The 71,736-nt window shown below is 46.4% G+C and overlaps 1 protein-coding gene across 1 annotated transcript; it reads left to right on the top strand.

Moving 5' to 3' along the window:
- Positions 1-17,902: 17,902 nt before the first annotated feature.
- Positions 17,903-53,928, top strand: Marco (macrophage receptor with collagenous structure). Its single transcript, XM_047545723.1, has 17 exons — positions 17,903-18,039; positions 25,699-25,800; positions 26,592-26,816; positions 28,517-28,552; positions 32,858-32,956; positions 33,029-33,073; positions 35,713-35,757; positions 36,054-36,161; positions 39,536-39,634; positions 39,742-39,777; positions 40,257-40,355; positions 40,448-40,510; positions 47,683-47,727; positions 48,991-49,089; positions 49,510-49,554; positions 50,141-50,317; positions 51,486-53,928. The coding sequence occupies exons 1-17, from the start codon at positions 17,931-17,933 to the stop codon at positions 51,614-51,616; spliced, it is 1,563 nt and encodes a 520-aa protein (XP_047401679.1). The 5' UTR covers positions 17,903-17,930; the 3' UTR covers positions 51,617-53,928.
- Positions 53,929-71,736: the final 17,808 nt, after the last annotated feature.

The raw sequence follows: 71,736 nt of genomic DNA, 5'->3' as shown, positions 1-71,736 counted from the left end.
GAATTTTTAAAAGTGCTTTTTATTATTTTGTTTTGTTTTTGGTACTGAAGATTGAACCTAGGGGCACTTAACCATGAGCCACATTCCTAGCCCTTTTTACTTTTTATTTTGAGATAAGTCTCATTGCGTTGTTTAAGGCCATGCTAAGTTGCTGAGGCTAGCTTTGAACTTGCAATCCTCCTGCCTTAGTCTTCTGAGTTGCTAGAATTAAGTGTGTGTTCGGCTAATGTTTTATTATTATTTTAACTGATTTTCTTTTGAATTTTCCAAGTATGTGAATACAAATATGCTAATATGATAGTGCCTTTGGAAACTATTGCTTCAGATGTAAGACATCGCTAAATTGTCCCTCACCTGATACCAAATCCACTTAGGTTCTATAAATTTTCACATAAGTTTTAGAATAAGTTTATAATTTTGACTGAGATTGCACTGAATCTATATATTAATATAGGTAGAAATAACATCTTAACTATATTGAGTTTTCTGATCCATAACCATGTGTATCTCTCTACTTAGGTTTTTCTTTCAAAAACAAGTTTTAGTCTATAGATCTTATACATCTCTGGTCAGATTTATCCCTAAATATTTTATATTTATGATGCTATTATACATTAAATAATTTTAAAGATTTTAATTAGCAATTTCTGTTATGGTTTAGATATGTATCCCCCAAAAGCTCATGTGTGAGACAATGCAATAAGGCTTAGAGTTGAAATGATTGCGTTATGAGAGTCTTCATCCAATTGGTGAATTAATCCCCTGATAAGGATGAACTGAATGGTAACCATAGGCTGGTAGGATGTAACTGGAGGAGGTGGGTCCATGGGGTGTGCCTTTGGAGTATTTCTTTCAACTTTGATGAGCAGAGCTCTCTCCTGCTTCCTGATGTGATGTCTTAAGTTGCTTTGTTCTACCACACTCTTCCACCATGATGTTCTTCCTCACCTCGAGCACAAGAATGGGCCCAGCTATCTGTGGACTGAGACCTCGGAAACTGTGAGCCCCCAAATAAACTTTTCTTTGTTTTTGTCAAGTCTTTTGGTCATAGCAACAAAAAAAAATGACTAAAATAATTGTATTACTAGCATATAGAAATTTAATTGCTTTTTATGTATTGATTTTATATTCTGCACTCTTGTTAAGCTTACTTTTCAGTTTCAGTAGTACTTGTATAGAAAACATTGAGATTTCCACATAGACAATCATGTTATCTGTGGATAAAGATAGTATTACTTTTTTTTTCAATGAAGATTTATTTTATTTATTTTTCTTGCCTTATTGCCTGGCTAGAACCTCTAATACAGTATTGGATAGAAAAAGGGATATTGAATATAGAATTTTCATGGATGCCATCAGGTTAAAGAATTTTCCTTCTATTTCAGATTTGTTCAGAGTCTTCATCAGTAATTGACACTGATTGTCATTGGATTATACCAAGTGCTTTTTGTGTGTGTCATCTGGGTGCAAGTACCTTCTCCTCTAGGTGTCAAGTGTAGCACAATGGTTATGAGTCTGAACTCTGGACCCTGATGGTTGAGCTCAAATCCTACTCTGGCAGTTAATAGTCAGATGGGGTATTTAACTTCTCTGTAATTTCACAGACTTACCATGAACTTAATTACCTTACAATTCATAAAAATCTCAGAACTGTGCAAAGTGATATAAATATAATATAAGGGCCCATAAATCCTAATACAGAGTCATGATAATGAAAGTTCATATTTTCAAAATTCCTCTCATCCAGTCTCTTATCTCAAAGGTCTTTGTATATTAGTCTACTTTAAGAAATGTTATAATTAACACAGTGTGCATATAAATATACTTTTAATTTGTATCACTAGAGTCATATTACTCATTTGCTCTGTCCCTTTTTCTTCCTTCTTAATAAAAACTTGCAATTCTCTCCTAATTAACACAATCTGACCTGCTACAGTCTTGCTAACTATTGCATGATATTTCCTAAAGTCTGATTGTGTCCCCTACTGCTAGTCATTCAGGCTACTTGCAGGTTTTTGCTATGCCAACAATGCTGTGATGTATCGGGTTCACAGTGCATTATGGGAGTCTCTTCTTCAAGTAAATTCTGATTATGGAAGTGCTGTGTGAGCAATTTCTTTTAGTGGGAGATTGAGGACCTCCAGCAAGGGAAGGACATCAAGAAAGGGGAGGTGGCATGTCAAAGACACACAGCTGTCCTTTGATATCTGAAGGAAGTTGGTTCCAGGAACCCTAAAGTTATAAAACCCTCAGAGGCTCAAGCCCTTTGTATAAAATGGCATAATATTTTCATATAATCCACACAATCTTCCCATTTATTTATTTTTTTACTGGAAGTACTAGGAATTGAACCCAGGACATCATGGATTCCAGGCAAGCACTATACCATTGAGCTATACCCCCAGTCCTCCATGTATTTTAAATAATCTCTATGATACCCAATGTATTAGGGAATGATGGTAAGAAAAAGTCTATATGTGTTTAATACAGACAGAATGGGTTTTTTTAAGTAATATTTTCCATCCAAGTTTCATTTCATCCACAGATGCAGAAACTGGATACCAAGACCATCTGCATGATGCAGAATTCAGACTTTTCCTGTGGGCTCACTGGCTCCTAATTCTTTGTGTTTCTTATATTAACACTATTGCTTCAGGCAAAAAGTCTCTCATAAGGGCACCATATAAATAACTCCAGCTTCCCTTTAGTGCCCAGTGACTCCAGCATTCAGTATGACATGGTGGACACGTCTGAGCTCTGTAGTCAGATGGACCTGGTCATGGGACCTTGAATAGGTATTTTTTTTTAAATTATGATATATTTATGTATATATTTTTAATTTATTTATTTTAATTCACTGTACACATTGTACACAAATGGGGTACATGAACAGGTATCTTTTAATGACCCTGGCCTCACATTCTTCAGCTGTAAAAAGGAAACAGTGACATTTACATGAAGGTGGATTGTTATGAAGAGGGATCCTGGGTAAATGCCTAACTGCCTGGCCCATGGTGGATACTAAGACGTGACAGTTCACTTTCCTCTTCTGAGGAAATGATTCTCTAAAATCTACTATTTTGGGAGCAAGCCTACAGGAATTCAAATACTTCAGCTTGCCTCCACCCAGCTCTTTAAAACTGCATCAGGACTTTGTGTCCCTCATTTGTATCCTGTTTGCACAATCATCATCAGTTCACTCCCTTCTGCAATCCAAAATGACATAAGAGAGGAAACAAAAGCCTGGGAATTTTGCAGACTAATAATATAACGCCTTGCATTTATGTTTTAGACAGTTCACCATACTCAGCACAGTTCTTAGATCCATGAGCCCCTGGATGTCAGTCTGGTGCAGGACAAAGCTCAGGGTCAGATCAAATGGTGACAGTATCAAAGTGGGTTGCTTCTGGCACACTGAACCACTCAACAAACATTTAAAATGGGGGAGGAGCAGAGTCTGGTTTTGCATGGTTGGAAATGCCCCAGTGGGTACACTTGATTTCCCAGCAAGCTCAGGGGAGAGAGGAGATACAGTATTAGTGAAGGCTTTCAGTCTTCATCTTTCTCCTCTGCATAAATTTAGTTGATTTAGTCTAGGTTCTGTATTAAAGTGTGCAATTCTTGGAAAGTTGAATCTCAGGGTAAGTAACAACTGTTAAAACCTAGATGCTGAGGTCGAAGATCTTGAACAATGAATCTCAGGTGTACTTGGTCATCAAATTCCTTAGAGTCTTCATGGGATCCCCAAGCCTTTCTGAATGGTCACTCTTTGCAATTCCATCAAACAGTCAGTAAGAGAGTAAAAGGGCCTTTGTCCTGCCCTTTCCTCCTCTCTCCTCCCTGACCTATGGGGACACAATTCTGGGTGCTGCTGGAAATCAGCATGGGAGCAGCTCCTCAGCTTCTGGATATTTCTCAAACATTTCTTCAGTTTTCAGTTCTGCTTGAAGTGGGGTTAAGGAGAGAGCCATGTGTGGTTCCTGCTCTTGGACAGCTCACAGTTTAGGGAAGAGCCCTGGAGATACAAGTGCTGCAGGGTTCTTGGAGATGTGGGAGGTTTTCTGTACAGAATACACATTGAAAAGAAAGGGGAGGAAGCTGGGGCCAGTTCTGCTTGGCGGTAGGCTTCATGGAAGACACCCTAGGCTGAGTGATGGCATCCACCTGATGAGATGCAGGAATGGGAAAGTGTCTTCAGGCTAAAGGGACAGTTATGGTAAAACCAGAGAAATGCCAGTCAGAGGAAAAGGCAGCAAATACTAGTGGTGAGGAGCTTGCACAGAGGCTCTTATTTGCTGATTTAAAGAACTCAAAGCTTTTATTTTCCAAAAACCTAAACATTTGGGCCTCCTGAGGTATGTTTGTTGTTTTGCAGTTGAAATTCACAGCTTCCTGCCTGCTAGGCAAGTGCTTTACCATTGAGCTTTTTATCTCAAGCCTACTGATGGCCACTCTTTCTCTCTGTAGCAGTCTGCAGTATATTGCAAACAACAATGGATATCTGGATAATTTAAGCTGAGAAGGAAATTTCTAGAAGACTGTTGGAAGCTCATGGAATTTCTAGAAAGGCTGCTAAAACAGACCTTGGAAAAGGTCAGGGACAGGATGCCAGGCCACAGACAAAATCATGTCACAAAATTGTTCTGTGAGGACCCAGCTGCTGCTGCCTATGCCTGGGGTGGGACACAGGGGAGGACCCTTGGCCTCGTCCAGTTGCTGTCTTTTCCCTGGAGTGTGGTGACCCCTGCTTCTCCTTTAAAGGAATATGATGGATATTTTTGGTGGCCACATGCAATGTGTACCATACTTGAGGAAAAAGAGGACAATAAAACACCGTGTCCCTGAAATGCCCCTTTCCATCTCCAGGAACCTAGCCAAGTCAAGAGAATAATGAGGTGGGCTTAGGTCAGAATGTCCAGATAAATATTGTTTTGGAGGATGCTGACTTTCTGTCAAGCATGTCAGGAATCTAGGGCAAGTTAGAGTTATCTGTAGGGAAGCACTTTCTTGCATGCACATTAAGTACTCTGGAATGCTGATCAAATAACAGAACAATTAAGCTAATGATGTCACTACTTCTGTAGATCAACTTATGAAATCCCTCTCCCCTCTGTAAGTGGTGTGGAACAAGCATTGTGGAGAGGACAAGTGTCATCCCGCCAGCCACCCCTGGACCTTCTGGAGTAGCATCATGAGGAACTGAGGGGCTATGTGTCTAGCCTGTCACCACTGGGCCATTCCCATAAGTTTGCAGTGAACCTTATATCTTGCACACCATCTTTGGGTATTTTCTTTGGCTTCTCAGTAACATATGCCACTGTCCTAACACAACCAGCATACACCAGACACCAGATCTATGTGCAGATATGATTTCTGCCTCCATTAATGCTCAAAAAATGAAAAAAAAACCCACACATAGAAAGGGAGCTTACATGTAGTTGAGGTGAAACTGAACAAGCAGGAAAATGCCTTATCTGCAGCCCATGGAATGTTCTTGACTTGACACCAAACCTTGAGCTCTAAGAGGAAAGGGGCTGCCTCTGAGTCCTTTCTTGGGGCTCTTTGAAAGAAAGATGTCCTATTCATTGCCAGCTTGTGGTTGTTTCCAGGCTGTTGTTGTCATTTTATAAGTTTATTGATTCCTATTATACTATTACAAAATTTGTTCCTTTCAAACATGGGTGAAATCGGGAATTGCCAGAAAGGGATCAGTAATTATTGGATTGAAACTGAGGGGTGAATCCAATATTAATCCTGAAAATTGTGAGCCTCCCTTTTCCCTGGTTTGAGAGGGGCCCGGTAAAGTCCCTTGAGTGATGGCTGGTGAAGGAGGAACATTACCCAAAGCCACCGCAAGTCCAGAATCAGAGGGCACACAGATGACATGAGCAGAAGGAGGGCAGGAAGAAGGCTCTGGAAGCCCCATGTGTGGAGTTAGGAGACTTTGGGTTCTTTATCTATAAACAATAGAAATCAAATCTAGACAATTTAACAGAAGGAAATTAGGATGCTCTTGGATGGGAAAATGGATGCTGGACAGCTCCCAAATCTGTTACTGTTGACCCTAGTCTCTCTGAGCAACTATGTGGCAAAGCTTTAATCCATTCTAAATGTCTAGAGTTCCTCTCCAATTCCATGAGCTTACCTCAGGTCTAACAAGTCAAGTGAGCACTGATCTCACCCTCTTGCCTGCAGCCTGACTATACCCTCCTTTATTCTGGGAACCACCTGTGCCCCTGCTGTGCCCAGCATGGAGACAAGGGGAGATCCAAACTCTATTTGGATTGGAGAAAGCAGCTTCATAGCATGATGCAACAACCATTGATAATCTAGCTCCTTATCTGATCGTCATACCAAACTGCAACTCATCCCTTCCTCCCTCTCGGCCCTTTAGGTAGCCCCTAAAACACCACAAGATTGCATGAGAACCTTCATCCTGCGTTTCCAGGACACATGCCCACTCAGCCCTCTCAATGCCAGAGTCTCTCTGCTAGCAGAACCCAGAAATGAAAGTTAAAAGAAGAGAAACCTAAGCAAGTGTCCCAGTCCTGGGTCCTCTTTCACAAGGACTCACTTCCCTTTTTAGGTCAGATCACTCCATTCATCCTTGGGTCTCCCAGGGAGTCAAATGACACTGAGGAGCTAGTGAATGAACTCAGCTTTTCCCCAAAGGGAGTGTCCCTCTGAACTCAGGCTTCTAGGGCACAGTGGGCAGGGACAGGCTCAAAAGTGGAGAAAAGGGGAAGATAGATGTCGTTTTTGCCACATGTGCGGGTTTTAAAGTCATGTTACTCAGCAAGGGATGGGAATAGACTTTTTTGGTCCATATCATTTTCATTTTTTTTAACCTAGTAAAATATTACATATTTTAACAATTTGTAAGTTCACATAAGTTTGTGATGTTTTCAATTTCATTCACCTCTAAGCATTTTCTAACTTCCCCTGTGATTTTTTTTCTTAGACACTCTGGTTGTTTAAATATGCTGTTTAATTTCCACGTACTTGTGCATTTTCCATTTTTCTTTCTGTTGTTGATGTCTAACTTCATCTCATGGTCAGAGAAGATACTTTGCATGACATCTACCTTTTAAAATCTATTCTGAGTTTGTGGCCTAACATGTGCTGCATCCTGGTGAATGTCCCTTGTGCACTTAGGAACACAGAATGAGTATTCTATTGTCGGATGGAGTTTCTGTATGTGCCTGTTAGGTCTAGTGGGTTTATTGTGCTGTTCGAGTCCTTGATTTCCTCACTTATCTTTTGTCTGACTGACCTATCTGTTACTGAAAGTGGAGTATTGAAGTGCCTGTTTCTCCCTTGAATTTTGTCAGTTTTTGCTTCATGTATTCTGAAGGTTTTCTGTTAGCTCTATTCATGCTGCTGCAACAAAACATCCAAGACTGGGTAATTTGTAAAAAATCAGAAATTTATTTTTTCACACTTCTAGGAAGTCCAAGATCAAACACGGTTGTCTGGAGAGGACTGATCTCTGCTTCCAAGATGCTGCCTTGTCGCCACAGCCTCCAGAGGCTGAAGGTCAGCAAGCCAAAGGCGGCTGGAGCCTCTTTTATAAGTCTAATCCAATTCATGAAGGGATGACCTAATCACCTCTTAAAGATCCCACCCCTTAATACTTAATACCACTGGACATTAAATTTCTTCCTTCCTTCCTTCTTTTCTTTCTTTCTTTTTTTTTTTTTTTTTTGTTTTTGTTTTTGTTTTTGGTACCTGGGATTGAACCCAGGGGCACTTAACCACAGAGCCACATCCCCAGCCCTTTTTAAATTTTTTATTTTGAGACAGGGTCTTGCTAAGTTGCTGAGGCTGTCTTTGAACTTGCCATCCTCCTGCCTCAGCCTCCCTAGCTGCTCAGATTACAGGTGTGAACCACACGCCTACCCAGCCATTAAGTTTCAACATTTGAAAGTTGAACGACACATTCAAAACATAACATCTGTAAACATTTGTAATAGTTATGACTTCTTGCTGTATTGAACCTTTTATTAATATATACTGTCCTCTGTCTCTGGTAACCATTTTAGATTTAAAGTCTGTTTTGTCTTAATATCACCACATCACCCCTATTTTTGGTCACTATTTACATGGAATATTTTATTCCATCCTTTCACTTTCAATCTATTTGTGTCTTTAAAACTAAAGTAAGTGTCTTATAGATAGCATGTAACTGGATCATATGTTAATCCATTTACCAAGCTCTGTCATTTGACATGAATTCATTAATATTTAAACTAATTACCAATAATAAAGAATTGCCATTTCTGCTATTTGTTTTCTACTTGATTTATAACATTTTGTGTTTTATTTCCTGTTACTACCTTCTTTCTGCTTAGTTGATTTCTTGTAGAGAAACATTTTGATTTCCTTATCATTTCCTTAGGTGTAAATTCAATAAATGTTTTCTTTGTGGTTACCATGGAAATTCCATTTACATCTTAAAGTTTTAACAGTCTAATTTGAATTTATACCACCCTAGTAGGATACAACACCTATTGTTGAAGTGCCCTATCTCCCCTTTTGGTTACTGATATTTTTCTACATTATGTGTCCAGTAGAGTAGATAAGAAATGGAATTTTTATGCATTTATATTTTGTAGTCTATAAAATTAAAAGTACAGCTCTAGATCAAAATTACAATCAGACCTACTTTTATAATAACCTTGGAATTGATCTTTTTTGGAGATCTTTATTTCTTCATCTGACTTCCAGTTACTATGGTATATGGTACTTTCTTTCATTTTATCCTGAAGGACTGCCTTTAAAATTTCTGTGGGGCTGGTTTAGTGGTAACAAACTCCCTCAGATTTTATCACAGACTATCATCCTTTCTCCCTTACTTCTGAAGGATAGTTTAACCCAATATTGAATTTTCAATTGACAGATATTTTTCTTTTAGCACTTTGAATATATCAGCACACTGAATGGTCTCCAGGGTTTCTGATGAGAAATCGTTGAGAAGGATTGTATGTGGTGAGTGACTTTTCTCTTGCTGCTTTGCACATTTTCCTTATTTATAGAAAATATGATTCATGTCTGATTCATGATATTGTCATGAGTCTTCTTAAGTTTATCCAACTTATTTATTAAATAAGCTTCTTGAATTTGTAGATGCATGTATTTCATCAAGTTTGGGATATTTCCTAGCACTATTTCTTCAAATATTTCTTCTGATCTTTTCTCAGTCTTCTCCACTGGAATTACCACAATGTGTATGTTGGTCTTCTTGATGCCTTACATTTTCCTTAAGCTCTATTCACTTTTCTTTATTCTTTCTTTCTGTTCTTCAGACTCAGTAATCTCAATGGTGTAGCTTCAAACTTGCTGATTCATTCTTCTACTTAATCAAATCTGATTTTGAACCTCTGTAGTATATTTTCACATTTTATTATACTTTTCCACTCCAGAACTTAGTTTTTGGTCCCTTTAATACATCTTTATTGAAATCCTCATTTTGTCCATATATCGTTTTCCTGTCTTTGTCCAATATCTGCCTTTAGCTCTTTGGTCATCTTTAAGACAGTTGTTTTAAAGTCTTTTCCTAGTAAGTCTGATATTTGGGCTTCTTCAAGCATGTTTTCTGCCCATGTATTTTATTCCTTTGAATGAGTCACACTTAACTATTTTATTGTATAACCCTTCTTAATGTTGTCACTGAGAGGTGGACATTAAAATCTTAGTATGTTTTAACTCAAAAATAATATTGTTTTCTTTTCCCCAAATTTGTTCTTTGATCATTACAATGTGTCTCTATGCTGGGAATCTGTCTAAGATGAACTTGAGAGTCTCTCAGGTCTTTCTTGAACCTGTCTCTTTCTCTGGACATACACAGTGGCTTTTGAAATATACCCTTATGTGGAGCCATTTTTGAATGTCCAAAACAACAAATGCTGCTCCTTGAAGCCTCCTGGAAGTCACTCAGTGGTTGGGGATCGAGACAATAACAAACACTATCCATATTTACCCACCCCTTAGTGAGCAGAAGCAACAATTCATACTCAGAACACAGAACTCCAAAATTTGTAGGGCAAGGTCCTTATTGCCCACTGTAGCTACAGCAAGCCATGCAGGAAACACTGACTGCTGTTCCTTTAGCTGCCTGCCACAGAGCAAGAGAGTTGGAGAAAGGCAATACTACTGTGCTGATGGCTGAAATAGACAGAAATTAGCTGCAATTTACAAGTCAAGCTGTTTCCTGGAAGATGCAATTATTCAAACAAACACCAGAGTAACAAAATAGTCATTTCAGACTATTCATGACAATGCAATTGCTGTCTAGGTGAAGAATCAGATTCCTGCAATATCCTACACCATCATTATCTCTGACTTATGTATTAAAGGATCACTCTAGCTGCTGTATTAAACATAGACTGTGTATTTTCATGGACCACTGTGTGATCACCAGTTAGGAAGCTATTAAAGTAATCCAGGCAAGAAGTCATAGTGGCATGAGCCAGGAATTTGGGGAAAAGTTTCAAATTCTGGATATATTTTGAAAGCAACCCAATATATTTCCTAATGAATTGAATGTTAGGAAAGAAAGAGAGTGATAGAGATAAAAGAGTTTAAGTCTGACTTCAAGGTTTTTGATTGAAACAAATGCCACCAACTATGATAGAGGAAATATCAGGAGTTCTGTTTGGACATATAGAGTTTGAAAAGTCTACTTGAGACATATGTAGAAATGTGAGTATGGAGTTCAAGAGAGAAGCCTGAACTATAAATATATTTAGGATCAAGACACAGGTGGAATTTAAGACCATAATATAAGGAATACCATCAAGGAATTGAGTGTAAGTGGAAAAAGAAAAGGTGACAGGATGAAACCCTGGGGCACTCTAACATTAAGAGACAGGAAAAGGAAGAAATCAGCAAAATAAACCAAGAATGCTAGTGAGATTGAGAAATTATTAGGAAAGTGCTGTGTCTAAAGAGATCATTCCAAGGAGAGAGTAGTCAACTCTATGAAGGGCTTATTATAAGTAACTAAAATCATGATCATAGAGTGTCGCATGCAGAGTTCGTCAGAGATACTCACAAGGGCAGTTTGGGTTGAGTGAAGGTGGTGAAAGCCCCACTGGAGTTGATCTAAATGAGCATGAGAGGAGAGAAACCAAAGGCAAAGAGCCTGGGGAAGTTCATAGAAAGGAGAGTAAAACACTAGGTGGTAAGTTATAGGGGAGTGAGTCAAGAACCAGTGTGTTAGGATGGGGGAAATAGTGATATGGATGTTCAGTAGCTGAGAAGCTCCAGTAGAGACTATAAAAGCAATGCAGTAGATTTTAAAGAAGAAAGAATGACTGCTGGGGAAATGCCCTTGAGTAGGTGAGAGGGGATGGGAGTTGATGCCTCTGTTAAGGGAATGGCTCTTTTGTTGTTGTTGCTGTTCTTTTTAGATATACATGACAGTAGAGTATATTTTGGCATGTTATATATACATGGAGTATAACTTATTCTAATTAGGATCTCATTCTTGTGGCTGTACATGATGTGGAGTTACATAGGTCGTGTATTCATATATATGGATAAGAAAGTTAGGTTGCATTCATTCTACTCTTTCTTATTCCCATCCGCCTCCCTTCCCTTCATTCCCCTTTGTCTAATCCAGTGAACTTCTATTCTTCCCTGCCCCACCCTCCCTTGTTGTGGGTTAATATTCACATAGAGGGACTGGCTCTTGATCACACTTGGAAAGTTCATCTACATCATGTGGAGATGGCAGAATCTTTGGTGCAGATGCTGGAGGTGGTGGGAGTCTTGGAGTTTTCTCAGTAAAGAGGAGGGCAAGGTAGACAGCTGAGAATGAAGACAGGAAATGAAATGAAGACAGATATGAAAGAGTTGCTTGGGAGAGCGAGTTGAACAAAGAACCATCATACAATTACTGAGAGGATTAATTTTCATTTACAGTTTGTGTCATGTAATTAAAATGAGACCATCAGCATGATCACATTGATTTTTTCCCCCAAGTCACATTCAAGCATAGAGCAGGATCAGATCTACTGGGGTTGTGGGGTTTTTATTTCTTTGTTTTTGTCCTTGTTGTTTGCTTTTGCAGCGCTTGGAATTGAAGGGGGCCTCATGCACACTAGGCAAGCACTCTACCATTGAGCTACATCCCCAGTTGTGGTTTTTACCAAGTAAAAGGGGGAAAGGAGTTGAGGAGGTGTGCAAGAGGCGATTATAAGGGCTAATCTTGATTATAAGGGCTGATCATGTCCAGGTAGAAGACTGGACATGAAGTAGATGATGGGCCTTGGAAGAGTGGCAGAAAAATATTTCAGAGGTCCTAGATTCAGGAAATTGCCAGAGAGTGGACTGGATGAACGATTCGGAAAGACTTAGAGTTACTAAAAATGACTAAGTAAAACCTGACCCCAGGAGGATGTGACTAAGCGTTTTAGTCAGGTTTTCATTTCTGAAATCAAAATGCCTGACCAGAACAACTTAGAAGAGGAAAGGTTTATTTTGACTTATGATTTCAGAGGCTCATTCCATGGTTGGCCAATTTCATTGCTCTGGACCTGAGGTGAAGCAGAACACCATGGTGGAAAGGCAAGGCAGAGGAAAGCAGCTCAGTTCATGGTCGCTGGGAAGCAGAGTGAGAGAGTGCAAGAAGCCAGGGATAACACAATCCTCAAGGGCATGCCCCCGTGACCTACTTTCTCCAGCCATGCCCTACCTGCTGACAGTGACCACCCATTGCTCCATTCAAATCATTAATTTGTAAATGGATTAATCCACAGCTTAGACTACTGTTCCCATCATCTAATCATTTCACCTCTGAACATACCTGCATTGTCTCACATGTGAACTTTTGGGGAAATACTCATATCCAAACCATAACAGTAAGGAAGGATGAAAGGTGTATTAGTCAGGGTTCTCTAGAGGAACAGAATCAATAGAAAGTATGATTATAAAAGAGAATCTATTAGATTAGCTTACACAACCAGAAGCTGGATAGTCCACAATGGCTGTCTGCAGGCTGGAGAGCTGGAAGAACCAGCAGCTGCACGGTCCAAGATGCAGAAGCCCCAGAACAAGAAAGATCAACAGTGCTACCCTAGTCCTGAAGGCTTCTGGAAACTCCTTGGAGAATCACTGGCAGAGTCTGCTTTGGACAAGTGAAAAAAGTAAGAGACTGATATCCTCAGACAATGGAAGCAGCAATCAAGCACCATTCAAGTTTGCATCTGCTGCTGCTTCCTTGTTCTTCCAACTCTTATTCCATCCAAGCCACCATCCTATTGGATGATGCTGCTTATGCTTAGGGAAGCTCTCTACTTCAGTTCACCATCCCACTTGCCAGTCATTCCTAGACACACCCTCACTGACAGACTCAGAAGCCTCTTAATCATCGGCATCTCTTAATCCAATCAAGTTGACATTTCAAATTAACCATTAAAAATAGCAAGCTCACTGGGTAAGGAAATGAACAGACACTTCACAGAAGATCTACAAGCAATTGACAAACATGAAAAAATGTTCAACATCTCTAGTAATAAGAGAAATGCAAATCAAAATCACCCTAAGATTCCATCTCACCCCAATTAGAATGGCGATTATCAAGAATACAAGCAATAACAGGTGTTGGCGAGGATGTGGGCAGAAAGGTACACTCATACATTGCTGGTGGGGCTGCAAATTAGTGCAGCCACTCTGGAAAGCAGTGTGGAGATTCCTTAGAAAACTCGGAATGGAACCACCATTTGACCCAGCTATCCCACTCCTTGGCCTAAACTCAAAGGACTTAAAATCAGCATACTACAGAGATACAGCCACATCAATGTTCATAGCTGCTCAATTCACAATAGCCAGATTGTGGAACCAACCTAGATGCCCTTCAATTGATGAATAGATAAAGAAACTGTGGTGTACATATACAATGGAATATTACTCAGCCATAAAGAATGATAAAATTATGGCATTTGCAGGCAAATGGATGAAATTGGAGAATATCATGCTAAGTGAGATAAGCCAATCTCAAAAAACCAAAGGACGAATGATCTCGCTGATAAGTGGATAATGACACATAATGGGAGGTGGGAGGGGTTAGTGTTAGGGTTAGAGTTAGGGTTAGAGAGAGGGGCAAGAATGGAGGAAGGAAGGACTGTACAGAGGGAAAAGAGGGGTGGGAGGGGTGGAGGGAAGGGAAAAAATAACAGAATGAATCAAACAACATTACCCTATGTAAATTTATGATTACACAAATGGTATGCCTTTACTCCGTGTACAAACAGAGAAACAACATGTATCCCATTTGTTTACAATAAAAAAATTTTTTAAGGGGGAAAAAAAAATAGCAAGCTCACTGGGGAGGGTAAGGGTGTTTGTTTTTCTTGCATTCACAGAGCTTGGAACACAGCAGGCATTCCATAGACATGTGACTAAGCGTTTTAGTCAGGTTTTCATTTCTGTAATCAAAATGCCTGACCAGAACAACTTAGAAGAGGAAAGGTTTATTTTGACTTATGATTTCATCGACTGCACTGGTGCTCAGGTGGACAGTAGCACTAATGACCTCACTGTGAGGCAGTGATGATGGGAGGCAGGAAGAGGTGTGGAGGCTTGGTTTGCCTGTTTGCTGTGAGTTTTGTTTTGGACCCTTAGATTGGCAATAACATGGTTGCCCCAGTTTTAAGCTGTAATGAGGTTGCTCAAGGGTCCTTCTTACTGATTTTCCAGGCAACTCACTCACTGAACTAATTTGGGACCCACTAGTTGCTAGAAAATCAAAGTCTGCAGAGGCTTCTGAAAGTGGGGTCACACTCACATGGGGTCCTCCACCCCCATTTCTCCTGTCTAATAAAGCACCGTGAGTCACTTGACTGTCACTTCAAAGAACATCAGAACTTGATATAACTGCATTGTGGCCTCTCCGAACACACACTTCAATACTCCAATCCAATTATATTCACTCTGCTAGAAAAATAAAGCCAAAACCTGCATTTCTTGAACAAGCTGGTCCCCAAATGCAAATCAACTACTTCGTCTGGGGAAGAAACAGCCAGATCCTTGTTCCAGGAGATAAGAGTGTCTGAGTGGAACTTAGGAAATTAGGAAATGTGGTACAGTTGTGTGATTTAGGCTTGATGGCAGGTTTAAGGGATTTTTCAGGGTGACATTGACAGTGCAGAGTGTCACATTGACACAGACCTGATATTGAGTGCTACTCTGCACAGAGCCCTTTTGTTTACAAATGTGCTTACAGTTGGGTCACTTCCTTCAGTCCTCGCAGTCACCCTGTGGGCACGTGGGAAACTCTTGCTCTCGCCTGTAATGGGGACACTGAAACCCAGGGCTAATGAAAGGGCCAGGACCAGAGTGAGTGTGTGATCAGCACTGTTATAAGTGTTTTGGATGCTAACTTTATTTCAAATGTTTCTATTCAGCTCATCAAAGAATTTTTGTATGATTTTGATTAAAAACTACATGTTGAATTATTTATCTTGAGAACTGCATCTTCTGAACTCAAGGCTATTCTGGTCCAGGCTCTGGGTCTCAGGCCCTGCAGAATGGATAGATTAGCTTAAATCATATAAAATACCCATTTATTGCATGAGAAAAAGGGATGAACATCAGTAATTTCATATGGTTCAACCTAAATGGATCCTCCCAAAATGGGGTGTAGGGGCTCCCAGATGTCTGTGCTGCATGTGAGCACTTCATTACTCTGCTTAGCTGTCCTCAGCCTGGCTGCACATTGGAGTCACCCAGGGAATTCATCAAGACCTGTCTTAGGCAGGAGGTGGGAAGCTGGCGTGTGTGTTTTCAAAAGCTCCTCTGATGCAAACCTCAGGATTGGAGCTCCTGGATTAAACCAGAATTAAACCAGGTTATAGAGGCAAGGTATTCCTGGATTCAAATTCTAATGCCAATCCTTCCTCACTGCATGATTCAAGCAAGTAATAAGTTGCGAGTGTTGGGTTGCATAAGTAACAATGAATCCTGGATAACAACCATGCACCGGGAGCTATGACTTTGTACTGAGGTTCAGAGAAGTTAAGTCATTTAACCAATTCCACACAGCAAGCATGAAAGAGTTGAATTCAGGACCCAGGTGCATCTGGCCCCAGAGCCAGAGCTGAAAAGATTGTATTTGACAGTCACTAAATAATCCCTCCAAAAATAAAGAGGCACTTGATAATTAGCCCATTTCATTTCTAATGATCCCTGTCCCCACCCCCACGTGGGTCAGCACTAAGTCAGAGACAAAGAGGAGGTACTGGGATCAAAAGTGAGCAGGTTTATTTGCCGGGATGTTTACCTCCCCAGGGGAAAGCCCCCTAAAGCCTCTATTATTGGTCTCTCTCTGCCCCAAACTTCTGGCCAGCTGCCTGAACTTCCTCATCTCAATTCTCTCCTTCAATCTTCTCATTCCCAGCTTCTGCACTTGGCCCTCTGCCAAAACCAGTGACTTCCTTAATGTTGAAACTGTGGGACTGCCAGGGATGCCTGCCTTGCAGGGGACTTCCAGTAACTCACTTTTCAGAATTTCATTCCCCTTTCACTTTCTGCCATGCGACAAGCCAAAGAGAGCGACTTCCCCTGGCTCCCACCTCATCTGCTGCGCACTCTCCTCCTTAGTGCTTCTGTCCCAAATGGACTCCAAATCTCAAGGTTCCCTCACCAGCTGCCCTGCCTCAGTGAGTCTATACTTCTTTTCTTTCCTACCTGGGAGGCCGTCACCTTTTCTTGATCTCCAGATCAATCCCCACCATCCCTCTACAACCAGCTCCTTGATTTAGAGAGTGAAACTTTTTGTGCCATGCCTGTCCTTGCCTCCCCTGCATCCAGGAAGTTGTCCTCTTGCAATATCTGTCATTGCTCACTGCACAGCAACTTTCTGGAATTTCATTGTGTCCACGTCCATCTTGCATATGGGACTGTGAGCATTATTAAGACAAAGGCACATCTTCATCTCCCTGGTACCTGCAGCTTCGCCGCTTCTCCAGGGAGGGTAGTAATATGGCCACAGTGTTTGTTATGTACCAGGTGCATGCTTAGCCAGTGCCCTTGATTAGCATCTTCTTTATTTTACAAACAAGGAAAGTGTGGCCTCGAGTTTGAGTAAGTTGCCCATGGTCACACAGCTCCGAAAAGGAAGAAAGAGAATTTGAAGCAGGTATTCTGGTTCTTAGCATCTGCATCTGAACCACCATGCTGTATACAACATTCCTGGTAGGGTTGGTGACAGGATACAGAGAGGGAACAGCATTCTCCCCTCAAGGAGCTCAGATCTCACCAGGGCTAGAGCAAGAACACATATGCATACCCAAACCACAAAGAACAGGGGAAAACTACAAGAACTCTAACAAGGTACTCAAATGTGGTACAGAGCAGTGCTCCTCAAACTTTAATGTGCATATGAATCACTTCGGAATCTTATTCAAATGTATTTGGATTCAGTCTTTATGAGGTGGGAGCCAAGACTGTGCATGTTACAAATTTCCAAGTGATACTGATGTTGATGGTCCAAGGACCACACTGAGTAGCAAGGATGAACTCTCTAAGGGTTCGAGTAGGTCAGAAGAGGGAGATTTCCGTGTGGTCTGGAGAGATCCTGGAACAACTAGCTGGGTTCAAGACACACCTAGGACTTAATTAAGGAGAGAGGAGGAAGTGAACCATCCTTGCCAGGGTCATCCAGGGGCCTGAGAACAATGCCCCAAAGTTCCTGGATCCCCCTTAATAAGCAGCTGCACTAAGCAGAAGCTCCACATGTGAATGACCTGCTTTTGAGAAATACCCAGTCCCAAACAAGTCAGGAAACATTTTGAGAATTTAGAAATTAGAGCCAAAGGGAAGTCCTACGTGTTCTACCAGTAGCTAAGAGATTACATGGGAACGAGTGGTTCCTCTTAGGGGAGCATTTCTGCTGGCTCCAGGACTTTGACCACCTATAAAGCTTAGCAATGGAAAATAAGGAAGCCTTCAAGGAGGAAGCATTCTTGGAGACCACTGAAGAAGGAGAGGCTCTTGACCAAACCATGTTCCCTGCGATGGAGACCTTTGAAATCCATGGTAAAGTACCACTTCCCAATAACAGGATTACCTGGTAATTCAGTCTTTCTGCTGTTGAACTATAAGAAGACACAAGTTGATAGAAAGTCTAGGTTTGCACCTTTATAGCATTTTGCACCCGACTCTCATTATGCAGGTCTGCAATGTATCAGACTGGAATTTCTGGAATGCTAATAATAGATGCTGTATCTTTAGCATTTAGGACTTTTTTTTTTTTAAGCTTTACCATTTCTTTAAATTATAATTAAATATTTTGCCTTGAATAAATGCCAATGCTTATTAAATGCCTGCTTTTTTATGAGTATCTTATTCTGACACACTGGTTGTGTGTTAAATGAATATGCAAAACTGAGGGAGTTGAAAACTTCCATTGTGCTGAAGCCAAGCACCATATGTTTTTTGTACAATTTCTTTAAAATACTTTTATGAATTCTGTTATAGCTGAGGGGTTGATCCAGAAACACAGTCTTCACTTCATGTTGGTTAGGACATGTTCATAGCTTCAGAATTAGTTTGTCTTAGATTGAACACAGTTTTTAAAAATTCAATCAACCTCGTTTTCTTTATTTTCTCCCTCCATGCTACACAGTTGATATATTTTTTAAATCTCCTAGAATCCATAGCCTTTAAAGTCAGGTAGTACTTCCCACAGATAATCTCTGATTTCCCATCCTAGAACTTTCTCCTGGAATCACCTTCCAAAGGGATTAGGCATTTCCACTCCCAGGTTTTTCTGGACTTTGTGTATGTAGAAACAATGACAACTCTGTCCCCTGACCTGGTCTGTGAATGTCCTTGGTTGGAATTGGTGGGTGCCGGAAGATGAAGGGTTGGGGTACTGCCTTTAGGAATTTATGGTGTGATACAGAGAAAGGCAAGTGGGTGACTCACTATAACCACTGTTGGCTGTCAGAACTTTTCAGCATACGGTGTTCTGGCTATGTGGCTTTTTAGGATACAGAAAGTGTTCTAGAAAATTCAGCTAATCAAACATTCAGTACCTGTTACAACCCGGACACTGTGCCCAGGAAAGAGACATGAATAAACAGAACCGTAGGCTTTGAGGAGTTCACACTTGGTGGTGGTGACATGAAAGTTACCCATAAGCTGAACTTTTCCATACAGTTTGTCACCAATTGTGAAAGAGATTTTTATAGGACATTGTGGGAGGACTACTGGTATTGGACCTGGAAGTAGAGTCACTTCTAAAGTTAAAAGGGAAAAGGAGATTAGTTACAGAAAGGGGAGTTTCTGGGGCAGCGGTGGGGGGCCACATGTCTATATATAATAAGAAATACAAATGGCTCTACCCTGTAGGGCCAACATTGGGAGGGGAAGCTCAGGGGAATTGAGGCCGGGACCAAGGAAGGTGGAGTTGATCCTGAGATGGTGCAGGAGGTTGACCTGGGTCTGAGAGGCATTGCTTTGCATCTGAGGTTGCTCACTGTGTAGAGGGGAGACTGGGGAATGGGCTGGAGAGGGGTGAGGACAGAGAGTAGCGTGACAGCAAGGGATGATGAGGAGCAGGGGCTCAAGGAAAGAAAAAGGAGATCTAAACCATAATAGACTTGTTTCCACATCTGTGGGCTCTTGTGAGTCTAGCACACAGAATATCAGGACCTCTCAATAATTTCAAGCTTCCCATCTTTCTTTACAATATTCTTCCCCCCCCCCACACTTTTCAGTCTGAAGGAGAACATTTGTTGTTATTGTTTATTTTTGGCAAAGAAGTCTCGAACAAAATACCAATAGAAAAATGGAGATTTCATTGTTTGCCATCATTGATATTATCCATTAGCTCCCAGTCCGGTCCCTTCTTCCTACACTAAAGATAATCTAAAGACACTTTTAAACATTCCCCTAAGTCATCCTAACCCTGAAGTCCGGACAAATCAGTTCTGCTGTCACTTCATGTAATAATTCTGACCTTGTTTATCACGCCAATATTTCTCAATATCTTTTAAATATCTGGCTTTACCACACAGACATTTTTTAGCTTTTTATTGTGAAATATTTACATAGATTGACAGAAAGTTGCAAAATACTTAAAGGAAGGTCTTGATGACTCTTCACCCAGTTTCCTTCAGCAGTTACATCTTACATAGCTTTGGTATGTCACAGCCAGAAAATTGCTGTGATCCACAGTTTCTCTGAGCTGTACATGAACTCATGTGTATGCCTATAGTTCTATGCATCTCTGTGTTTTATAGACACACATCCCCCTCAGTCCTCCACAGAAATCCTTAACCCTGGCAATTACTAACCAATTTCCCATCTCTATAGTTTGCTATTTCAGAAATGGTATATAAAGGAACTACACAGTATATAACTTTTTAAAGATTGGTTTTTTTCACATAGGATAATTTTTTGAGATCCATTTAAGCTGTTGGATATCAATATTAGGGTTTTTTTTTTTAAATTAGTGAGTCTTCATTCCATGGTAGGAATATACCACAGTTTGACTACTCAACCACTAAAGGACATTTAGGTTGTTTCCAGTTTAGGCTCTTATAGATAAGACAGCTATAACCATTTATGGAAAAGTTTCTGTGTGAACATGAATTTTCATTTCTCTAGGATAAATGTCCAAAAGTATGTTTCTGGGTTCTAAGTGTATGTGTGGTCTTACGAAAACCAGTCAAAGTATTTTCCAGTGTAACGGTACCATTTTACCTTCCTACCTGCAATGTAAAATGGAAATAGTTTCTTCACATCCTTTCTAGCATTTGGCATTCTTTTTTTTTTTTTAATTTTACCCATGCTCATAGGTGTGCAGTGTTTCCTCATTGTAGTTTTAATTACGTTTCGTAATGGCTAATGATGTTGAATATATTTAAGTGTTTATCTGCCATTTGTACACTTTCTTCATTGAAATGCCATTCCATGTCTTTTGCCTGTGTTTTAATTGGATTGTTTGTTTTTTTATTGTTTAGTTTAATTTTGTGTGATTTTCCCCCTGTTGGGGATCAAACCTAGGGTCTCACACATACTGGGCAATGACTCTGCCACTGAGCTGAATCCACAACCCCAAGGATTCTTGATACAGTTTAGATACAAGTTCTTTGCCAGATATGTGGTCTGTGGATATTTTCTCCCAGTCTGTAACTTGTGTTTTTATCTTCTTAACAGGGTCTTTTGCACAGCAAGCATCTTTTATTCTGATGAGGTCCATCCAATTTAACAATCTTCTCTTCATAGATTATGCTTTTGGTCTGATCTAAGACCTTTTCACCAAGCCCTAGTTCTGATTTTCTCCTATGTTGTATTCTAAAATGTTTATAGTTACATTTTACAACTAAGTCTATGATCCATTTTGAATTGTTTTTCAATTGAGGTATCAGGTTTTTGCTGTTGCTGTTGTTGTTTTTTGGTTAGGAAAAATCTTTATTTTTTCAAATTTAATTTAATTTTATTTTTTGATTCATTGTACACAAATGGGGTACAACTTTTCATTTCTCTGGTTGTGCATGATGTAGAGTCACACTGTTCATGTAATCATCATACATGTACACGAGTAATGATGTTTGTCTCATTCCATTATCTTTACTTAACCTGCCCCTTCCCTCCCCTCCCCTCATTTCCCTCTATACAATCCAACCTTCCTCCACTCTTCCTTTACCCCATTGTTGTTTTTTATTTTTGTTTTTGTTTTCTTGGCAATGGATGCCCAGTTGTTTCAGCATCATAGGTTGAAAAGGCTGTTCTTCCCTGCATTAAATTGCTTTAGCATCTTTCTGGGATTTTGATAGGATTGTGTTACACCTGTAGGTAAGCATAGGGAAATTGGCATCTTTACTATGTTCAGGTTTATCCATGAACATGGTATGTCTGTTCATTTATTTAAGTATCTGCTTGTTTAAAGTCAGAATTTTGTAATTTTCAAAAATCAATAGAGCAAGTTTGTGTCAGTCTATTTTTGGGTTCTGTATTTTGTTCGATTGACCTATGTGACTATGCCAGTACCGTAATCAACTGTCTTGATTACTGTGGCTATATTATAAGACTGGATCTCAAGTAGATTTATTCCTTACATCTTATTCTTTTATTCAAGATTATTTTAGTTATTCTAGGACCTGGCCTTTCCATATAACTTTTAGTATCAACTTATCTATACCAACAAAAAAAGCCTTGCTATGATTTTGATGGGAAATATACTACTACATCTATACATAAATGTAGAGAGTATTAACATCTTTACTATATTCATGTTTTAATCCATGAACATCATATGTTTCTTCATTTACTTAAGTCTTTGATTTTTTTAAATCAGAATTTTATAATTTTCAGCATTCAGACCCTGTACATGTTTTTTTAGATTTACATCTAAATATTTTATTTTCTTTGTAGTAACTATCAAAGATATTGTGTTTTAGTTTTGGCTTTAATTTTGCTAGTATTTAGAAATGCAATTGAATTTTATATGCTAATCTTTATCTTGCAACTTTGGTGAACTTATTTATTACTTCTAGGAGGTTTTTTGTAGATTCTTTTGTATTATCTATATAGACAGTCAGTTCTTTTGCAGATAGGAATATACTTATTTGTTCCTTTCCAATAACTTCTCTTTTTTTTCTTTTTGCACTGGTTTGAACTTTCCAGTATTACATTGAGTAAGAGGAAAAAATGGACATCTCGCCTTGTTTTGAATATGAAGGGAGAAACATTATAATCTGCCTTTCATAATTAAGTATAATGTTAGCTTTAGATATTTTGTACATGCTATTTTTTAAGTTCCATGTTTGTTTAAAGTTTCTAATCAAGTTTTCTAAGAGTTTTTAATATGTTTATTTTTATGTATAATATATATGAATCATGAGAGTTTTGCTATGAGTTACATATTGTCAAGTGCCTTTTTTACGTTTTAGTTATAATTTTTCATGTTAACTTACTGATCTGGTATATTGTTTTGACTGGTTCTCAAATATTGAACCATTCTTGCATACCTGAAGAGATACCATCTGGTAATGACATGTAATTCCTTTTATAGATTTCTTGATATGATTTATTAGTATTTTGCTGAAGATTTTTATGTCAAAGTTCATGAGTCATTTTGGTATTTAGATTTCTGAGGACTTTCTTTTTTACTACCTTGTTTGATTTCATATCAGAATAATTCTGACTTCACAAAATGATTTGGTAAGTATTTCTTCCTCTTCCATTTTCCTGTATAAAATGGATTCTAATTCTTCTTTAAATGGTTATTAGGACACTTAAGTAAAATCATATGGGCCTGAATATTTCTTTTGGGGAATTAGAAATTAAAAATTAAATTTATTTAGTGTTTATAGATATTTGGATTATTTATTTTTATCTTGCTTGTATTTTGGTAGTTTGTGGCTTTTGAAGAATTGGACAATTTCCTTTAAGCACAAAGTTAGTAATAGTATGCTCCTACTTTTTATCAATAGTTACATGTTCTGTAGTAAAATCCCATCTCATTTTTTATATTAAGATTTGTGTCTTCTTTCTTTCTTATCATTGTAAGTCTCGCCAAAGGCTTGTCAATTTTAGTGATTTTTTCAAAGAACTAGCTTTTGTATAATTCTTCTTTCTTGCTTCTTTTTTGTATTCCTATTTAAAATTAACTTACATCTGCTCTTATCTTTAATATTTTCCCCTGGTTGATTAGGGTTTACTTTGTTCTTCTTTCCTAGTTTCTTGAGGTAAGAACTTAATCTGTTGATGTGAAATCTTTTTACATTTTTAGTGTAAACAATTAATACTATTAATTTTCTTCTCAGTGCAATTTCAGCTATATCCCATAAACTTTGATCTATTGTAATTTCATTTTCATTAAGTTCTTAAAATTTTTCTTTGAGACTTTCTCTATGACTTGTATTTTATTTAAATGTACTTTTTAAAAATTTTCCAAATATTTGGAGATTTTCTTCTTGTCTATTATACAATAGTATATACAGGGCCAGGTGGACAGCCTGGCATTCACTAGTGTGTGTCTCAGGGCCGTAGAACACCTATCAGGGTCCTTCTGTCATGAGAAGATGGCAGGCCTGAAAGGCTAGAGTTAGTATGCAGCCATTTGTTTCTACATTGGGATCTTTTATGGGATTGAAATACTTTTGTTTTCCTCTGGAGGCATATCTTCCTTGTGAGTCAGACAAGAGAGCTGTTAGATTTCTGAAAACTGCTTCTCTAAAATCCCTGCCTAGACCCCCCTGGATTACCCCAGGGAAGCCCATTCTGATTTACCAGAGGCTTTTCTCATTCTCTCATCTTCCTTATTGGCCAAACCAGAATAGATACTTCCTTTGTAGTTTGTTCCACCTTAGAGAGATGAAATGCTCGGTGTAGAGGGTGGAGGCTTCACTAGATCCTTCACTTTGTACAGAGCAAGCTAGATATACCCACAGATCCTAAGTCTCCAGTTCCCAAAATGCCTCCCCCAGTCCAGGTGGTAGCTTTGAATTATAAAACCATTCCAGGCCTGTGTGGACAGCCATGCACTACTTCAACACTGCCACCTTTCCTTTCCCCCTCACTTTATCTTTATTCAAATGCTTTCCCCATGCTCCCACCATCTTGTTTTAGTATAGATTTCCATGATTGCTCTCACCCCCCACCCCAACCTCTGTAATACCTGTGTCCATTCTCACCACATGCTTCATTTCATCAGGTTTAGGGCTATCCCTAGACAGTACCTTGTGTCAAATGTGAGATTCACTTGCACATCACATGCCTCACCATGATGCTGTTGTGGCTTCCCAAGTCCCTGAGTTGCATTCCCAATGTCTTTCCAAAACTTCTACACTGGCTGTGTCCAACTCTGCACATGTTCAGCCCCCAACACTATTCAGCCATTCATTTATTCACTGATCCATTCATTCATTCTGCCATCATCTTCCAGCATATCCTGTGTGCCAGCCACCATGTTGGTGCTGGAATATAGAACAAGAATCTTCCCAACCATTTGAGGAGACTGAGATAGGTACAGACCCAATTAAGAGTGATTGGTATCATGACAGAGGAACAAACAGTGATGTGGGGAAGCAGAAAGTGTTCCACCCAGCCCAGGAGACCAGAGGAAGAATCTAGAAGCAGTAAAGTCTCTACTGTGCTCACAAAGAATGAGTAGGAGCTGGTCATGTGGCAGGGAGGAGGATAAGTCCTATATTTAGAGGAAGTGTTTAAATTCCAAAAGTCTGGGAGGAGGAAGATTGTTTCTACCTTATTTATTTATTTATTTATTTACTCATTTATTATTTTTATTTTTTTAGTGGTTGATGAACCTTTATTTTATTTATCTATTTTTATGTGGTACTGAGAATCAAACCCAGTGCCTCACATATGCTAGGCAGGCGCTCTACCTAACTCCAGCCCTTCCACTTTACTTAAACACATGAATTCATTAATTTATTCCGTGAACACCATTGAGCACACGATTTGGGTCAGGCATGGTCCTGGGGCTTTAACAGTGAACAAGATGGTGTGACATTTCTTTTAACGTGATACGGAGGTTTGAATGCTCAGTCACACCAGTGGCCCTTACGTGGTGGCAAAAATAAGGGTCCAGGTGAAGATTTCATGTCTTTGCTACATGACTTTCTAGGGAGACCTCCGCTCACATGATGTGGCCTGGCACAGGCTGGGTCCCTTCTTCTGTGCCCTCTGCAGCAACTGTATGCTGCCTGGCTTGTGTTTCAGATTCAAAGCCCAAGAAGAGAAATGGGGTGAACTGCTTCATGGCTATAGTGATCACCTACCTGATTCTGCTCACAGCAGGCGCTGCACTGCTGGTGGTCCAAGGTAAAGCCATCGTGGTCCTCTGTGGTCCCTCCTGGGATGGTGGAACTCGCTACTCTAATACAGGGCTCAGGCTGGGAGGAGAGTCCTAGCACTACTGCTGCCCACTGGCTGACCCATTGTGGGAGACTGCTCAGTCCCTGGGCCACCACAGTGATGGGGAGGAAAAGGTAGTGTGGGGCAGGTGTGAGAATGCAGTTGGGGACTTTGTATGTGAAGCCGTGAAAGATGTAATGATTTCACCTGGGGTCTGCCACACACATCTGGCACAAAGGATTCCCAGCCTTTGATTCCAGTGTTCATAGAACATGATTTTACTTTCAAAGTATCCCAGTCCAAATGTTAAAGTCACAAAGCAATTCCATTTACAGACACTGAAGCTACTCAAGAACTTTGTGTGCACAGTTGTCATAAACACTTGTCACCAACATATGAAGGTTACACTTGAACGCTGCTTATACATCTTCAGGTCTGACCAATTTAGTTGTCATGCATTCACACCCAGAGTGTACAAAGAAGGTCTGGGTGAAAGTTGGAGCTTGACAGTGAACTCTGTGGGCACACTGTTAGGCCATGCAGGAATGTTATGGGGGTACATAATGTCATGCCTGACTGGGGGAAGGACACTTGTTCTAGTTGTAGAAAAAGCTCTGTGCTCACACAAAGTCGTGACAGCACATGGAATTTCTGTTCATGACTTCAGGACACACATGACACAAGAATGTCAGGGCTGTGTTCTGATGGCTTGGGCTTTAATGAGGACTCTAAAGGGATGATACGGGGTGGGGGTCCAGTTCTGAATCTGCAGGAGCGGCTCTGGGCCCTGGAGATGTACTTTCCCAATAGCACGCTGGCTGCTGAGGACAGACCAACCTTCTCCTTGCTGCAGTTGGTATACCCCAAAACACACCTGGCTCAGAGTGCATCAGAACTGCAAGTCCTGCAGGCCCAGATGGCCCAGGTTCGTGGCAGCCAGGAGCAGCTTCTTCAGAGGGTAGACAACTTCACTCGGAACCCAGGTTTGACCTTCTCTCTTCCAGGCTGGGACTCCTCAGAGGAGGATGAGGAAGGAGGAGCTGTTTGTTCATGCAATGAGGCAAGAGGGCTTTCCAGGACCAGGGACTCTGGGGACAAGGCAGGGGGTGAGAGCCATGTGAGATGAGCATGAAAATACAGGCTTCAGGGAGGTCGCATATAGGGCTTTGGAGACAGTGGGGTCAGGAACCAGGGGACTAAGGGCACTACCCAGGTGAAGTGTGGCCAGAGACTGCAGCAACCAACCCAAGGACAATTCTGAGTCACCAAGACCCTAAACTGATCTAGAACTCTTAGGAGAGTGGGTAAGATGCAGTCTGGAACAATTCCCACTCTTATGCAGCTGCCTTCCTTGACCTGCAGTTAAGGAGAGAAAGTTGAAGACCCTAGGCTGCTCTAGAAAGTGTGGGGACCTGGGAAGGGAGAGGCCAGCAGGACCTGCTGGGGAAAATGGAAGGGCTTAGATTGTAGGAGAAAGTGGAGCCAAAGGTGGACATGATAGGGATTCCTTCCTTCCATCCTCTCAGATTCTTAGAGTGGCATACTTTATTGTCTCAGGTTGACCCACAACAAGAGGAGCTTTGACCTTGATTGGTTTGGGCAAAAAAGTGCCCAGGCGTGACCCAACTGTCACACAGTTACACTGTGACACAAAGTTCTGAACCCATGTCAAGAGCAAGCAGGAACTTAGGAGGTTGGTCCCATGACTGTACCCTGGACACAAAGTCCAGGGGGTAAGATGATATTTTAGTCAGTTTTTCACTGTTGTGACTAAAAGACCTGACCAGAACAATTGTAGAAGAGGAAAAGTTTATTTGAGGGCTCATGATTTCAGAGGTCTCAGTCCACAGAAGGCCGGCTCCATTCCTTTGGGCTTGAAGTGAGGCTGAACACCATGGTGGAAGAGTGTGGCAGAGGGAAGCGCTCACATGATGATCAGAGAGCAGAGAGAGAGAGAGACTGCACTCACCAGATACCAAATACATACCCAAAGCCACGCCCCCAGTGCCCACCTCCTCCGGCCACACCCTGCCTGCCTCCAGTTATCACTCAGTTAATTCCATCAGGGATTAATCCACTGATTGGGTTATCTTCTAAACCTTCTTGCATTGTATCACACATGAGCTTTTGAAGGACACCTCACATCCACACCATAACATATACTGTGGCCTCCCCAGGAAATGAAGATGAAGGCTGAGTCAGGATGTAGGAGGAGCTAGTGGGCAGATAGATGGAGTCTAGGCTTGGACATTCAGACACCATGGGAGTCTCTCCCTTAAAATGTGAAGGAGCTTGTTTTGACTGACATGAGGAGACCCTTCTGAGACCCCACAAACACTTGTGAGCTGGTTTGGAGAAGTGCTGGTGTGTGTGGGTGGCCTCCACCCCTTTTCCACACTCCCGTGGCCCCCCAGGGATCTGCTCCCTGGGAGACTACTAGTAAGACACACACTGCTAGCAGACTACAAGTGTCAGCTCAACACCTGGCTCTTCCCAAGAACATTGTCCTGAACACACCCAGCGGTTTGGATCCTCTTACCCAAACACCCCTATACTAGTGGGTTGAAGGTTTTGCTCCCCGTGTGGGTAGTCCCACTTTCTATAGCAGAACATAGGAGATCTCTGGGGGAGAGCCAAAAGGGCCCTTCTGTTGGACCTCCAGCCTTCTCTCTTTCCCTTGCAGAGCTGTTCGGGATTAAAGGTGAACAAGGAGCCCCAGGTAAGTTCATTTCCTCTCTGACCCATCTTGCTCCACCCACAAACCTGCCCTCCAGGGCCCTTGGCCTGCACCATTCTGGGGCTGAGTCTAGTCTGATCCTAGCTTACCTCCCACCAGTCCCAAGGCTGTGTCAACTGAATTGCCTCTCTGGGCCTTGACCACTCTTGGACTCCCAGCTTGCGGGCCTCTGCCCTCCTCGTTGCTTAAAATAATTGCCCTCTCCATTCCACCCACTCAAACCTCACCGGCCTCCAGGTCAGCTGGTTTCCCCAGCTCCCCACCCTCCACCCCCAGTCAGGTGCCCAGCTCTCAGGAGCTTCTCATCTCCCACAAGTCCTCTTTCTAGGCATCTTTTACCACTTATCACAGGAGGTGCTGTGCTGATGTCCATGATGCTCAGCTCAACTCTCCCAGAGAGCTATAATTATGTGTGTGTGTGTGTGTGCGTGCACATGCGCTTGCGTGCCCACACATGCCTGAGCCTGAAAGTTCTAATGCCAGGTCTGCTGCTTGTTAGCGGTGTGACTTTGGGCCTGTAACTTTTCTGGAATCTCAGCCTCTCGTCTGTGTAGACAATAATAGAGATTGCTTGGTTCACCTTGCTGGAAAAGATGCAAGTGAGATGATGCACGTAAACATGTGGCAATAGCAAGTGCTCTTTAGGACAAGGCCTGGAGCTAATTTGCCTTCTCTTCCTCCCTCGGTCCCCTTGCGTGTGCACGCGCGCACACGCACACGCTTCCTTTTCAGCCCTGTCCCATTCCATCAGCTGAGTGGTTGAAATTTCACTCTGAGGATAACTATTCATAATGTCCTTGGGCAGAACCCTTTGGTCCCTGATTTTCTGGACACAGCCCACATCACACCTCTGGCCAGGGAAAGCTGTGGGACAGCCTCTGTAGCAGCAGCAGCCTGGCTATGGGCTGGCAGACCTGGGGACAACCCAGGTTCTGCCCCTCACAAGCTGGGTGACCTTGAGAACTTTGCTTAAGTTCCTGGACTTTGTCCTCCTCTGTAAGAGGAGGATAATGATAGGGTGTGTGTGGAGAGAAAATAATAAATATGAAAGGCTTAGTCCCTTGCCTAACTCAGGGTCAGCACTCAATAGTGTCATTATTTTTTGCTGTTATTCTGTTGTTACTGGAAAGATAGAGTTTGCACTTGAATAGCCCCCACCCTGATACAGGTCAGTCTCATCTAAGGAGGGGATGTCCTGGCAACTTCTGTGTCTTTAGCTTAGAATCAATGTTTGCACCTCTTCTCAACCCAGTGGGTCTAGTCTGGCTTTGAAAATCTGCCCCATCACCCACCAAGGATCAGCGCCCCAGGTACAGACTGGGAGCCTTCCCACCCTCAGGGTACCAAACAGGCTTCCTCCTCTCTCTCTCTGCATGATATACAGTTGTCCTTTTATACCCCTGGGGAATTGGTTCCATGACCCCCCTTCCCCGGGTATAAAAAGTCTCAGTTGCTCACATCCCTTCTATAAAAATGCCATAGTACTTGCAAATAACCTACGTACATCCTCCTTTACACTTTACTTTTTACTTTCCTTTCAGGTAAAATTTATTTATGTATTTATTTTATTTTATTTTTTGATTTATTGTACACAATACCCAGTATAATGTAGAAACTACATAGATAGTTCTATTTATGCAGAACTATTGAAATTTCACTCCAAGGATAGTTCTATGTATGTAGGTCAACTTGTGTTAAGAGTTTTCTTAGGGGATAATGACAAGGAAAACTTCTACATGTTCAGTACATTTTTGAGTTTTTCCCCAATATTTTATATCTAATATTGCTATCTAATATTTCTAATATTGGTTAAATCCAAGGATGTAGAACTCAAAGATACAGAGGGCTGGTTGTTTAGACTCTCCAGCTCTATGTCCCACATTCCTCAATTGCTCTCTGTCTCCTCCCCCTCCCTTCCTACCCCCTCCCCCTCTCCTCCTCCTCCTCCTTTTCTTCTTTTCTCTCCCTGCTCTCTTTTGGAGCCACCAAACCAAAGTCAGGACACTGCCATTCCAGGACTGGGGCTGCAGACCTCTGCCTCCTTCTCAGGCGCCACCTACCTTCCAGGTCTCCCACCACCACTCTGGCCTGCCCAGGGCAGGCTGTGGTCTCTCTCCCCTCCCCATGGCCCGCCTTCCCTGGTCAGGGCTCCCCAAAGGTTCATTTTGAGGCAAAACTCCCTGGAGACACACAGGAGGACAGGAGAGGGGAGCTGGGTGTGGAGCTGAGGCAGTGGCAGTTGCCACAAGCAGCTCTGTCCTCAGCCTAGGCTTCCTGGTCACTGGGGAGACGTGGTCCTTAGCCTCCTATGGGGAGGGAATCATGGAACCCACCTATCCCTCTTTCCCCCTCCCTCTCCATCCCAGACCTTCATGCTTGCTCCCAATAAGTATTAATTAAAAGACGAGGTACCACTGTAGAAACTAGGACTCCAGATATGAAGAAGACAGATAAGACCCCATCCTCACCAACCTTTCAATTTAGGGAGCAGCTCCATGTGGTCACAGCCCTAGTGATGACTCCGCTGATTGTGGCAAGTCTCTGTGTAAGGAAGCACAGAGGGGGTGACTCTCCCAGGCCAGGGAAGCCTCCTGGAGGAGCTGCCTTTCAGCTGGGTGGATGCAAGTTTGCCAAGAAATGAGGTCCTGGGCAGAGAGGGTCACCTGGGGTGAAAAGGGAGTTTGGTAAGCTATAGAATGCAAAGAAGAATGTCTGGGTGCCCCAGAGCAAGAAAGCAGAGATGGGGTACAAGGTTGGGCAAGAGTAGAAACTAGGCAGGCCCAGCATGGAGTGAGGTTGATGGGGCCCTCTGGAAAAGCTCAAGGCACTTTTCCTCTCTGCTCTACTAACTCCTCAGACTACCTCTAAGCAGCTATTGGCTATTATCTCCATTTCACAGATGAGGTAACTGAGGTTCAGAAGTACACTGACTTGCTAAAGATGATGCAGGCAGATTTGGAGGAGCTGAGTTAGAATCCTGAGCCATAAGGGAGCAGAGGCAGACGACACTGCCTGCGAGTGGGCGGGGAGAGCCATACTGAGGCACACAGGCTCCTAGGGGGCACCCCTGGAAAATACCTCCTGGGGCCTGGGCCCAGCCTGTCAGGAAGCGGGCACTTTCCCCAGAAGGCCCAGGGACAGAAACCTTCAGCCTTGATCTGCCCAGAGGAGGGACACCTCTGCAGGGGCCTGTTATCCCTGAGGCCTGTGAGGTCTTTGGACCCCTCGCCTCTACCCTTTTGCTAATAAAACATAGTGAGCACCCGCTTGCAGTGGGGTCTGCTGTGTTCCATAGCCCGTTTAGTCCCCCAGAAGACCCTGTCAGGTGGGTTTTGCTATTCCCTTGTTACAGATGAGGAAACGGAGACTGGAACAACTGGAGACACTTCTTCAGGTCCCATTGCTGGTCAGTGGGAGCTGCCTGTCAAACCCTTGATGGATTCTTTTTCCTGAGACACGTCCACAGGGACCCTGAGTCAAAGTGAGGTGTTCTAGTCCCCGGTTCTGCTCCATCCTTCTGGCCCCCAGTCTTGTATATAAAATGACACAGCACTCTGGATCTCACAAAGTGACTCAGAGTCTACTCTGAAATAGAAAGCACATCACCGCCTTCCTGCCCCAGGTGCCTACAAGGTGTAGACTTTGTCCTTGGGAGTTCTGGAACCTACCAATCTCTCCAAATGAGTGACCCTGGGCCAGTCCCAAGCCGCTCAGAACACCATTCCCCTCCTCGGTGATTTGAGGACAAGTAGCCCTGTGCTGCCCCTCCGATGTTCTGAGACTCCAGCCAGCCCCTGTCTTTAAAGCAATCCTTGGCAATGGGAGAGGACCATGTGACTTGCAGAAATCACAGGTCCCATTTATTTAGAGCTTGCATGGTGTGTTTTCTGTGAAGGGTCCCATGTGTGACCTCAGAACAGCCCTGCAGGAACGGGCACATTAACTCCATTTTACTGACAAGGAAACTGAGGCTCAAAACGAGCTGCGCAAGGTCCCCAGTCAAGGGCAGCGCGAGCACTTGAAACCGGGCCTGACTGACTCAGCCTCCCTCAGGAGGCTCCATCTCCGCAATTTCTTTTTCTTTTCCTTTCTTTTTTGCCTTTGAGGCCACTGGCTTCTCAGAGGAAGGAGTTTCTCCTCTTTTCTTCTGCTTTACCCTCCATACAGTTTGGTTTGTCCTTGGGGCTTCATTAAAGTTCGTTGAGTGAATGGCGTGAGTGGCATTGTCATCCTACATCTTTTGGTCACCTCATTGATACCTGTGCTCCTCTTCTTCTGGACTTCCAGGTCAAAAGGGAGCCCCAGGTGTGCCCGGCTTGCCCGGCCCGCCAGGGCCACAAGCCGAAAAGGGAGCCAAGGGGGCCCCAGGACATGATGGAACCCCAGGTATGAGTCTCCTGACCCAGTGACTTTTTTCTGCCTTGTCTGGGCTATGCTCTGAATTCCCTTTCCCTCCAGGTCTCCCGGGACCCCAAGGCCCAGCAGGCATCAAGGGAGAGGCAGGTGAGTAGGGCCAGGGTACAAAGGAGCACATGGCAGTCTTTCTCAGAGTGATACTCGGGCTACAGATTCTGACCCATGCCGGAGTCTGATGCCCCGGAGGGGTGTGTACAGGGGGAGGTGGCTGGCAGGAGGTCCTGGCTAGGCTGAGGCCAGGAGGCATCCAGGGAGGGTAGGACTGGGCAGCAGCCTTCAGGGCAGTACAGACAGATGGAGCCTCGGCCTGGGCGGAGCTGGAGGGGTGGATGCTCAGCTTGCCCTCTGTGCTGAGTCCAAGCCTGTGGGCATCACTGGGGAAAGTCAAGCTCCCTGGTTCAGCAGGAACTGAAGAGTCTGGTATTTCTGCCTCTATGGCCTTGGCAATGTCCCCTTATCTTTCTAAGTCTGTTTTTGTTTGTCTGTCTGTTTGTTCGTTTGTAAAATAGGGTTGAGAGTGCTTCGAAGTGTTGCCAGGGGATTTGAGATAATGATATAAAAATCATGGTTGCTGCTGGGAAATATTAGGTTCCATTTTTTAGACTGTAGCCTAGACTTGCCCAGCTGTCTTGCAAATGGCATGGCATGTGTGTTAGTTTTCCATCACTGTGACGAAAAACCTAAGATAAACAAGAAGTCTGGCTTGAAGTTTCAGTCCATGGTCACTTGGTTTTATTGTTTCCACTAGGCCTGTGGAGAGGCCAAACATCATGGAGGGAGTGAGTGACAGAGCAAAGCTGCTTAGGGACAGAGACAAAATATACCCTCAAGGTCATGCTTCCAGGGACTTACGTCATCCACGCAGGCCCCCCTCCTAAAGGTTCCACCACCTCCAAATAGCCCACTGGGCTATGAATTCATCAATGGATTAATCCACTGATGAGCTCAGAGCCCTCATGATCCTATCCTTTCCCGATGGTCCCATCTCTGCACACCACTGCCTTGGGGACAAAGCCTTCACACATGAGCTTTGGAGCAGGGGTATTTCAGATCTAAACCGTAACAGCATGGCTGAGTCAGAGATCACGGGGACTCAGAGATGTCCCTCCCCAGGGAAAAGACCCGACCCTGAACCTGAGGATGGTTCAGCCTCTCTACTCTCCACTTAGACCCTCCAGTTCCAAATTCCAAGGGGGCTGAGGCCTCTGAGATGTGAAGACGCAAAGTCAGTAAGACCTTTCCTAGCAGAAAGCAGGAGGGGAGGATTTAGAGGAAGAGGGAAGTAAACAAACCAAGGGTCTCTAAGCCTCCAGGCTGCTGAGGCAGAAAGAAAACCTAGCAGACCCAGAAAGGAAGCCAGTTAGGAGGGGAAGCTCCGTGGGCCTGACTTGTGGAAGGAATTTAATAGCTGGGAGCCATAGACCCTATTCTAAGTCCCTATTAGGGGGATTTCCTGGAGGGTTTAAACAGCAAGGAGGGAAGTTTCTGGCACAGAGTGGGGTACACGTGTGCACCCTCCACCACACCCAGGTGCTCACACACCCACTTGTACATACGCGTGTGACACATCTATGCACACACTCCATTCCCCACACTTACACAAGCACCCTCACACTCACACCCACAAACACTCACGCTTGGCCCGCAGGGAGCTCAGAGCGGGGCAGGCTGGCTCAGAGTGGCATGGTTCTCTCTGCCTCCTCTTCCCTTCCAGAGACAACAAACGGGAGAGGGACATGGGTTGGGTTCCCCGAGCTCCCTGGATTGCAGCCGGTGAGCCCAGCTCGAAAGGAGAAGGCAGAAACCCAAGGACCCAGCTGTTCCTTTAAGGGGGAACAGAGTCAGTAGGCTTTGCTCCTCTTTGAGTTCTGACAGGCATGCACACAGGGCTCAGAGCAGGGTTGTGCTCACCCGCTGTCCTTTTTAATTTTAAATTTTGAGACAAGGTTTTGCTAAGTTGCTGAAGCTGGTCTTGAACTTGCAATCCTCCTGTCTCAGCCTAAAATAACTTAAGGAAGTAACTTCAGTGGTGTCATGGAGAGTGTGAGCCCGCCTGCACCTTCCCACAGGGCACTGCTGGTCCCCCAGGGAACAGAAGAAGAAATCAGCTACTTGCTTAGAGCCTCCAGCCCCTTCACTAGTCCCTGCCCTCCCTCCCTTTCTCTCTCAGTTTCCCTCCTGGATCCCTCAGTTTCCCATCACATCTCCACTGCCCTGCCCCTGCCCCTCCCTGCACCAAGCTCCCACCCTTCCTCCTCCAGAAACACCCAGCACACCATATGCTAGTCTAGGGCCCCAGGACCACGCAGGAGGGGACCATCATTTCTAATTTCCACTTTTGTCCTGAGTACCGGAGCACTAGGTACACACCTACCAAGAACCTAGTCATTAGCAGCCCAATTTTACAGAGACTAAATGGAGGTGTGGAGTTCTTCAGTGGTTTTTCCACAGTCATCCAGCCTGCTGGGTGCTGGAGTTACAACTCAAATGGACTTGCCTTATTCGGCAGCCTTTCTTTTGCTGCCACTTGAGACACACCCCCAGGCACTGTCCAGCCTTTGGGAAGGGAGTAAACATTGCCTACACCCTCCTGGGACTCTGCCACATGCATTCCTGCATTTGTGTGTTGGGAAGTCTTTTGCCACCTCAGGGGTGGCCGAATGTCAGCTGACTGAGGAGCCCAGACCACAATGACTGAGCTGGAATCCCCCCTCCCTTCTCCACAGGCCTCCAAGGACCCAAGGGCGCACCTGGAGAGCAAGGAGCCACTGGTAACTCGTGCTTCCCATGCTTGGGATCAGCAATCAGTGCCTGAGTCCTGAGGCAGATGCTCCCAATGTCCTTTCTCCAGAGGGCCACCGTACCCCAGAGGGTTCTTTTCTTCCCCACAGTCCTGTCCCATAAGTCTTGATGAGATGTATCAAGGTCACCCAGGACCTGAGCTAATGCATCCCCAGACTCTCTGGGTCCCCTTCCCCCTCTCCTCCACACTCTCCCTGCTTCTTTCCCCAGGAGCCCATCCCCAGGAGGACACTTTGAGCCCACCTCACTGATGTTCTCTTTGCAGGCTCCCCGGGACCCCGAGGAGAAAAGGGCAGCAAAGGCAACGAGGGTCTCCTGGGCCCCAAGGGGGACACCGGTGCTAAGGGCGACAAAGGCGACCTGGGCCTACCAGGTGAGGGCGCGCCGGGGTGGCGGTGCTTGTGGGGGCCAGAGGGAGCTGGGGCCCAGGTTCTGTGCCACCGCATCTACTCACTGCCCCTGGGGAAGGCTCTGCCTACAGACGCCCCCTGTGCGCTGGGTGGCCTCTTCTTTCTAGGTGAGAAAAGACAGGGCTGAAATGGGAGAGGGAGAACGACGCGGTTTCAGGGACACCTAGTGGGGTCAGAGCCAGACCCGGAGCTCAAGAGGAAGGCAAGAGGTGGGCCTGCGAGGGGACTTGGGGAAAGGGCAGGTGGGCAGCGAGGGACAGGAGTTGACTCCAGGAGAGGGACCACAGGTGGCCAGCAGCCCCCGCTGACAGCAGGTGCTGTCCCCAGGCAGTGGTCCTCAGGCACGGGTCGTGTGGAAAGCTGTGGGTGCTTGCTCTAAGTGCACGTTGGGCCTGAGAGCCTCATTTAAAGGCCCCGAGTGACTCTGACCTTGAAGGTCTGGGACCACACTTGGAGAAGCCCTGCCCGAGGGCTCTGGACCTGATGGAGAACTTCATGTTCCTCATCTCTGACCTCTTACAGCCCCATGGGGGGCTCTGGGTGCAGTGGGGGAACCAGGCAGGCCTGGTTGCAATCCCTGCTCTGCACCTGCTCACCTGTGTGATGAGGCACCTTCCTTAACCCTTCTGACTTCCAATTTCCTCACTTCAGAGAAGAATGGCTATTCGATTAAAATAGCAAGTAAATTATACACACTTTGCAGGACAGTTATAAGGGCTAGATATGTTTTCAAGTTGTCCACCACATGATAGGCACTAAATAAATGATACCTATTAGTGTAGTAATAGTTATCCATTAAGGGAGAAAGGGATGGACTTCAGTTCCAAGATCAGACAGACCTAGGTTTTATATGGCTCACTAGTTCTGTGATCTTGGGCAAATGACTTAACCTCTCTGAGCCTCAAGTTACCTACCAAAAGAGTATAATACTAACCTTTAATGAGGATTAACTACAAACAGAATATTATACATATAGGATGGGTAACACTGTCCCTGGCAGATAGCAATGATTTACCTTATGAGAAACGGGACGTTTGACTTCAAACAGAGCCCTGAACAGGGATCTCTCAGCCATCTTCAAATATTCGAAAAGCACTGGGAGGGGAGAAAATATACATGGCTCTGGGTGGTGCCCAGCAAAAGAATGAGGACCAAGGAGCCACAGTTTCAGAGGGACCAATTAATTCTGCAGAGGTAAGGGAGCAAGAATGACACGGAAATTGGGGCTGACTCTTGATGAAATGGCCGACATGAAATGGCAGCAAGCCCAGGAGGATAGAGGGGCTGCAACTCCTTCCTGGAGGGGCCCACGCAGGCTTCCTGAACCGCAGAGGGTTGGGCAGGCTGTGAGGTTCCTGGGGAGCGGCCGCACGCTTCTCTCTGCAGATGGGAAAGGGAGATGCAGAGTCTCAGAGTGGCCCCAGAACGCCAGGGGAGGGGTGACAGCCAGGCCTTTGCCTGCTCGCCCTTGTCGATCGAGTCTGATCCACCTGGTTTTCCAGCGAGTCCAGTCCCAGACCCAGGTCTGGAAACACAGGGGTTGGGCCTGAACCTCTGGAAAGGGAGGTTCGCCCCAGCTGGCCCCGCCCTGAACCCCTCTCTGCCGACGGCGAGATTTTGCTTTCTCAGAGCCTGCCCAGTCCACCCACACCGTGGTACTGAGGTTTTACCTCCACTCTTTGCCCCAGTAGACTGGGAATGTCATCTGCATGAACTTTGGAGTTATAGCAACACAGATGCAGGTCCAACCCACACTGGAGAATCAGGACCAGGAAGCTGAGTGCTGTAACTTGATGGCTCTGGCCCAGATCAGTAGGCAGCAACACATTCCCCCAGGGAAATAATCCCAGGCCCTTCTAATAGGTGCCACTGGACCCTTCTCCAAAGGGACACCCTGAATGGTCAAGAACGGCCTTCTCTGCTGTTTGCACATTTGGCTGTTATGAAACACCTCAACTGAAACCAAGTTTCTTTTTCAATTAATTCATTATTTTTTAATTGACAATAAGTGCATGTTTACGGGGTACAGTGTGATATCTGGGTACAACTCAGGGCCTATAGGTTACCCATCATCTCAAGCGTTTATGCTTTCTTTGGGATGAGAACATTAAAATTCCTTTTCCTAGTTTTTTTGATTTACATTAACTCAATATTGTCAGGATGATCCCCCTGCGGTGTGACAGTGCACGGGATGTTTTTCTCCTCCTTAGCTGTGTCTCTGTGTCCATGTAGCCATGTCCCTTATGATTGGCTTATCTCCCATCAGGCATCAATCATTCTTTTAAGTAGCCAAGTATCTCAAAGAATTTAAATTCCAAGTCTTGCACTAACTTCACTCCAAACTCAGGCCCAGCAAGCCCGACTCTTTCTCTTCCCTTGGGAGCATTGTGTCCCTGATCTTAATTCACTGGAGGGAAGGTTGGAATCCTGCTTGAGACCTCTCCAGAGCCATCTTACCAAAATGATTGAACAGAGCAATAAATTCCAACAAAATCTCCTCTGTCTACTTCAGATCTCTAGAAAGGCTGTTTGGGGGTGAGATGGTCCTCCTTAGACTTTCATCAAAGTCTGTCCCAGGGGCGTGGAGCTGGACATCACACTAACTGACAGGAGAATGTCAGCAACTTAATGAACACCAGCTGCCCAGTGACCCTGCATGGTGTGGCAGGCAGGGTTGTGTGGCTCACTTCCCAACCAAAAAGCACTTTGGAAAGAAGTCAGAGTCCTGCTCCTGTGAGGAGCCACCCTCGATTGATATGCACCAGGCACTGGCAGGAAAGGAGGAGGGAGAGATGGAGGACTCAGGAGAGGACAGGGTGGATGAGCCCCGAATGCTGATAGCAAGTGGAAAATTTGGAATCTTGGATATCAGGAAAGCCTGTATCTGAAGTGCTGGCATGAATATGAGCTGTGGCAATGTTTTTCTCTCCATCCCCAATGCCCCAGAGTTGCGATTCTCAGCATTTGGGATCTGCTTTCTAGAATATTCAGATTGCACTTTGAGAAGCTTTAAAAAAATAATTTCCCAAATGTAAAAGTGCTGGTTGAGCCTGAGCTGCGGTCCTCCCCTAGGGAGGCAGGGCTCTGACCAGAGTCCTGAGAGCTGGCTGCAGGGCCTTGTGCCCACCAGCAGCCACGCCAGGTCACTTTGACAACCGTTCATGAGTTTGTGTCTTGCCTCTGGGGAAAGGCAGTGTGCAGTCATATCTTCTACCTCTGATCACCAAGTAGAAGGTCAAGGGGTCTTGAATTTGGAATTTGTGTGGGTTGGGAAGTATCTGAATGGGACCCCCTGGCTGGGTTTGCCATGCCTGACCCTGACTCCTTGTCTTTTCAGGAAGCAAAGGGGACATGGGCATGAAGGGAGATGCAGGGGTCATGGGACCCCCTGGAGCCCAGGGAAGTAAAGGTGACTCTGGGAAGCCAGGCCCACCAGGTAAGAGGCCGTGTGGTCAGGGCCACTAACCTGTAGGTATGTATGCCTCTTTTCCTTGGTGCCTGAGCCAAAGGGTAAACATTCCTGAAAGTCCTTCTTTGTTTTAGGTTCAGCTGGAGTTCCTGGAGCCAAAGGTGATCAAGGTAAGAACTGTGGAGTCTGGGCCAGCTGCAGCTGTGGCTGTCTTTCTAGCTGCAGCTGTGCCTGTGCAGTCACATGGAGGACCAGACTCCACCATCTGTTATTGCGCTGTATATTAACCCAGAGTACCTGAGGGTTCTCAAAACCAAGCTCCTCCTGCGAGGAACAGAGCAGTCGGTGACAGGCTGGCTTCATTGCTAGTCCTGGTTAGACCTTCACCTCACTCTGCCACACAAGGTGCAAGCTGGGCATCCACCCTCAGAGTTCCTCACACATCCACATCCACGAGTCCCAAACTGCACAGCAGTGAACACTAATAGCGCTAGTTTATGTCTTGTAGGACAGATGGTTAAAGCTGCAGAGGGGACTCTAAGGTGTTAGGAGTCACGTGTCTCTGCTGAGAACTCAGGCATGCAGGGGTGGGGGCAGCCAGACCTTCGGTCAACCACCTCCAGCCTTGTGGTCACCACTTCACTTTCAGGACAACCCGGAGTGCCAGGTGTTCCAGGCCATCCTGGTGCAGCAGGACCATATGGTGCCAAGGGTGAGCCTGGCAGGACTGGCTTGCCTGGAATAACAGGTGAGGTCCTGCAGCCCATGGTGGGCATGGGGAGCACTGCTGCACAAACACCCAGCCCAGCCTTCACGCTGTCTGTGGGGTCTGTTGTCTAGGACCACCAGGAAGTCCTGGGAGACCAGGGAACGAGGGTGCGAAAGGAAGCAAGGGAGACACAGGTAAGAGGGGGTGGGTAGGTGGGGGGTTGCTGGGTGTCGGGGGGTCAGGAAGGAGGACTGCTTCCAGCAGTCCATGGAAAGAGACAGACGTTCTCCTGTGGATCCCTGAGTAGTGTTGGCAGAACCACTTGTGCTCAAGGTCCCTGGGCTATTCTTTCTCTGCTCAAAGTCCCTGGAGGACCTTGAAGGCTGTGGCCAGACCCCAGCCTCAGGGAAGAGGGAAAGGCACCATGGCCTGACCTGCATCCCACACAGTTTCCACTCCAGCCTGCTGATCTTCAGTGGGGTCCACTGAATTCAGGCAGGAGGACCAAGACACCCTTACTTGCATGTTCTGGGGGTGCTGGAGAGTGCTGGCCTGCCCTAACCCAACTCACAAAGACTAGTTTACAAACCATCCTGCCAACTTTGGTCGAGGTCGTCCACTGTCATGGCGATGACATGCCGATTTAGTCTTGATTATATGCCCTGTACCAGTCTGTACTGATTTTGTCTAGTCTCTAGGTTTAGGCTTCTGCTTTGTGTCCACTTAGTCTAGAAAGTCCCAACCACTGTGTTGGGTGGCGGCCACTCAAGACACACAAGGTGGTGCCAGAGACAGACTGCAGTGCGCTCTGATTGAGGGCTGGCCTGGAGACCTGCTGCATGCCATTCGGAAAGCTAGGGCAGGCGGGGGTGCTGTGGGGGTGCAGGGTGGAGAGAAAGCGCTGTGTGTCTGCTGGATATGTCTGTGGATGGTCTGCCTTGACCCTTTCCTCTGCTGGAGTGGAAGGCATGCTGTATGAGACAACCTGGTGGCTCACCCAGGCCGAGAATCAGACCCGTACGAGGGCTGGTCTTCCCCATTCTGGTTGATCGGGTAGGTGACTTCTGATTCGTTTGTTCATTCCTTCATCACTGCTCCGTGGAAAGCCTTGCACTCTGGGCCTGTGAGCTTTGGCTATTGGGAGCCATGACAAGGGCACCTTTTCTGTCCTTCTACTCCACCCAGCCTCAGAGCCATTATCTCCTTCATGGATTGTGTGTTGGTGTGGACAGGACCCTGTCAGGTGGTATCCTGTGTAGATGCCACCTGAAGGCCACCAGCAAGTTCTTGCCTTGAGAAAGTATCCCTCTGGGCATGGCAGTCAGACATCCCTTGCTTCCTTACTGACCTTTCTAATCTTTTAGTTCCATTATCTGGTCCCCAACCTTACGGTCCATCTGACTTGGGCCCAAAGTTCTCTTGTCCTGAGTTTTCTGTGTGGCTTCCTGGAGAGGACTGTTTTCATCCCTCTGTTGTAACCAGTAGTCACACTCTGCCCCCAACCCCATGGCCAGACTCAGAGCTCTTGGCTAAGCAAGGGCTCTGAATAAATTCAAAAAACATGAATTTATTCTCAGGGCCCCTGTGCCCATCCCTAGGCCCCACGCCTGGTCTTCCACTGTCTGAAGTGGGGAATTTCACCCTGCACCCTGCATCCTGGGACAGTGTGTGTGATAAGAGTAGTTCATGATAGTGAGCATTTCCATGACAACCCGTGGGCTAAGCACTCTAGTTAGTGCTATTTTATGATAAATTGCTCAAAGTCAGGCAGCCAGTAAGAGGTGCACCCAGGGTTGGAAATCTAGGCTATGCTGATTCAAAGCTTGTGGTCTTATCCACTACACTCTATCATGGGGTCTTCCTCTCCAGCAATTTTCATCAGGAGACTCACCTTCTCCCTTCTTCCTAGTTCAGAAAGGATCAGAACACAAACAATAGTAGCTTTTCCCACGCTTAAGAGGAGACATGAAATTCTCAGACCCTATAATGGTTCTTAGTTAGTCACATTAATTTTAACATCGGATACCACAGTCTGATGATCACCAAGTCCTTGTGTATCTGTTGAGCACCTTTATGGGTTCCTCACTAATCATTCCTAGTGATAAATACCAGCCAGTCAAACTCGAGGGGTCGTCCCTTAATTCTGGCTATCCAAGTAAACACAATGAATTATATTTCATTTCACATGGTAATTGCCATATATGTAAAATCAAAAAGGTAGCTCACCCAAGTCTAAACGCTGGCCTCGATCAGTGGGCAGATGATCCATGTAGGCCTCTCGGAGGGGAATTCCAAAAGTGGAATATCTGGTCTGCATATCATGTTAGAGTCACCAGCTACTGAATTTCTGGAGAGATTAGATTTGCTGATTTCTGAAGTGGGAGAAGGAGGGGTGGTGGGAGATGGGCACCAGATCTCCCCAACATGAAAGACAATGTATACTTGTCAATGTCAGGATACTGGTATTCCCCAAACTAAAGTTACCATGATGATTGTCCCATTTTGATACATCAAGCCCAATTTTCAAGCTGATGTATTTCCCATTTTGTAAATAAAATCGTTAATCTCTCAAGAGAATATCTAGGCATTTTGGATGAAAACAGAGAAATTAGAATGTGTTGGCTTGACCTAGGTGACAGCTAGATTTCTTAATTGTGCATTAATTGTGAATAATAAGAGCTCCGTTTATTATGAACAGTGTCTCTGGGCCAGGCACCATGTGCAGAACTTGACTCCCATGATCTTAGTTCATCTGATCTACACACTCGAGTGTTAGCCTTCCTGCTTTGCAACTAAAGGAAGCAAAGGCTCAAAGAGGGTAAAGCCTTTACTCATGGGCTCATGATTAGCGTACATTGAATCTGGGAGTTAATCCTTAAATCTGATTACAAAGTTGTGCTTTCTAGATTTTGTTATGTAAAATGACATAAAGTTAGTCTAATTTATTGAATAGACTAGCATGGACATTTCATCCCATGATAGGTAAATCCTGGCTCAGTCACCAGACCTTCCTGCCTTAGTCGAGGGGCACTAGCCACACTCAACCCTGGAAGGTGGAACGTTCCCCCTTGTTTGTACCGCTTCAGGGAGAGAAGCCATCTCTGATTAAAGAAAAAAAACAGGAAATTCCATTTATTCTGCTGGGAAGATGAACTCCACATTTTATTAAAAATTTTCTCTAATGTTAATTTCCTTCACCTGTCAGTAACAGGCTTTCATCCAAACCCCCAACTTAGTTTTCCAGCTTTTTCTCTTTCAAAAGATTGCAAAAGAACAACTGAACTCTATCTCTACATCCCTTAGCTACTTTGAAAAGTACAGTTTGGAAACAAGGAAGGACTCAGTTTTGACTTGAAATCATGGTATTACTTTCTGCCATCTCCACTCTGTGACATGATGTGAGGAGCAACCAAAACATTGAAGCTCCAAATTAGAAATTTTTCATCTCAATGGATTTATGTCCACACATAACAATTAGAATTTTCTAGGGTCTTTCATTTTTGTACTGAGGCAAAGCCAAATTGCAAATAACTTGAAATCTATTTTCTCATCTGCATGTTAAGATGTTTTACCATAAAGATGAACAACAGAGATAAGCCATAATAACAATTAAGGCCTATATCCTGAACATAATTTCTCAGTTTATCCCACCCCTCATATGTGAATACTCAGGTAGTTTCAGAATTTACTAAATTTTACTAAGTCAGATTACTAAAAGGTCATTTATAAAACTCCTTCTAATTTTCCAGTTTCTTAGAGACATCTGAAGAAGTCGACACACATCCCAATTTTAGGTTACCTGTCCACCATATCACTTCTTAACGCAGCTCAATTTTTCAGTTGTTAGATTAATTCTAAATTTATCAGGATGCACCTAGCCTTTAAGTCCAGAGGGTATTTACAGAAGTTTCCTAATGTTTGGGGCACTTCAATATTTAACGAAGAATCAGGAGGCCTGACCTTCCACTCAGACTTGCCACTGACAAGCTAGGTAACTGTGGACCAGAACTTGACCTCACTGGGCAACAGTTTCCTCCTGGTGGCACAGTGTAGAGTGTCCAGGTCCCGCCAGCTTGACAGCACTCTGGGTGTGGAACAGCCATTTTCCCTGGGAGCAGAGGCAACCTAAGACTTCCATCAGAGCATTGGCGGAACCGTGAGCAAAGGGAACACATGTGCTCTAACCATTCTGGGAGATCATTTCCCTAAAACAACTTTGCAAATAAACCCTTGGGTCTCTCAGCCTATAAGTTTGAGATTCCCAGTTTGCTAGGGTTTGCACCTGTCTGCTTGTGGTTGTGAAGGAAGAGCTGACCTCAATAGTTTTGGAGCCTGCAGTTCTAGATCTACTTTTCAGCTCAGCCATTCCTCACTCCCATGTGTATTAGTCAATCTAGTCAGGACACTGCATTGGTAGACAGTGAAGTAATTACTGACCCATGATCATGATCACTGCTGACATCCATTCAGCCAGCACCCTTGGAATCCAGCAAGGCCCGGGGAGAAATCATATGAAAAAAAATTCTGATTTCCTCCTCTTGAAGGAATAGCTTTGAAGATTAAATTGACATTATTAAACAGGTCTCAGAGGGCATGTAATCAAGGAACAAATTCTATCCTATGAACTGTGGTCCCCAGGAGAGCTCAGGAATGAGTGGGATGGCAGATCCTGCAGTGACAGGAAGCTGCTCTGAGGAGGTAGGCTGTGAACTAGTTCCTAAGAATGAGTGAGATTTGTTTAGGCCAGCGCTACTCAAAGTGTGGTCCCTGGACCAGCAACATCAGCACCCCCTGGAAGTTTTAAGAAATGCAGAGTCTCAGATCCCCAGCCCAGTGCCACTGACTCAGCAACTCTGGGTGAGTCTAGCATGTTGTTTTTTAAAACAAGTCCCATCCAGGTCATTCAGATGCACACTCTAGGTTGATTTCACCTCTCTTAGGGGAAAGGGATGGCCCAAGGGAATCTGGAGGTGTCTTAGGGACCAAAGGATAGCCTGAGTGAAACTCCAGGAAGGAGTGAACCTGGCATGCTGGTGGTACAAAGGCAGGCAGAGGGTACAATTGGAGGCCAAGGCTGAATAACAACCAATTGTGCCATTAAGTCCTGTGTGACCTTGGATAAATCACTCAGCATCTCTGAATGTTGATTTCCTCCTCTGTAAGGGAGGGAAATAGCACTACCATGTGGGGTAGGTGAAAGATAAAAGGGGGTGGCATGGGTAAAGCCCCTGGCACCATGCCCATCACAGTGCAATCAGCAGCCAATGCTGAGCCCCCTGGAGGTGAGGGGCTGAGAAGGGAGAGTGTGGGGATTGAATGGGGGTCTCAGATGGGCCTCATGAACAGGGACTCCTCTGTGGCTCCTGTCTTATAGAGGTCGCTTGTTGTACAGTGTTTTAAAGGACAGCTGGAAAGGTGTATGTATTTGAGTGAGGGCAATAGGGGAGGTTACAGTACTCCAGGGTCCGTGAACCTTGCTTCTAGTGACAGGCTCTTGAGATAGAGATTACTGCAATATGGCACCCTCTAGGAAGGGAACAAAGAGTGCCAGGAGTCGAGATGTGGACCGTTTCCCTGTTTAATGACCGTCATGGACGTATTTCTGGATGTGGTCTTTCCCCTAGTCTCTGTCTATGCTATTCAGATATAAGTAAGCAGAGCAGAGATATCAGGCACCTCTCTGGGTGGCCTCAGTGGAGCACTTAGAGGTCAACAGCAAAGATTTCCCTGTGCCTATTCAGAGCCTCCACCCCAGTGCCAGACAGAGACACTTAGCTCCTGGAGGGAAGACAGGCAGTACCAACAGGGTCTGTGGGGGCCTCATGACACCATTTCTTCAGCTCTGGCTGACACTCAGCTCCCCGCTTAACAAGCATGACTCCATTTTGGCCTCAAAATGGCCTCTCAGGGGAGACTCAGAGAAGAAACTGACTCCAAGTAGAGCCATCTGGTTCAAGGTCACAGGGCCGGGACAGGGCAGATGTGAACTCAACAAGGCTGCATGATCAATGGTTCAGGATGGCTGGGACCTGTCTGTCAAAAACTGACCTCAAAGGTACCTCCCAGCCTCAGTTCTGTTCCCATCCCTAGCATGAGGGGTGGAGTGGCTGCCCTCTGGGAACCTACCAGGGCTTCCTGCTCCTCCTGGCTCCAGATACTCCTCCTCAGGCAGCATCGAGCTTCGTGAGCATCAATGGAGATGCTGCTGGGAACCAAGACTTCTCTCACTCATCCCAAGAAGTAGTTCTCAAGAGGCCTGCGAGACCCTCCGCTGACCGGCACACACCATAGGTGCTCAGGAAATTCAGACAGTGAAGTTGGCATCAAGGAATGTCCCCCAGAAACTGCAAGGAGGGTGACCAAGCTCCCTGGGGCTTCTGGTGTCATCAGAAGGGTGCCCTGTGGTTAGAGTTGGGCTGGGTCTTGGGTGGGAAGCCGATCAAGGGCATGGTATGAGAACAGATGCTTGTGAATAGCCGTTGGTGTCCCCTTGTTACTCTCCAGTGACTGCTGCTTGGTAGTCAGTAATGAGCTTGCATTTCCTGAAGTTTGTGCAACTGTCTTGGGACGTCTTGGTTCTCTGAAATAAGTCAATGTTTGCACTGAAAATCGAGCATCCACAATATGGCTAAGTGAATAAATTGTGATCCTAAAGTGTCCCAGCAGGATGTTGGAGACCTGGGTCTTTTATGAAGTTAATTGAATAAAAGGATGCACAGGAAAGAAGGAGGTAGAAAAGTAAAGAAAGAAGGGAGGGAGGAAGGAAGGGGGGAGGGAGGACTTCTCACATTAGCCACAAACAGAACCCTTGCCAATGATGTGTTTATTATTTTCCCATTTTCTGAACGTGAGACCCTTGAGCCACAGGACTCGTTACCCATACTGGAGGCCACCATGAATAAACCAATAAGTACTTACGGAGCATTCACTATGGGCAAGGACACCCAACGCTCCAGGTGGTCACTAAGTTCCCTCCACAGTCTTTTGGAAATGAAGATAACTTTATTTCCAAACCTTCTCTCAATTCTCTTCATAAATATCTCTCGCTAAAATGCAGCACGAAGGGATTGGAGGGAGACCCCATGTCAGGGTAATGGTGGACAGGGAGGGCTAGCTGGTGAGTCTGGGGTCTGCAACCCCAGACCTTCATCCATCACGCTGCTATTTCACCCCCAAACCCCCATCTCCATTCATCTGCAGCCTGTCTTCTTTTATGTTCTGCTGAAGAGGTTTTAAACAATTGTGGAGAACCAATGTATCTTTCCATATGCATTAATCAGACAAAAGGTAGAGGGTGTCTAAGATTAAAAGTGTCTCATATCTAAGTTTTATTATCTTCTCCCCCTTTTCTTTGTTTTGATCTTAGGAATTCAAGGACAGAAAGGGACAAAAGGAGAATCAGGATTGCCAGGTAAAGGGCTGGCTTCATTTTAATTTCTCGGAAGGATGACTGGAGGGCCCTGCATGCTGGAAGTCAAGTCAGCTGACTTTGAATGCACAGCTGTGACCTTCCCCCAAAGCTGAGGCTGAGACTGTAGGGTTCTGCCATCCAAGCCTCCATTCTTCTGAAAAACCTGGGAGGGAAAGCAACTCAGAATCCTGAGGGTATAGGGCATGGGGCAGAGGCTGAGGACAGCAAAGGGTGGCAAGTGAGCCGATGGTGCAGGCGCTGGTCCAGCCTGCACAGCCCCCATGGAGCTGGGCGATCTCCCTCTCCTACCCTGGTTGGGGGCTTCCACATCTCTGCTTTGGTCTTTGTTCTCTCCTTGGCCCCTGAAGCCCCACCATCCTCCTCCTGCTACATCTTCTAGGCTGTCAGTTAACATCCTTACTGAACCCTTGCTTATAGTTGGTTACTGAGCTCAGCACTTACTACCCAGTATTTCTAGTCTTCTCAACAGCCTGGCCTGAGTGAGTGCTGTTTTAGTCCATTTTATTACTATAATGAAATACCTGAGTCAGCCTACTTTAGAAAGAAAAGAAGTTTATTGAGTTCACAGACCTGGAGGTTCAAGGGCATGGTGCTGGCTTCTGTTCAGCGCTGGTGAAGACCTCATGACAAAAGGTGTCATAAGGTGAGAGTGCACATATGATGGAGAGATTACATATCCAGATAGCTAAAAAAGTCTGGGGTCCCATAATCCCTGGTCTAAGGACTTCTCACCAGGCTCCAGTTCCCAAAGACCCCATGTCTTTTTACATCATCACACTGAGGACCAAGTTCCCAACACGTGAACCTTTGGGGAATACACTCAAACCTTATCCAATCCATAGCAAGTGCTGAAACAAAATTTCTCGGAGCAACTTTTCTTCTTCATGAGCAACATATTGTATTACAATTTTAACTTACTGAAGGAGACACTGTGGCCTAGGAATGCTCTAGCACATTCTCCCAGAATGGCTAGAACTTCCACAAAATTATGTCATCTGCTGAGAACCAACAACCTCTGGAACTCTGCAAGCCACTCCCATCCACATATTCTCAATAGTATTCATCTGGAATTAAGGAGCCTGGAACAGTCCCCAACTGGACAAAACCACTGACTGAATGGTCAAGGAACCATTCACAGGGAACCTGGTGGTCAAGGGTAACTCATGCATTAAATGCCAACATCTTTGGGTCCACCTTGGAAAAGCAGAGCAGGGCATCTACAGGTGACCTTTCTCCTCTCAGGCCCTGCTGGCATAAAAGGAGAAATGGGAAGAACTGGGTCACCAGGCCCTATGGGAGCACCTGGACCAGCTGGCCTGAAGGGGAACCCAGGACAGAAAGGTATGGCTTATCTTGTGATCCATGGGTTCCTAGGAGACAGGCCCTGCTTTAAGGGCTTGGGGGTTTACAGAACCCAAGCTGAGGAAGTTTGCCTAGTCCATTGGCAAGTCACGTGCTGGGAACTGCCCTGGGCACTGAGCACATGGTGGCGACAAGGCACAGTCCACCTTCCAAAAGGCAGAGCCACGAATATGCACTGGAGTCACGCCCAGCCATGCCCTCAGCCTCCCCAGCATCCATGATCCACTGGATCTTCCTGAGCAGGAGTTGCCCCTGCCCCACCCCGTGCCTCATACCTGTCAAACATCAACTGACCTCTACCTCCCTGCCCCTGCATCCCCCAGCCCGGTGCTGGCAAAGGTGGGCAAGGGCATCCTGGCTACATTTCCTTCAAATTGTATGGGTTTCTCCTCACAACAGGGTCTTCTGGGCAGCAAGGAGAAAAGGGAGAAAAAGGTCAAAAAGGTAATTGATAATTCCATTCTTTTTGTGCTTTGGAGTTAATTGGAAAATTGTGTGTGTGTCTGTGTCTGTGTCTGTGTGTCTGTGTGTGTCTCTGTGTGTCTGTGTGGGGGCGGGTGATGAGAGCTTGGTCTTCAAATTCCTTCTTTGGGGGAAAAGCTGATGGTGTTCTCTTTCAAATGGCACAAGTGACCGCTGGCCTCAGTCCCTTCCTCCTTCCCTTCCTTCCTTCCCTCCCTTGTTTTCCTCTTTCTTTGCCCACCCTCCTCCTTTCCTCTTTCTCTCCATCTCTTCTCCTTTCATGTCTCTCTCCAGTCTTTCCTTCCCTCCCTTTTCTCATGACAAGACATGGTCTGTGGACTTTGCAAGATCAGCCACACAGGCATCTGCTTCTGTGGCCTCTGTGCACCAAGGCTGCAAGCAAGGTCGAATGGAGGCCAGGAAGTGAGATTTTTCCAGACTCATGGTAGCCAGCCAGGGGGATTCCTTTTCTATAGCTAGAGGACCTCCAAAAATGAACAGGAAGAGCCTGCATTTACAGAGGTCCTGGGAGCTTTCTTCACCTCTCTCCATGTACTTTCTCACCCAGGCACGTCCTTCACGTATGCCAGAATCATCGGCAGCAGTAATCGTGGTCGGGCTGAAGTTTACTATAAGGATGTCTGGGGGACAATTTGTGATGACTCTTGGGAAGACTCTGATGCCACTGTCTTCTGCCGCATGCTGGGTTACTCCAGGGGAAAGGCCATCGGCAGTTACGGGGGTGGTAAGTGAATCGTCCAGGAGGGGCCTCTTTCTGGGGGTGCTGAAGTGGTGTGTTGACAGCCTTTGGTTGCAGGTGACTCAGTGTGGCTTGGGTTAGGAGAAAAGTAGGTAGTGGCTCAAGCTTCAGAGGCTCAGTGCCCTGGACTTACCTCCTTCTGGCTTGGCCACCCCAGGGAATAGATACCATCTTGGTTGTCCCAGCAGTGACAGTGAAGGCTTTACAAGGTTAGGGCTTGCCTGGTTGGGTCAGTGTCCATCTGGTCCTGGAATCAGAATGCCACATGGGTGTTTGCAGGAGTTGACTCTCCAGAGGAGGGAGTAAAGATGGAGGCCAGGTGAAGACAGATGTTCGCAGCATCTGTCCAGAACTCAGATTCCCAGCAATCTTGACTGTGACTATCTTTAAGGAATACATGAGATGACTGGGGGTAGCTCAATGCTTGCCTAGCGACTTACCAATCAATTTGGGGAAGAGGTCTTGAGGTGCAAGACATCAGCTCAGCTTATGTCTTTTTTTCTACTCAAAGGTGAAATCATCAGCAAAGAAATTAAGTCCCCTGGCTGAGCCCCTTTCTTTGCTCCTAGGGGCTGACCCAGCACAGACACTAGGCTGATTCCCCCTGCCAAAGTGCACCCACCCCCGCCAAAGTACACCCTTGCTTTTTAATCTGGATCCAATGGGGCTGTACTACTCCTTTAAAATACATGTTTTCCTCATATAGATTAACCCATATAAAGTCATGCTGGAGTATAAATGAGTATAAATGACTGTAAACAAGTATTGTAACTGTTTTCAATCTCAGAAGTGAGAGGGTTTGACAGAGGGTGGATGCTTTAGACCCATGAGATGACATGGTTTAAAAGACTTTGGGAAAGGTGGACACAGTAGCAGTGAATCAGCAGGGGAAAGGCTGGGGGGCCCCCAGGGGAGATTTCAAATAGGACGTGAATGAAGTTTTACGGTTCTGAATGACAGTTCTATGGAAGTGTAGGGAACAGAATGGAGTCAGAGTCATTCCAAGAGACCAGACGCGCTTTTAACACGTTGGGCGGACCTGATGTGGAGGACTTGACAGCCTACCCCAGACGGGAGCTTCTGGGGACCAACATGGCAGCTTCGCTTTGCCGTAATCCCTCTCTCCTCTCCACTTTGCTTCCTCTACCTCAAGGAACTGGGACAATCTGGCTGGATGATGTCGCCTGCACAGGCCAAGAAACGACCCTGTGGAACTGCAGGAAGAGCGACTGGGGCTCTCACAACTGCCAGCACAGCGAGGACGCAGGCGTGGAGTGCAGCTGATTGAAGCCCTGAGCTCCCGGCTCTGTCCCCAAAGTGTCTTTGGGCTCACACACATGTGGACAGGAGCAAGCTCTCCAATGGTTCCCTGGGATTGGTTGGGGAGGGATCATGAATAAAGCCCCAGGCGTGACCTGGCAATGCCATGGGCGGTGGATGTACACCAGAGGTAGCAACGCCCACCCCTTACTGATATGCCCGCTCGACACACGCACCGTTTCTTTGAATTCTCACAGGCCCACGCACCCAGGGACGGCTTCACCTGATACACCAGGGGCAGGGTAGGAGCGGATGGTGCCTTTCGAAAGGTCACCTGCTGTCCACCTTGGTCCTGACCATCCCTTCAACTATGGGCATCTCTGAGGGCTCCCTCCCCTCACACTGGGGCCTCTCACCCTGTCTTTGTCTATGCAGCAAATGAGAGGCTGGCTGGCAGTTGGCACCAGGTGGCACGATAAATATGAACTGTACTTTTCAGCCAGAAGATTAGTTCTCATTAGGATGGGAGCTCCATATATGCAGGGACTTCTGTCTGTTTAATCAACCCCAGCAGGGACTCTGAAAATATTTATTGAATAAATGATTAAATTAAACCACGTAGGTAAGGAACTCATCCCGAGGGCCTGGCACCCTGCCCCTGCAGCAGTCACCCCCAGGATGTGTACGGCATCTCAGGGTCGCTGTCTTTTTCGCTGGGTGTTGTCAATGGTCTATCTGAATGTGGAACCTGGGACAGTGAACTGCATGCGTCACATGACCCCACAGTCACCATTACCTCTTTTTTTTCAGTTGTCGATGGACACAATACCTTCATTTTATTTATTTTTTGTGTGGTGCTGAGAATGGAACCAGTGTCCCACACGTGTAGGCAAGTGCTCCACCACTGAGCCACAATCCAACCCATCATCATCTCCTAACCAGTGAGGAGGTTCAGCCTCGGAACATCAAGAACTTTGCCCAAAGTCAATTGCAAATGGCAGAGCCAAGTTAGAAGACAGGAAAGGATGAGAGATGAAGTGACCTAAGTTTATGGCAACCGCTTAGCACTCCAGGCAGAGGGTGGAAAAGTCTACCCTGCAGGAACAAGCTGGGCTCCTCCCTGTGAGACTTCATCCAGCCCCCAGGACCCAATGGCATTTCCAGAGTTCAGCAACATTGCTAAAGTGGCAGGGGACAGGGAACACTTTGGCCCTTGATTGGGTAGGGCTGCCTTAACCAGCAGAAACCTCAATAATGGAGCACTTTGGGGGGACACATGGAATGGGGGATTGATAAGTCAGAGAGGAAGACAAACATTTTAAGCCATTTTGAGGGTCCCTGAATTTGTTGCATATTTTGCAAATGTGTAACTAATTGGGTTTATTAGCACCCACCACCCCTTAAAACCTGTTCTAGAAACTTTTTGTCCAAGGGAAGGAAAAGGCAGGCACTGCCTGATCTAACAGCATCCACACCAGCCAAACCTCCAAACTGACTTCCCGAGCCCCTTCAGAAAGAGAGCCAGAGAAAGAGTTGAAAGTGGAAACAGCCTCCCAAGGTTTTGCATTTAGCTCATCAAAAGCTGTGCCTGGAGACTTGATCCTGGCTGTTTAAGTAAAGGAGGTCTGAGCTGAGCAAGCAAGAAGGGCCTGGGAAGTGGGGGGAACTCCTCACCCCCAACAGTGGATGATGGGAAGTGGGAGTGAAGAGGCAGAATAGAAGGAGGGTCTCTCCTGCGGGCTCAGGCCCAGCTCCCCAACCCTCATTTCCTATCCCAGGATCTGCCTCCTCCAAGAATGATGGACAGGGGTGAGGGATTGGTTCCTGCCTGGGAAAACCCCTCCCTCCATTCCTAGGAATACTAACTTGACCTTTGACCCTGACAAGGAACCAACCTCCTGATTCTGCCATTTGTGCACCCTGGGGGGCTCATTCATGCCACCCCACTCCAGCCCTCACCACACTGAGCACCAAGCTCCCTAATTCTGCCTCTCTAATATTTCTCCCCTTTACCTAATTCTTTCTCTCTTTGCTGCCAAGATGGCCTAGGACACAGCATCATGGCCTGGGTGCTCTGAACATCTAACTAGTCTCCCTCCTCCACGCTCCACCAACTGTTGAGTCTTCATACAGATGCATGAGAGATCTTTAAATTATTAAGGCGCCCTGTCTAAAACCTTCCATGGCTCCCCATTCCCTTAGGTGTGGGCCAGACTTAGCACCATGGCTCACGAGGAGGTACTCCTGACCATCTAGCTCACCCAGGGCTCCAGTAGGCAGAAACGTTTCCTTTCCTGTTACATCCAACACCTTTGTTCACTCGCTTTTCTTATGCAATGTCACACACAATAGGATCTTGGGGAATATTTTTGGATTGATATTTTTGAATAAATGAAGAATTGGATGAACCAATAAAAGAAAGAATGGGTGTTGACCACAGCGCTTAGCACTTCCAAGCTGGGGCTCCTGCAGAGCTGGGCAGTAGACCTTGTCCCACATGCCACTCTCCTTACATTTATGTGACTCAGGTCCCCATTCACAGGTTCCCAGACTGAAGGAAAGGCTTTCTCCTCTGCCTTTTTTGTTTTATAAGGTGAGCTTTCAAAACAGCATCATGGTGCCCACATGTAAAATTTACAGAGAGTAAATTTTAAGACTTATTCCCCTGCTGACTCCACATTCCCACAACAAGCCCACCCAGGCCACCAGGTACAGTGGGATAAAGTCGGCTCCTGCCCTAAGTCCCTCCTTGCCTCCTCTGACCTTGACTGAGCAACATTGGAGGGCACCAGTGAAATCCTTCTGGCCCTTCACTTGTGTGTCCCCCCCTGCCCGGGACCCCAGTAAAGGCACCTGCCTGAGGACCTGGCCTTGGCCCACTCCCTGCTCCCCACCTGCTGCATTGAGCAGTCTCCTGTGTGGCCCCCTACAGATATCTCTCCAGGATCTGTGATTTTCATAAACTGGGTCATCCTCTCTTGTAGTTGCACTGGACTGATTGTCCCCTAAAATATCACAGGATACTAGGGCATCATGTGATGCAAATCATGTTACTCCCATCCTGCACACAAGCAAATGGTATTTCAGGGAGGGTGTGTGATGTGGTCACGTTGGCTCCACTCAGCCACCCTGATATGGCCTGTCCTCTGCATCCCTGTGTTCCATGTCCACAGATTCAACCAATCGCAGATTTGAAATATTTGGGAAAATTATCATATCTGTACTAAAAATGTCCAGGTTTTTCCTTATTTTCCTTTTCCTTATTCCCTAAATGGTACAGTATAAAAACCATTTACACGGTATTTACACTGTATTAGGCATTATAAGTCATCTAGAGATGATTTAAAGTATACAGGGGGATATGCATGGGTTATAGGCAAATACCGTGTCATTTGATGTAAGGGACCTGAGCATCTGCAGATTTGGATATCCACAAAGGGACCCTGGAACCAAACCCCCCATACTGAGGAGACAACCACAGTAAGAGCCATTGCAACGTGACTTTGCAGCCACCTGAAGTGAGATCTGGACTGGTCTTAAGACTGGTTTTGGCCAATAGAAAATGGCAGAGGTGCCACATCTCCAAGCCTGGGCCCCGAGGATGATCAGGGCTCAGCTGCTGTCACTGAGGCCCTCCTCCATCAGCCAGCCCAGTTAACCACAAGGACGCCAGTGAGCACAACCACAACTGGTCACAACTAGCCCACATCAGAAGACTCACTGCCCCACCAACCCATAAACTCGTGGGGAATCATTCATAGCTATGACTTACAGTCACTTAGTTTGGAGGTGGCTTATTGTACAACAATAACCAGTTCATAAAATTAACTCCATCAATGACAAACAGCTGGTAAGGAGCAGGGCTGGGATTCAGCCCTGGGTCTGTCTGGCACCAATAAGATTGAGAGAGGCACCTGTGCAGGGGTGCCTGGAAAAGTTCCCAGGAAATTTGAGATGTTTAGGGGACAATGTAGCAGTCATGGTGTCAGCCCCCTGGGTCTGTGGGGCCGAAGAGGAACCAGATAAAATCAGCAAAATGACAAACTCAGTTGCTTGGGCATCACCTCTGCATGACACTGTGGTAGGAGACGAGGTAAGTTTCCCTTCTCCTTCTCCTCCCCTGGGGACACTGTGCATTGACTCTGGCCTGCAAGACAGATGCCAGTGCTGAGCACATAGACTAGAAGGGAAAGAGCAGCAGGACCCTCAAAAGACCCTCTATGGGAAGCTCTCCTTCATTTAAAAAATATTTTTCCATGGCTGGGGGTTGGCCATTATGACTATACATTTAGAAGCAGAAAAAACCTGTTAGTGAAAGTGTAGTATGCATCATCGAAGAGGCAGCTCTGCCCCTCCTGAACTCAAACTCTCCATCCTTGTCCCCCTGGGTCTGATGTCACTGGTGAGCAAACCCCTCAGAGAATGGGAGGCAGCCTCTGCTGGGTGGGCTGGGAAGAGAAGTGGGTCTCAACCGGAAGGAGTCAGGTAGCGTGCAGAGGAGGGCTTGGTATTTTATAACAAGATGTAGAAAGTCCTGTTTGTATGTTGATAGCAATGACCCAGGAGAGAGAGAGAGATTAATAATTCAGGAGAGAGGGCTTCATTTCAGGAATCAGGTCCTTAGGAGGCCTAGAGGGGAAAGGACTCTCAGCAATCGGTGGGAGCAGGAGGAGTTCTTCCATTAGAGCAGGAAGGCAGACAGAACTATGAATAAAGATGCAGCAGCCAGTGGATCTGGTGGTGGGAAGATGAGGAGCGAGGGAGTTCTCATCCGATTGTTTCAGTATTCTCAGAGGGCATGCGCCAAGGGCAGTTGCTGAGCAGAGCCGAGAGGAATAGGTGCTGGGGTTGTTGGGGGAGACGATGTGACTCTGGGGTGGGAAGGCTCTGTGGCTGCCTTTATTGGACACATCAGGAGCAGTCAGGGGGACACCCATTGAGTACTTACCCTGAGCCAGGCTCTCACTGTCTTAATCTGCAGAACAGCTTGCAGGGCACATGCTCCAGGGCCATTGTACAGATGAGGAGCCGTGTGAGAGGCAGAGGTAGGACTGCAGACCAGGTGTATGCGATGACAGAAATGGACAGTCCTCCCCGTGCTGAAAAAGACACCCTGCTGCCTTTCACACTCTACCTCCCCTTTCTACCCAGCTGGGCACCACTTCATGCCACTACTAACCTCCTGGTCACATCTCATTTCCCACGAGTGGCAAATCTGGGCCCTTAAATGCATCAGTGGTTGGGGATCCTTAAATCTCCCGCTGCAAGATCCCCTCACTTTGCTTAAAGCAGTGCCACGCTCCTGTTTCCCACCCCCACCATCTTACACTTCATCTTCCCCTGTGACTTGCATGTGCCTACTGTGTGTGAGAGGCAAAGACCCAGTTCCTAATCCCCAGGTCAGGCCCCTGGGGAGCACCAGGAAACGTGACCCATCCCAGCACAGAAGGATGGGTTGGGCTGCCCAGGGCCGACGCTCCTGCCCTCCTCTCTTTTTCATTTTTGCAGTGTCAGGGACTGAACACAGGGCCTTGGGTGCAAGGCATGTGCTCTACCTCTGAGCTATGTCCCCAACACTTTTTTTTTTCTTTTTTTTTTTTAATTTTGAGACAGGATCTAAGTTGTCCAGCCTGAACTGGAAGTTGCAACCCTTCTTCTTCAGCCTCTGGAGTAGCTGGGATTGCAGTTGTGTGCCACCAGGTCAGGCTCTGGGCTGGCCCGGATACTGTTCTGTGATCAGACCACTCCCAGCCCAGATCCAGATAGGAATGCTTCCCCTTGACTCCACTGCCTAATCCATATTGTAAAATTTTAATGAACAACAACAAAACTGCTTTCAGGTACCTCCTCAAAATATTACTAAAGAAAACATGAAATTTGCATGTGCAAACAGCACTTTTCTGGATTTCCTGACTGTAGTCCTCTCTGCCCTTCTTGGTGGGGGCTGGGAGGTACATAGCAGGTGCACCCTGGTGCACAGTAGGAGTTTGAGATGTTAGGTAGTTGACTCCTGATGAGAACCTGGTAGACTCTGGATGATGATTGGCAGTGGTCGAGGTGGCAGGGCAGAAGACGAAAAATAGTCCTGGGGTACATGGGTTTGGACTCGCTGGCCCCATAAACATAATCCGGGCTGCTTGCGCCCTAGAGCTTGGATTTCCTTCAAGGCAGAAGGCCAGGGGCTTCCCTTACCTGCAGATCCGGCCGCGGTTGGAGGTCGCCTTCTCTCTCCTGGCACAAGGGGGCGCTGCAGGCCGTGCTCAGTCTGCCAGGCGCCAGCCTCGCTCATTGCCAGGCTTGTCAGTCAGTATCCCGTCCTGGAAAGACAGCAGGTCCCAGCCAAGGTTCTGGGACTGCACCACCCCGACCCAGCCCACCTCAGAAGAAATACTCCCCCTTCATCCGTAGATAAGCACCGGTCCTCCGCCAGGCTCCCTCCTTGGAGAGATGTCATAATTCCTCAGCACAATCCCATGGGAGTCTGTACCTCCCCTTTACCAGGAAGAAAACTGAAGCTCAGAGAGGTTAGGTTATTTGCCCAGGACCACAGGGTGAGCTGGTGAGCAGCAGAGCTGGTGGTCCAAGTTCTACCTACCTTCCATTTCCTATGCTCCTTCCCCGGGGTGAGGACTTTGGGCAGGAGGAGGTGATGGGGGAGTGTTTGATGAGCGCTTGGGGGTCATGTTCTGCAGTAGAACAGCATCAAAGAAGTGAGGGGAACTGAATTCTTGTCCCCATTGGGTTAAATACTAGCTTGAGATCTTGGATGCTCCTTCTCTTTGCCAGCTTGTTTCCTGTCTAGACCACCAAGGTCGAGACTAGGTCATTTCAAGACCCCCTGCTTTATCTGTGGGCCTCAGAGGATCAGTGCTCCCCCAAATGCCCCTCACCCCAGGCCTGCCTGAGTGGGCCAGATGGTCTACAAAAGGAGAGAGGTGAGCACCAAATCCCTCATCAGCAAGGGACCAGATGTGGCCTTGGAAGACCCAGGGCACTGGCCACACCTCATGCCCTTAGCATCAGGAGAGGCCCCTGGCTTTGCAGCCTCCCTTCCCTCTCTCCTCAGGCTCTTTCTCCCATGAGTGTTTCCAGTTTAATTCCCCTTCAGCAAACCTACCCAGGCTCATTCTCAGCTCCAGGCCCTGCAATAGGTGCTGGACATGGAGGGGGCATGACCTGTGCCAGTCAGGCCCTCAAGGAACTGTCTTGGCCCAGTTAGGGTGATAGAACTATCAACAGACAGCCCAATCCAATATGGAGTCCAGGGACAGGAAAGAGGACAGGGGACCCCCGGACTTGTGGGGGACATGGGAAGTTTTCCATGGGAGTCCTGCCTGAGCAGGGTGGATTGTAAAGGTTCAGGAGGGGAGAGGGCAGACCTGTAGGAAGAGCAGCCATATGAGCTGGGTGTGGGGGAGGCCAGCACTTGACCCAGGTGGGACAGGGTGAGGGCTGGGACAGGACAAGGGGCATAGGAGGGGAGGGACCCTCCACACACAGTGCAGGGAGTTGTCTAAGTTGATGGCCAGGTGGCCGACTGGAATCCCAGGAGTGTGTTGCACTATTTACCGCAAAGAGAATCCAGGAGGGCAGCCTGGAGAGATCAGCTTGGGTTTGGCCTGTGGACCTGAGAAGAGCAGGGGCAGGATGGATCCCGTGGGCGGCCCAGCCTGTGGAGGAGGCTTTCCCAGGGCACCTAAGGAATGCCGTGAAGTTCTCAGAGGCAATTAAAGCAATTCAGTGATGCTGATTGTGGCCCCTGCTGTCATTGATAAAAGAGCCTGTAATTAATTAAAAATGAGCCTACTCCCCTGGCAGACTGCGTTTACTGACACTCCCTGGTCTGTGGATGATGCTGTTTATCTCCTGGATGAATGAACCTGCCTCTCCAAGAACCTCATGGTGGATGGCCCAACAACCTCAGGCTCAATCCCCACTGGGCAAGGTGACCTGGGGGTCACTGCTTGCATCAGTTTGTCCTAACAGCCTCCCACTCCAATTCATGCCCTTGTGGAAGGCTTGTCTCAGTCAGAACTGAGGCGTGTGGGGCAGAAGACACAGTGACCCAGAGGCCAAGCTCCCTTCCTGAGCCTGCAGGCCACTCAGGGCTCACTGAGGCAGGACACCACATGGAGGCACCACACATCAACCAAGTCATGGAGCAGCTCCTCGGTGCCAGGCACTGTGCCAGGTGCTGGATCCATGGGCGGAAGACAGGACCAGGCACCAGGGAGCCTGCAATCTGGTGGGAGAGATGGAGGCATCAGCAGACAGTTCCAATAGGGCATTATCATTGACATTTGGCCAAATGATAGTGACACAAATGCCAGAGGATGAGCATTGGAGAAGACTTGAAGGAAGGGAGCCAGTGGGCCATGGGGTGCTGTCCCAACATACTTTCTGGTGCATTCTTAAGAAGTTCCCTTTTTATTGAGCACCTTCTGTGTGCTGGATCCCTGAGATGAAGCATCTTTTCTTTGTGGCACTATCTAGAATGCACTTCAAAGAGGGAGAAAACAGAACAGAAATGGGGGAGAGAAATGGGGTTCAGGCTCATGGATATCTGACTCCAGGGCCCAAACTCTCTACTCACAGTGCCATCTGCTCCAGTTCTCTGCAGGCTCAACTCTACAGGAAGAACTACCAGTACATTGGAGGAATGGAAGAAAATGTAGCCAAGACTTGAGTTGGGGTCTGCGAAGAAATGTACAAAAATAGAAATCTGACTGGGGTAGATTTTCGAAAATGTAGCCCTGACTTGAGTTGGGTTTCCTCACTTTAGAGACCATGGAGGTCCAGAGATTGACCCAAAATAGCAGGTCAACTGCTGGGCTGTATTGGAACTCAGGTCTCCTGGGTTCCCAGATTCCTTCACCCCACTGTACTGGGCTGCTATTTCTAGGAGTCAGACATCACACACACACACACACACACACACACACACACACACACACACACACAGAGCTGACTCCCGCCACAGCTGCAGCTGGGGCAAGATGGCAGGTGCTGGTGGTGGCACCTTACTGGAGAACTTCGTAAGGGCCTCTATGAATAAGATGCAAAGACAATAGTATTTCTCAAAATAAACAATGTGGCCCAGAGGGATGCCCAGAGAGACTCCCTATCCTGGACCTTAGGGGATGAGCAAGATCTCTCATACACGAGCCAGCAACTCGATTAAATAAGTTTTATTTAAAATTATTTAAAATTTCTTATAAAAAGTAGTACATTCACATGATTAAAAAGTTCAAAGTACACTTGGGAATATAAAACACATAATCCCAGTCTTCCTGTTACACTGAGCCCTGCTCGCTCCTCCTTCCAGACATACTTTAAACTCAATAGTCAAAAGCCAGACGAATTATTTCTACCCAAAGACCTGCTCCTGCATTCCTTATCTCACTTCTACCATTCATACAGCATCTCAAACTGGAAATGGTGGCTGCTTTCACATGTATCCTCCCCGCAAAAATCATTTAGTAGAACTCATATACAGTAGATGGGCTTTTTATTAACACCAACGGCAGCATGCTAAACACGTTCTGTGCTGCGCCGGCTGCACGAGTACCTCGTCCTTCCCCATGCTGCATGATATTCCACCGTACGGAAGCGGCATAATCACTGCCCCCAACCCTGGTTGGGGAGTATTAGGTCGTCTGAAGTCTTCACTAGCCCCAGCGGAACTGCCATGAGCATCCCTCCCAGAACACCTTCATGCAACTCAGGAAAGTCTCCTGTGCGGCTCCTTGCTGCGGGAGGAATCGTTGGGTTAAATGCATACGGATTTGAAATGCTGACCTACTGCTAAATCACCTTCTGAAAAGGTTATACCCATTGACTCCCAGCTGTACTAAGAGGTGCCTGCTTCCCCATGCCTTCGACAGTCCTGGGTAATAATGAGCATTTAATATTTGCCCATCTGAGATGTGACTAATGAAGTCTCATTGTTGTTTTGAATTACCTTTCTATAATTATGAGTTAGGCTGAAGGTATTTTCATACTAGCTTTCATATTTTTAAGAACTTCCTGTTCACATCTGCTCATTTGAGATATTTTTCTCAATGATTCTCTCAAGATAAATTAAGGAAATTGGGCTTTTGTCTCTCATGTGCATTGCAAATACCTTTTACAGTCTGTCCTGAAGCATCCCCTCTCCCTTACAAAGCCTTTTAATTTTTTGTGTAGTTGATTTTATCAATCTTTTCCTTTGTGGCTCCAGGGTTAAGCTGTTATTTAAATATTTTATAGCTCATTCAGTTTTCACCCGTAAAGTGTAAGCTGCTTAGAGTAGTGCCTGCAGATCCCAGCACAACACCTCGTGCTTGGAAGGTGGGCCTTACAGAGTCTAACTGGATGGGCAGGTAGGTAGGTGGGTAGGTGGGTAGGTAGGTGGGTAGGTAGGTAGGTAGAGAATAGATGGATTGACAGTTCAATGGTTTATAGATAGATAAACCATTATTGATAGTAAGGTAGATGAAAGATAGATGGAAAGATAGATAAAAGATAGAAATTAAATAGGTAGAAAATGGATGATAGATGAGATAGAGGAATTGATAGATGAATTTATAATTAAATTTATAGATAACGATCAACAGGTAGGTGAAATATGGATGGATAAATAGATGAATGATAGACATCAGATGGATAGATGATAGGCAGGTTAGATGACAGACAGCTCTGGAGAGATGGATGGAGAGAGAGAGGAGGCCTTTGACAGTGTTTACCATTGCTCCCTTTCAAAACCAAATGATCTCTGTGTTCGATGGATCACATGCATTTGAAACATTCCCCTGGGGTTTTGGGACACTCTTGGCATCTCATCCACTGTCCCCCTGCCTCCCCTCAGCCTGCTTTTCTGGCTCCTTTCTCTCTCTTGCCCCTGAAGACCGCCATGCCCACTCTTCTTTCTAGGGAACCCTCCTGTTCCCTAGCAGGGATGGCGCCCGGGTGGGAAAGGAGGGGCCAGCCTCAACTCTCTGCTTCCCCTCTAAGGAGATGCTGAGGAAAGAGGAGGAGAGGGAAAAGATAAGCCAGCTGTGTGTCTTCTCGAGCTTCAGTTAAGCACATCTGCTAAAGACTGCTGTTGCTGTCCATGGTACCTGAGGACCGGGCACTGTCCCGCCGACAGCCAGCCTCCAGCCAAACCCTGGCCCTCCCAGCATTACTATTGCTGCCCCCTCCCTCCGGCTGCCCCGGCCACCTTGCCCTGTGCTGCAGCAGAGGACTTTCTCTGGATGTCCCACAAGTGCCTTCAAGCCAACGGTCCCAATCTGGGACCTGGCTTTCCTAACCCCTCACCGCATTCCACCTTTCCTGTGAAGATGTCACCGCTCGTGTGATCTCACAGAAAGCCAGCAAAGGAGCTCTGTCCAGTTCTCCCAGTTTTTCTGTCACCCAATTGACCTCTGATTTCCCAGCTGTCACTGTCTTAATCCAGTCCTCTGCCCCCCACCACCCCAGCCAGCCAGTCTCCAGCTTGTCCCCGGCCTCAGTTCTTGCCCTTTGCAGGGTCTCTTTCTCCCTGTAGGCAGAAGAATTTTCTCAGTTAAAATCGACCCTTATTGTTCTCTTGGCCCAGCCCAGTACCAGGCAGAGCAGGCACCTGACAAACCCTTCAGGACCTTAAGTGAGACCTGGGGACCTTAAGTGGTAGAGACTCTGGCAAATGCTCCCCACACCCCAGGACCATGCCACGCTCTTTGTCCCAGGGCCTGCATGTGGTGCTTCCTGTATTTGTGGAGTGAATGGCTGTTTCTTGGCCAGGCCTCACTTCCTTCAGACACTGCTTCCGAGTCCCGCTGGCTGCCTTGGCCCAGAGAGTCCAAGCACCTTGGGTCTCTAGGAAGCCCTCAGAGTGGGGTGTCTGCTGCTTCGGGCCTGGGCAGCAACCCCTGGGAAGGGAGGTCGGGTAGGAAGAGAGTTGGAACAGGGTCTTCAGGACATGATGGAGTTGCAGTAAAGACTCAAAAACCTCATTTCCATGTTGAAAAAGCAATTCTCACAAATGGGGAAAATGAAAGCAATATGACAGAAAATATTGAGAAATGTCATTCAAACCTCCCTCACACCCCTGATTCACATCCCTGGTCTCGGTTAACAGTTTCTTGTATGTCGTCTCAAATGTATTCTGTACATATAAAAGCACGTGTGCTTATCTTGTCTGCTTCTGAATCATCTTGGCTTGCTTCAGTCAGCTTTTCCATCACTGTGACCAAAAGATCTGATGAGAGCAATTTTAGAGGAGGAAAAGTTCATTTGGGGCTCATGGTTTCAGAGGTCTCAGTCCATAGACAGCAGGCTCCATTGCTCTGGGCCTGAGATGAAGCAGAATGTCATGGCAGAAGAGTGTGGAGGAGGAAAGCAGCTCAGGACATGATGATCAGAAAGGAGAGAGAGAGAGAGCGCTCCACTCTCCAGGGACAAAATATATACCCCAAGGGCATGCCCCTAATGACCCACCTCCTCCAGACACACCTTACCTGCCTTCAGTTACCACCCAGTTAGTCCCTAGCAGGGGATTCATGCACTGATTGTGTTAAAGCTCTCACAACCCAATCATTTCACCTCTAAACTTTCTTGCATGGTCTCACACATGAGCTTTTGGGGGGCACCTCACATTCACACCATCACATGGTGCATGTCACTTTTCCCCTTAGTAGCATATCTGGGAGATGGATGCCTGTGACCTCATATCACTCTACCCTGCTCTGGTCCTTGGAGGCCTGCTATCTGCCGAATGGGTGTGTCACAACCAATTTAACTAGTCCTTTATCAAAGAACAGTTAGAATTTCCAGATTCTTTGTTCTTACAAATAATGCTGCTGTAAACATCTTAGCATATCCGTTATCACTAGAAGAGGAACTCCATCAGGAGGGCATAGGCTGAGCCATTGACCCCAGAGATGTCCAAGTCCTGGTCCCCATACTGGTGAATGGGTTGCCTCACGTGGCAAAACTAACTTTATGTATATCATGACCAACGATCTTGAGGTGGAAAGATGATCCTGGATTATCTAGGGGACCCAATGTCATCACAGGGTCCTATAAAGAGGAAGAGGCGGAGAAAACACGAAGGGGCCACAAACCAAGGAATGCTGGCCATCTCTAGAAGCTGGGGAAGGGAAGGAAATAGATTCTTCCTGAGAGCCTCCAGAAGGAACTCAGTACTGCTGACAGCTTCACTGCAAGATGCGTGACTTCCAGAATTGTAATACTTGTGCACTGTTTAAAGTCACTGGGTTTGTGGCAATTTGTTGCAGCAACAACAGAGTACTAATACTGGTGGAACTGTAACATGTACCCCCACATTACATCCCCAGTGCCAAGGAGAGTGTGTGGCACACTGTAGGACTTGCTGAATGAATAGAGGCTCATGTGCGTTACAAATGTCAAACAGCTCCCAGAGGGGGCAGTGCCCTCTCAAAGGGACGTGCATTCAAGGCATCGGTAAATCCAGCTCAAGGATTCCCAAGAGCCTGGCCTGAGCCACCTCCCTCACAGCACCTTGATGGGTCTCCTCCCCGCCCTCCTGCCTGCCCTGTATCTCGTCGTCATTATTTTGCCAATGTGATTGTGAAAGATGGCAGCTCGACGCACAGGGCGGATTGCCTTTTCCTGCGCATGGGCCATGTGCCTCCGGGTTGGTAAATTGCCGATAGGTGTTCATTTCCCTCTTCTTTAGAAAAATTGAGTAATTGTTCTTTTTCACTAATTTGTACAAGCTCCTCATATCTTGGGCCATGAATATGTAAACACATTCCCCTGGTTTGTCCTTTTGCTTCCTCCATGGTATTTTTTACCACAGAGAAAATTTTAATTTGACAAAGGCGTGAATGAGGTGCTCGTTGTCCCTGTTTGGCAGAGAGGAGAGGGGGATCATTCAGTCGCACCTGACAGGAGCCAAGGCTCAGAGATAAGAAAGAACAAGGAAGATTAATATGACTGGAGCAGTTAGGGGAGAGAAGGATTGATGAGGCGTGTGTTGTCAGGGCGGGGGGACAGGAGAGCAGCAGTGGAGACAGCTAAAAGCCGGAAGGGGGAATTGGATCATCTGCTCTTTTAAGCAAGTGAACTATATTTTTAAAAATCACACATTTAATTCCTTGTAATGTTCTAGGCACTGTGCTCAGTATTTAAAACTGCCCATTTAAAACCTAAAGAAATGAAGATTCAGAGAGGTTAGGTAATTTGCCCAAGGTCACACAGCTAGTTAAGAGCAAAAGCACAGCTGCCTAACCTCCAAGTCCACAATTGCCATCACCATACTCATGATGGTTTTGTGAGGCATAAGCCTGCTGTTTATAGAGGAAGAAGCTAAATCTCAGAGAGGTTAATTAACTTGTTCAAGGTCACACAGTTTGTCAGTGGAGGAATTAGGATTTGGATTCAGGCCTGCTGAGCTCTAAGCCCTTGCTGTTCTTATTCTCTCTCTTCATCCATTTTCTGAATGCAGAAGTCTCCAGAGAATCTGATATAACTGGTCTGGCATGAGTTTGCTATCTCCAGTTCACTCTAGTGTACTCTGCTCTGTCACAGGAAAGGAAGGTCTGGGGATGAGCACCAGATGACACACTGTAGAGCCACCTCTGCAGCTGTGGCCTCCCTGGGGGAGCTGCCATCACCACCCACACCAAACCCTTTGCCCAGCTGCCCACCAGCCCAGCCCACAGACATTAGGCTGAATAACGGACAAGGCAGAGAAATTCAGCTTTTCATTAGTCACAGGTTTAAAATCTCCTTCAGTGTTTTCTTAGAAAACACGTCCCTTAAGGCCAGACAGGATGGCTCTGCTGTGCCTGGCCCTGTGCCTCAGGAGTCCCCACTTGACAGTGCTTTCCTTTAAGTCCCTTGGGTACCTGGGGCCAGCAGGGCCTGGAGATTTGTCCAGGCAGGGCACCCTAGGTCCAGATCGGGTCCTGCATAGGCCCCAATCTTCAGAAGCACTTCTTAAAATTGTCTAGGGTTCCTTCTGTCACTTGAGACCCTGCATGGCTGACACAGCTGTCTGGGCTGGCACCGGTCTCTGTCCATTTCTCTCCCCTTCCAGGGACCCTGAGACCCTTGAATCTGCATGTGAAGTCTCCAAGACATAGCAGGAGCTGTGCCTAGGGACTGTCCCAGGTCCTCTTGCCCAGGTTCTGGTTCCAGGCAGGGGGTTTGCTGAGGGGACTCAACTGCTAGACTGGATGTCATTCCTTTCACTGGCCGGCATGAGCCCGGGCCCCCAGAACAGTACTGCCATGTTGAGCTGGGGACTCTCACTCTTGCCCAACAGAGGAACTCAGGGCCAACAGACCCTTCCTCCATGTGGATCTACCATGGGGTCTTGGACATGAGCCCACCAAGGTGGGACTGCGTGCTGGTTCTTGCTGGGTGTGTCCACCATGGTGTTGCCTCAGGTCAGTGGCATCCAGGGGTGGCAGGGTGTTGGCAGGCAGAGTTTGCCCCATGTGCTTCCCACCACTGGGATGGGGTGGCACTTCACAGCTCCTTGTCAGGCAGCCTCTGTGGGTGGACGTGCCCAGCTCAGAGGACTTTGGAGACGAGGCCTTTCTAACCGATGTGTCTCTTGCTGATGGGGCACTGACGTCATGCTCCCGTCCCATCTTAAAGCATAGCATGGGCACTCCTGGCACAAATGTGCCAGGCTTCTCTCTCCCTGCTGATCCTCCATGCTGGTGGCAGCATGTGGGGGCAGGGGTGCAGGCCACGGCTGCATGACCTTCTGGGCCTGTGTGATCACAACCTAATGAACTCAAGGGAGGATGTGGGTAGAATTTGGACCATGTGACACTCGGCTGCAAAAGACCACAGGAGACCAAACTGTCATTCACATTTCCCTGCGTTCTTGGACTGACCATCAGTAACAGCACAATAAGGACTCGGAGAGCGTTGTGGAAGTCGGTAGTCAAGGGCAGACAATGGCAACCAGCAGGAGGCAGCTGCCGGGCACAGGGTTTGTTTGGTTTTAGTGCATACGGGTTCCCAAAAGCCGTGGCAGGACGGGCTGACACGGCAGTGCCGCGCTGTTCTCACGGTGGGGAACAGGAAGTGGGCTGGGAATGAGCCCCGACAATACCGAGGACACAGCGGCGGCTCTTGGACCTGAGCAGGCAGACACAGCACCTGGTCGGGCGGAGCAACCTCATCAACACTGAGTGCACAATAAACCAACATGCAGTGACTCTAAATCTCCATCAATAAATCGTTACACTTCACATGAATTTGATAACAGTTTTAATCTCATTTTCCCTGGGGCCCTCTGCACCCCGAGCACCATTCTGTTCCCTGGGCTCGGTCAACCTCTAAAGTCGCACATGCGCAACTGTGTGTGATTCGCTGGCAGCTTCCTCCGCTCCCCGCGCTGTGCCCCGCACCCGGAGCTGCGTTTCATTTCTTTTTCACGGCAGGGAGGGCGCACCCAGGGAGGAAGAGAGGGAGCCTGTGGAGTCCAGCAGTCAATGCCGGGGTACCCGGAACAGGGATGGCTGCCCTGGGCTGTGGGCTTAGGAGAAGAGGGGTCCTTGGCGGGGTTTGGTAGGAATCCCAGGAGGGAAGGGGACTCATTGCAGGGAAACACGTGCCAAGGCTGTGAGAGTCGGCATTTGAAACACTAGTACCAGCGACCTGAGCATATTATGTGGGACACGTCACCACCCTCCTTACTTCGGTCGCTCGTCCAAGCCTCAATGCCACCCTACTCCCTAAGGCTTTTTCTCTTCCCTTCAACCAGCATCTACTGTCACAATCCTCCTCGTGTGGCCCTCAGCCCCCTGAACCTCCTGCCATCCAGGCCCGGTGAGGTTGTCTCAAGTCGCCATTGTGCCTGGACTTGGTCTTCTGAAGGGAATTTAACTTCTAGTGAGAGGATTCTCGATCTCTGGAAACTCTACAAACTCCCACAAGGGCAGAGCCCAGGTGGATCCAGGTGACATCTGGCTGGTGGCAGATGTGCCAACTGCTTGTGAGACCACAGAGAGAGGACTCAACCACTTGGATGCATCTGGGAAGCATCTTCCAGGCTGCCTGAGGGGCCAGTCCTCATGCAAGAGGGGACCAGCCAGAGGGAGCACCGGGTCCTAGATATGTAGTTAGAATTGGCTCTCACTGGGGAAGACCCCAGGCTGGGATGCAAAGCCAAGGCAGGAGTGAGCAGGGACCTGGGGTGCTGAGCAAAGCCACCAAGGGAGAGCTCACACTGCAGCTTCTGTAGCCTCCTCACCCAGGGCTGGGCAGGCTCCTGCAGCTCAGGAAGGCCCAGGCAGGCAACAGGCAGCCAGCCAGGACAGAGGGCACAGTCTGAGGGGGCTGGGGCACCCATGGCGGTGCTTCTGTTTCCAGACCAGGGGGACTGGCCCAGCTGTGCCTGTTGGCCAGCCCATCAGGCATCGACCACGAGGACTGTGGTGCCATTCGTTCATCCACGTCTCAAGCGTGAGCAGAACTCAAGAATAAGACGTGGACCCTCCCTGGAGGGCTTGTACTCTGCCCCTCCCCAGCCTGCTCACTCCCTGCTTCTCTTGGGCGAAGAAGGTAATGAAGTGTGCTGGCATGTGAAGCCCTCCCTTCTACCCCATGATAGCTGCCTGTGAACAGGAGGGAGATGGAAACAGTTTCATCAACAGGCACCTGGGCACCCAAGAAACGAGAACTGCTGACAACATAGCCCAGAGCCACCAAGTAACACCTGCCACCTGTGGTTTCTGGGGCACATTAGTCTCAGGAGCCAGCCAGCCCTGAGCCAACAGAGCCCGGCTGACCTCTGAGGGGCCCTAAACACTCACACATTCAAGGCAATCATCTCAACAAATTGATGACACCCTCCACGTGTTTCTCTAGCATGCCAGGCTTCTCTAAGCTCTCGTTTAAATTGTTTATTAGAGTAAGCTTGTGTTTACTGGCAGTAAATGAAAGCTTAGTGGTCCTGCATGCTCCCTTCTTTCACCCTTTCATCCTCAATGTTTACTCCGTAAAATAACATGTGACCAGGCTCTCTGGAGAAAAAATCCACACAAGAAATCCATGCCCTCTGTAAACTTCTTGAAGTTGAGAATCATGTCACACTTACCTAATGGCATGTAGCCCAGAGCCTGGAGGGTAATAGATGCCAGTGCATGTGGAATGAATGTTGTGGTTTGGATAACTGTCCCCCAAAGGCCCGTGTGATAAAGCCTCAGTCTCCAGCATGACACTGTTAGGAGAGGTTGGAACCTTTAGGAGGAGTGGCATCGTGGGAGGTATTTAAGTCATTGGGGGTGTGCCCTCAAAGGGGATGACTGAATCAGCCTCTTCCTCTTCCTCTTTTACTTCCTGTTGAGGAAGTGAGCTGTTTGCTTCGCCATGTACTCGTCACCATTTCCATCCAGCAGCACCATCAGAGGCCCAAAGCAACAGATCCTCCCAATCAAGAACTAGAACCTCCCAAACTGTGAGCCAAAATAAACCTTTTCTCTTTATAAGTTAACTGTCTCAGATGTTGCATTATAGTGACAGCAAGTTGATGAGCACAGTATTCTTAGAGGTCTCTGGTACCCTGAAGAAAGTTTAAGGTCTCTTTACCACATAAGAGTGACAAGAAAGATGTGGGTAACATGTATCTTGGCCACCTTGTGCCTGAACTGTGGAGATATGTCCCTGTTCCTCTGAGGCAGATTTCCAAGGCTCACTCTAGAGGTTCTATCCCACTAGATTTGAGATTAATAGGCCTATGCATCTACATTTTAGCAGGCATCCGGGGAGATTCTGATGCTGGCAGTCACATTTAAACACACCATATTTACCCAACCAAATCTCAGAGGTCTATGGGGACACTTTTGCCTCTTTCTCACTCTACGAGCGGGACCATTCCCGTACTGCTCTAGGTTCAAACATGAACACTACCTGTTTCTTCACAGCCAGCTATCTTAGGACAAAAATACTGATGCTGGTAGTTTTTATCAACCAGACTCCTCTCATCTCTTCTGAACCCATCTCCACCCCTGCCCTACCTACACACAGTCCCTGGGAAAACTGACCTTCGCCATACCAGGTGCACCACCAGCATGCTGGTCATGGTACCACTATGAGGGCTGCAGGGGGCGGGCAGGGAACCCAACCTGGGAGCATCAGAGCCAAGCAAGGTGGAGGGTGAAAGCGTGCACGGGTGAGCCCGTCGGAAGAGGTGGGCAGGCAGCAAGGAACGCCGTAGGCTCTGGGTCCATGTCCCAAGGACTCACAGGGTTCTTACTGCTCACCAGGATTCTTTTCCTATGCTCCCTTTCTTGTTTAAACTACTTTCAGTTGGGCTTCTGTCACCAGAATCTGGAAGAATTCTCACCTCCCTGATGCTCAGTGTCCTCATTGATAGAACGGGGATAGTGGTACCTACGGGGTTTTCTTTTGTGAGAACGGCTACTCAAGAGCCCCTAATGCATAATGGATGCTCTGGAGCTGTTAATTTCTTGCATTTCAGTTTCATATCACCTAGTTCTTCCTTGGGATCCAGTTGGACCCCTAGGACCTGATGAGCTTTCTGGGTCCTGTGCTGAGTTTGCAGTCCAGGTGGGTGTGTGACTTTGTCTCATGCTCAGCAGATGCTCAACAGATGCTCAGCAAGTGAGCAGACTGGGGGTCTGTGGGGCAGAACCAACGTGAGTTCTGGGACCCACACTCTGCTCTGTCCAAAGCAGAGGGGAGAAGAGTTTTCACGTTTTAAATGTACAGAGCAGTGATTTCTTTCTACTGGGGTCTCAGTCTGTCTGCCTATAGAATAAGATTTGCAGAGTGGTGTGGGGAATGGAGCTGCTTGTGATTTAAGGATGCAAATTGCTTTTTAATTTGGAGGAAAAAACCGCTTGGTTTTGAGCAGGGCTTCTCTCTAGACGTACAGCCCAACCTGGTGAATTACCCTCTGGCTACAGGGCATCAGTTAAAGACTCTCTGGTGCGCCCTATAACTCTGGGAGGTCGGTAATTGCCGCACTAACTCCTAAATTTCCCTCTGGCCAGAGCACCACAATCCATTCTCATTTAGCAAATCTACTCGGGATTTATGACTTCCTTTTAGACTTACTTCAACCTTAAATTTTCCCCTTTCATAAAGTCCTTGATGTTCTCAGACATTTGTGCCCTGGAGGCCACCCCAAATTTACCCTTTAAAGAAAAGCT

Source organism: Sciurus carolinensis, chromosome 3 (assembly GCF_902686445.1).
Source record: "Sciurus carolinensis chromosome 3, mSciCar1.2, whole genome shotgun sequence".
Classification (NCBI taxonomy): domain Eukaryota; kingdom Metazoa; phylum Chordata; class Mammalia; order Rodentia; family Sciuridae; genus Sciurus; species Sciurus carolinensis.
This window is presented reverse-complemented; position numbering and strand designations above follow the sequence as displayed.

Coding starts and splice junctions, on each gene's coding strand:
- Marco (XM_047545723.1), top strand. CDS start 17,931: ATGGAAAATAAGGAAGCCTTCAAGGAGGAAGCATTCTTGGAGACCACT. Junction 39,778..40,256: donor TGGAGCCAAAGGTGATCAAG/GTAAGAACTGTG, acceptor CTTCACTTTCAG/GACAACCCGGAGTGCCAGGT. Junction 40,511..47,682: donor AGGAAGCAAGGGAGACACAG/GTAAGAGGGGGT, acceptor TTTTGATCTTAG/GAATTCAAGGACAGAAAGGG.